Source organism: Procambarus clarkii, chromosome 57 (assembly GCF_040958095.1).
Source record: "Procambarus clarkii isolate CNS0578487 chromosome 57, FALCON_Pclarkii_2.0, whole genome shotgun sequence".
In the NCBI taxonomy this organism is placed as follows: Eukaryota; Metazoa; Arthropoda; class Malacostraca; order Decapoda; family Cambaridae; genus Procambarus; species Procambarus clarkii.
In genome coordinates, this window is record NC_091206.1 from 18,016,986 (window position 1) to 18,089,074 (window position 72,089).

The following is a 72,089-nucleotide window of genomic DNA, read 5'->3' on the forward strand; positions in this document are numbered from 1 at the left end:
AAGATCCAGAATACTGCTACCTCGAGTGGGCTCTACCACATGTATGAGAAAGGAGTCCTGCACCAGGTCTAGAAATTGATCTGCTTGCGATGTTAGATTTACCCAATCTATTGTCTCGAGGTTAAAATCGCCCATTATAAGAGTTTAGTTTTGTGACGCAGCATTGATCACATTATGCAGATCAATAACTTCCTTTGATGTTGCTGTGTCAGCAACTTCACCAGTAGCATACTTCTACTGTCAGTATGTTACCATCTTGAGCTAGTATATTGCACCATACAGACTCTGAGGATTCCATGGTGTTCAGTTCCTCATTGGTGGTTGAACAAGCCACAATGTAGGACTGAAAACAGGAGATGCTTTTTCATCCATAAGGTTGTAAACCTGTGGAACAGCCTACATGCCAAAGCCATAAATGCCAAAACTCTGCTGGGTTTTAAAATACAGCTGGAAAAGTTCATCAAGGGTTCGAACCTAGGCCACCAGGGTGGCAGACCAGTACTATATCAGCCATACAAACAATAGCTTAAAAAGTACAGTACAGTATTAGGCTGTGACACCTAATACATGTGGTTCTCATCCCAAGCAAGTTACAGGATAGAATAAGACATCTGGAGATACAGATAGTTTTATGTTTGCTTTTAATGCCTAGGGAAAAAAGATTTTGTGCAGATGTTTCGAACATCATTTTCCTATATATGAACTATCATTAAGAACCAAATTCTTTATTTTTGCAGTATTGTTTGTGACAATTTAAATTTCTTCTGGTAATTGACTACAATGTCTATGAAATGCCTATGTTGCCCGAAACGCTACGCGTACTAGTGGCTGTACAAGAATGTAAGAACTCTTGTATATATAAATAAATAAAAAAAATAAAGGACCAGGCACATTTTTTTTTAATAAACGGGTCCAGGAGCAGATAACTTTTGAGTTTTTTTTTAGCAGGCTCTGAACTTTCTCTTCCCACATCCTACCTTGAGACATTATACCACGAGTTTTCCCTGTAACACAATATCAGCTTACAAACAAGTGCCAAATTACTGCTTGGTGAACGGGGTAAACATTTAAGGTTCAGAGCCCAGTCGTTCCTCCCTGTCCAGAACCTCAATGGGGCCAAATCATTCAAGAGTCAGGGAGTGATTTTGATTGCACGACAGAGGCGCATTGTTTACTGTAAGCCATTTTATTTTTCACTGCTACTGTTAAAATACCAATTTACAATTCATCTAATAAAAACAAATGATTTACATAGAACTTTACTATCAAACTCAAATACATTTCATGAATTACAATATATATGTTGAAATTTATATCAAATATGTAGTATGCAAAAGTAACATTGTTTAAATTATTAAAAATTTACAGAATACAGTAGTGTAATTTTAACAACTTACTATACAAACATAAATAATCATAGAATTGCTAGACAGTACTATCAATATTATATTCATATGTGCACTTAATACTACCACAAATGACTAAGATACACAATTCTATTTAAATTATGGAATACTTAAAGATTAATTTGAGTGAAATGATATACAGTATTTATGAGATGAATGGTGAGATCTTTTTCGGAAAAACTTAAAACACGCAAAATTTTTTCCTATCCCTTCTACTCTGCTGTTCCCCCTGAACCTTTTTTTCAGCCTCTTGTAGTCTTTGTATCTCCATCTTTTTACTCTCAATCTTACTGTTGATAACTGATAAAGCTGCCTTGTTGCCGCTCTGCCTTTCTCTAGAACTTTCCATTTTCTCCACCTCCTTTCGAAGCTGACGGATATTTTCACTAAGTTGATAATTCTTCATATTGAGATCCTTGGTAGAATCTTTTTGGAGGGTGGACTTACTGACATTCATGACTGGCTTTGGATTTGAATCATCATCACTATCTTCTGGATTTGGACCTGAAATTAATAATTAGGTATTTAGGTTTTAATATTAAGTAATGTAAGATATAAAACAGGAGATGCTTCTTCACCCATAGGCAATAAGCTCAATGAATTTCCTATCCACTAAAGCTGTTAATGCCAAGATATTACTCCAGTTCGAAATTTTACTCCAGGTGCATGCAGCTCCTGTACACTAAAGATAACTGGCCACCACACCACACACAGCTGGAACAGCCACATAGGGCAAAAATCCAGAACAGGAACTCGAGGCCATTTTTGACTGAACTGACCACCAGCACATCAGTTCAAGAACTGGAGGGGTGGGTTGCCAGTTCTGGGGAGCTGGCTTCCCCTTCCCTCATGAAGTAAGGGAAGCATTGATTTTTTGCTAACAAGGAAGGGGGAAGGGGATGCTAACAAGTGGGAATGCTAGTTGCATGAAGTGTTGCTCATTGGGTTTCTTTCTAGGGGAGTTATTTTGATCTTTTCTGATGTAGATTGCACAGGTTAACCAGACAGTGGTCTATTTTGATTCGACTACCTATCTGGGTCCTTCCCCAGACAATGGCAATTAAGGCATACGTTAAATGTAAGGTGCTTATAGGCCATTGTTCCCTGCACCTTTCTGAGGGGGGGCCAGGTTCTGGCTCGTGGTCCCCGGTAGGCATAAGGACTCCTGTGACTGATGACCCCAAACTAATATAGCACATATCAGTTTGGATAGCTTCAGGGAGCCGACGGGGCTCCCCACAGAAAATTATTCTAAATGAATTACTAAGATACAATTACATAAATGTACAGTATTGCTCAAATGAATATATATGTACCTTTTCCTGCTAATTTTTTATTAATGATATCAAATACTGATGTTCGCTTCTTGAGTCGTTCAGCTGCTTGAGTTGATTTGGCTTCTTCCTTTCTCCGTTCTCTGTCCAGCCGCTTTTCAACATTTAACAGCTCCTCTCCATTTGATGCTTCTCGAAGTTCCATGCAACGATCTGCACAAAGTTCAGCAGTATACATTAGACAAATATTGCACAATGAAGTCAGAAAATTGTGAAGAAACTATTGAAGCCGTGCAACTGAATCAAATCCGTATCCCTGTGTTCATGGTCAAGCTGCTAGTGTGTATGCCTTAGTAGTACAGGAATGCAGGTTCGATCCCATCGTACGGATTCAATATTTTCTCATGTGCAAATAATGCTCAAATAGTGACCCAAAAATCAATATAATCTATCAAACCTTTACCATGATCCTTTTTCTGAGGCCAATTCAGCAAGTTAAATTTTGGTTTAATTTTAAATATAATCTCTTAAATTGAAATAGGCACTGAAAGTATGATATATAGACATTTATAAATAAGCAAATAGGCATTTAAAAAAAAAGTACTAAGCTAGAATGGCTAAACCACTGACTATAGTACAAAATATTCAAGAGGTCCTAGAGATCATTCAGGATGCCAATACGAGAGCAGGAAAACATGAGATGAGCATCGTCAATGTAATCAAATTCATTGAGGCAATATAAAAGAAAATGATTACATAAACCATAACATGTGTAACTTAATATCAATCATAATAATAATTTGTTTTATTGGGGACAGGAAGCCTATGTATATATATACTTTGGGTTTGTAATGAGGTCCCTTCCAAGGACAATCCCCAGACCCCCCCATTCCTCCCCAAGATGCAACCCTACAACAGTTGTGTAACTTCTAGGTACCTATTTACTGCCAGGTGAACAGAGACATTCGGTGAAGGGGAATGTTCCCAACCATTTCTGGATCAATAATCAAATCCAGGATCCCCGATTGTGAGTCAAGAATGTAGTCAACTGTACTACAAGACCCATAATCATGTTGGCCATTGTGCTTATTCATCTCATCATAAGCAATCAAATGTGTTGCTTATTTGATTTTCTGTAAAATGCATAAAACACTGAAGGAAGCTTAGTTTTCATGATCGATTTACCAGACAGAAATTGCCTAATTGGTCCTTCTTCATTACAATGTACAGTAAATAAGGTTCTAATAATTCTCCATCCTAGCCTTTCATTAGTGGCCTCTGGTACTTGCCCTGTGTACTGATCAGCAAAGCATATAAAACTTTGCAATTATGCTTTATCTAGATATGCCAGCAAAATGATAGCTGTGATGTGAGTGCATTCATGGATTGTGAGTTAGAGCAAACAAGTTCATTACCAGACTTAGAGATTCATGATTAATTAATTTTAAGAATTATTTTGACAAGCTGACTCCTCAAGAGCCTTAAATAGCCTGAAATGTATAATAGGAATGCTTACTCCATTCTAAAAAGGGCAAAACTACAATATTTCATTCAACTGGGGAAAAATCATTCCAATGTACAAAGTATATCCTATTTAAATTTACCTCTAATTTATTACAATACATATGGATCTTTTTAATCACACGTTTTTGATTGTCCTCCTCCTCCTTTCTTGATGAATCCTTTCTTGTCAAGTAACATGATTATCATGATAATGAAGTGAATTAATTTATTTATTTATTTACCACGCATATAATACTAGCAGACAATAACAGTACAGTATATCTAACGGGAACACCAATTTGCTTTTCCTTTCAATTCTTTTTATTTGCACGCAAAACATCACTGCATCACAAGCATTTCATAGTTAAATGAATACAATATATAAATTCAGCTTCACCATTACTTGAATTCATTATTTTTAATAATATTCTAAGAATATGAATTTATTGGCAACTAAATGATGTTACCGTACATGATTTTTTATATACAAAATACTTTTACAGTGGTACTATTCCAAGTGTGTGTGTAAAATAACAAAATTGCATAATTTCCTTCCGTTAGTTTTTACATAACTGTGGCATCACTTCAGATGAGTAAATTATATTTTACCTCCAAGCAATCCATCTTCCTAGACTGGCCTTCCTTTAAAGCATTTTATCTTCCTCAAAATAAGCCTCACTGGTGGCACTTACATGTACAATGTATTTGATCTGTTACCAGTTTAAAAATTATAAACAGCCTTTTATCTTTTAGTATTTACAAATATTTTTTTCTAGTATGGAAGATCATTTTATAATGTGATAAGACATTCTTTTGATTGGTTTCAATTCCCAAATCAAAATTTAGTACATCTGATGGGAAGTGTGTATGACCTATAACTTGAGGCAACTCCCATCTTGAGAGGTATAACTGAGGAACCTACCCAGTGACACTCCTTGTGGGTAAACATAGGCAGTCACAGGTTCCACTCGGCCCTCTCCCTCTGGACCAAGGCCGGTGCCAACCACATATCCCATCTTCTCCATCAGCTTTGATCCAATGCCCTAACAAAAGCAACTGAGACTGTAAACACACACATATATGTATGCACATAAAAAAACATGCATTCACACACAGTAAATATCACCCTCAAATAATAAACATATTAAATGATTAATAAATTAATATAGTAAACTTCTACAGCCATTGTGGTTGGGTATTAGTAATGGCTTGCTAATAAAATTACTGTATTGTCGTAAAGGCATTACACGATTTCAATTCATTCACTATTTCAAAAGTGAGATTCTATCTCCAACATAAAGCATGGAAACGCTTGCAAAATCAGTTAACTTCCTTCATTACCTATTATAAATACAAAAATTTTTGCCTAAATGTGTTCTTGGAATACAGTAATTTAATTGGTATTGATGTATAAATATGTGTAATGCAACCTTTAAAAATTCATAAAACTATATAATAAATAACTTTTGTACAGGTACTTTAAATTAAAATTACAACCTTAGTGTGCTTTTCCCAGTCACCAAGACGTTGTGAGAGAGTGTGCTGAAACCAATTATCCGTTGGAACAAAAACTGCTCGTTCATCCTCGCTGCTATCAGGGTCACTTGCATCGTCTATGTTTGACATCTGGAAAGAATAGATAAATATCAAATGTGTCTCATTCAGAGTATGGTCTTCAATTCTCAGCTTCAGCAAACACATATACACCTTGCACAATGAAATAAAAATTACGTGATATGGTTGAGTTGGTAGCTCGTGTGCATGAAGAGTTCACAGACGCCCATCTTACGACCTCAATATTTTCACACAAGCATCTTATAGTTTCCTCTAGTGTCATCTCCAATACAAATACTGTACTGTACTGTATCTAGTTCACATGCCTTTTTCCACTATGGAATCTCTTGAGGATTTTCTGGGAGACACTTTGCTCATCAATGACTAATTTCTCATTTTTTTTTTAATATTTAACTATTCCAAAATTACACTTCAACTACAACATTTAATATACTAATAAATCTATAGCTAATGTATTCACCATATTCAGAATTATTTATATACAGTTACAATCACAGTCTTCTCCAATCATCTAGCTCCATAATATGCTGAACAGTTAACAATTACATATATATCATTGTATGCTGTTTATTTGAGCCAATAAATTAAAAAACCTTTAAAGAGCCATTTCTGCACATGGTTCATATACAACTATAATTAAATCAATTATATAATGTTTCTGAATGCATTTCTGGCCAAGACATTTAAATAGAGAAAATTAGGTACTGACCTCATTTCTGTCTTCGTCATTCTCCTCACACTGCAGAGGAACCATCTGTGTTAGCTGTACTTCAGCTAGTTCTTTGTTTTTGTCATATTTGATGCAGAAGGCTGATCTGTCTTCGAGTACATCCTGTACAGTAGCACTTGTCCACAAATCACTAGAATACTGAACCAAAACTCGACTTCCAGTCACTATGGTGTCATATTCGGGGTCCCTGTAAGATATATATTTGTTATTAGAAATTCAACAGTAGTTTGGGATACAAATATATAACAGAAAACCAGCGTTGAATGTAGTGTAACACCATTTTCTGGGTGAGCCACGGAGGCTCCCTGGAGCAATCGGACTAATATTCGATATATTAGTTTGGGGCATTAGTCACTGGAGTTCAGCCTACTGGGGACCATGAGCCAGAACCTGGTCCCCCTCAAAGAGGCACAGGGAGCAATGGCCTAAGGACCCCCCCCCAACCTGTTTTATGGGGGGGGGGTCCAAGGCCTTGGGGGGGTTGGGGGTACTCCTTGTCTGCCATCGACCGGGGTTAGGCACCCAGAAAGGTAGGCATAACAAAACAAATCCCACTTGGTAAGAAAATTGCAACCAAGAACTGAACAGGGAGGCAGAACTCCCCAACTCTCAAGGAAACAAGCAAACAGCAAATGTCATACCACCGCCGTTGTGCCATTTGTCCATGCAGCCTTCCCCTCCCCAGGAGGGGAAGGGGGGAGCCCCAGACCCTCCGTGCTGGCTACTCACACACCCCCAGTTCGGAAGCTGAGCAACTCTGGGTTAAAGTTGTCACTGACCCAACAGGCAGTATGGCGGAGGCAAAAATGACGAGTGTCACCCTGAGACAAAGGGGGCAGAGCAACCTTCAAACTCGCATGAAGCAAGATGGGGCTCAGAGGATGCATCCATTGAACCAATGAGCCCCAATGGGGTTTTCCAGGGCTCTTAGGCTGACTGCTAAGGGAAGCCCAGGCAAGGTACTGCTAACCAGAACTATCAAACAAACAAACAAAAGCTGAACCCCAGTGACGTGTACAATCATGGGGGCCAAGTGGAGGGCCACCAAAATAAAACAAGTGGTCCTGTAGCCACACCAGGCAGAACCCCCATCAGGCAAAAAGAAAAAGAAAAAACCTGCAAAAAGACTTCTCCAGGAAGAACAGAACCGGCTGCTATGTGTATTATAAGACAGCTGCACAGTACCTTGCTCCCCCAGCGAGCGATGATACTACCTCCTACTCAAGGTCATACAACGGCAAGAAAGCCCCAGCCGACCCCAAGAGCGGGCAATCGCCGAGCAGCAAAAGAATCCAATGGAGGTAGTTCCCGAACAGTTTGTGGACGGTAACCCCAAACCAGAAGGGCAGTACTTACAGGGCACCTAGGGAAGGTGACCCTAGACACATGCAGCCCCAGGACTTCTTGAATTACACCTGGCTCACACACCACCACACTGCAGCACAACACCACAAGGCACAGCACTGTTCAAAGTTTGGAGCCAGAGTCGAATGACTCCCACTCAACACATCAGCCTCAGAACTGGGGTTGGATAGGTTGCGTGGGGGGTCTGGAGACGGGGAAGCTATGCAGAGAGTGGCGTGGCGATGATAGTGACGTCATGCTTGTTTGCCTGTTTTCGGTTGGGGAGTTCTGCTTGCTAGTTCGGCTTTCAGTCACAATTTTTAACCAGCTGTAGTTTTTGAGACGCCTAGTTTTCTGGGTGCCTAACCCAGTAGATGGGAGACATAGAATGCTTCCAAACACATAAGGGTTTCTATAGGCTCCTCATGCCTCTCTGAGGGGGGCTAGGTTCTGACTCGTGGTCCCCGGTAGGCTAAGAACTCCAATCAAATTAAATGATGGCACGGTCTAATATGTGCATGTCAGCCAGGTATCGCTCCGGGAAGCCGGAGGGGCTCTTCACAGAAAGGCTGAGCATACTAGGTATGGAGAAGGATGTGCCACTAGGCCAAACCTCAAAAAGCCAGATGAGGAAACTGGCAAACCAGAACCCATCATATTGCCCACTAAGCTTGCATGTGACAGTCCTGGCAGCTGCATAAGGGGCTGAAATCAGGAAAACTGTGGAGCACTTTGAGCCAAACCTTGTCCAGCAAATACGAGAGTTCTTGATGCAGCCAACTAGTGGTTCAGAGGTGTTACTAGTTGGGTGAACTACATTACTACTGTATCCCTTGTTTTCAGAGTTTATTACATTTTCCTTCATATTCATTTTGTTTTGCAACATTTCTGAAGGTCCTCTCGAAAGTAGGTTCGAACCCTCATCACGGCCCTTGTGGATTTGTTTATTTGATGCATCATGCTACTGTGATTTCTGTGTCAACGTTTACATCCTGAGTCCTGGTAACCCTTTCTTCCCGACCCCTCGGAAACAAAAGTGACATTTGGAGGCCTCTGCAATGCATCCTCAATAGTTCCTGTATAACAATATGTTCAATTTTAAATGTCGCCAACAATCCATCACTCACAAAAATTGAAGGGCTGCCTATACAGTATTTGTGCAATGATAATTTTATACACACATACAAACACAATCTATAAACATACCTGTGTTCTTTAATATCAGAAATGGAGACAATTTTTCCATGAGAGAAACGGCATTCATCTTCAGAAAACTTGCATCGCCCAGATAAGAAGTAACGACATGGCAACATTTCTAGACATGTTGGCTGACTAAACAACACTCGAACCTAAAATTAAAATGAGGAATAGTAATTATTTTAATATAATAAGTGATAAAGACTCATTATATATACATATACATACTGCACATAAAGGAAAAATTTTAATTTAAAAGAAACTTTAAATTTTCAATATAAAGTCATGTGTTGAATGTAAAGAAGTGCACATTTCTGGTGGATTCCCAATAGCTCCTTGAGGTCAACTTTAGTTCCACTGAGCCATAGCTTAACACACCAGGACCCATCAATTGCCTACTGAACTCCAGGGCAAGAATTTAACTAACACTACAAAGCTAGGGAAGTAAGTTTGACCAGAGAACAATCTAGGGGGTGGTCCTGGGTTTGATTCTCATGGGAGGATAGAAACAGTTAGGCACATTTCTTTTCACCTGATGCCTCTGTTCAATTAGCAGTAAATAGGTACCTGGAGTTAGACAAGTGTTGTGGGTTGCACCCTAGGGAATGTCAATAGTTGTCTTAGGGGAGATCTTGCTAAGCATAAATACAGGCTTCCTGTTCCTCACAATGAGAATTTTATACAGAGAATCATACAAATAAGTGTTAAAATACAGATATGCTCACCTCTGGTTTATCTAGGTCAGCTTCACCATCCTCTTGTGTCACAACACTAAGAACAATAGCATTGTGATATGAATGACCGCCCCATTTCTCTGTGAATGGTGAGCGGCATTGGGTTCCTACCAATTCTTCCAGCCCTTCTTTGGAGTACTGGTGTTTAGGTTCACTCTTCTCATCATCACTTCCTCCAGATAATGCCGCAATCTCAGACTGGTGAAGAAAAAAAATTTGATCCACGGTTACGACAACAACTATAACTGAGAAATGAATGTGGAAGCAGGTTTCACACTGATATATTTATATCAGGGATAATACATAGTCAAATCTTATTCACTTGATCTTTATCTACCAATGAATCTTCAGTCTATACAAGAAACTTATTAAGTTGCACAAACCTGAAATAAAGCAAACTCATCATCTAATTTTTTTTCATCGTCAGGTATCAAGTCACTTTGCTCTGTCTGATGATCTTCCAGTTTATTATGGATGGCTGTTTCTTTTGCCTCTTGTACTTGCTCCACATTTGGCTTCTCATTCAGCTGTTGCAAAGTAAGATCTAACAACTGAAGTAGATTAGCTTGTAGTTCTTGAAGTTGAATCTTTTCTGCATTACTAGCTGTATCAAGGGCCCCTTGGATTTGTTCCAGCTTAAAAAAAAAATTATATTTACACAGTATGTACAGTATATAAATTAAGCTTCGAATTATACATAAAGTCCCTCTTGAGAAGAAAATTCAGCTTGTTCCTTAATGTAAGAATCCACTGTCATTCATTCACAGGACTTATTAACTCTCAGGCAGAATGACATTAATGTACTGGTTATATTGAGATATTTATAAATAACCACTTGATAAAAGTGGTCATATAAGCACTGGAGAAAAATTTAATTCTACCCAAAATGTCCACTAGAGGTAATGTATATAGGCAATATAAATTTTACGTTAATACAGTACAATAAGGAGCTCCCACGATATTGCATAGAAATCTCATGCAAGAAAAGCTTAAAAGAAATTATGTTTAACATGATACAGTAAAACCAAAATGTATTATTACAAGGACCACCTAATTTCAAAGTGTTATATGACAAAGAATACTAGGGAGATGGGACACTATGAGTGTAGCTCTCATCCTGTAACTACAGGTACACTTAGGTAGTTACCTAATCAAGAGATTAAAAGTAAATCAAACCTCCAAACAATAGCTTATGTAGACCAGACCACACACTATAAGGTGAAGGGACGACGACGACGTTTCGGTCCGTCCTGGACCATTCTCAAGAGAATGGTCCAGGACGGACCGAAACGTCGTCGTCCCTTCACCTTCTAGTGTGTGGTCTGGTCAACATAATTTAGCCACGTTATTGTGACTCATCGCCTGCAATAGCTTATGTATTAAATGCTTATAAAGATATTCATGAGCACTGTATTTATTTTAACCCATTTACAAATAAGCTGTACCTGAAGGCAGAAAAACCATTAAATATGAAAACTTATATAGTACAGTATTAATATATTTTCTGACACACAAGGCAACTAATTTACAAGAATACTTTTTGAGAAATTTTTGTTTACTATGTTTCATTAAACATTTACTAAAAGTGACTTTCAAGTGGTTTTGTAAGGAAAACATGATTTTGTACATGTACAGTAAATACAATCTAAATCTGCTTGCTGATGGACTAAAAATATGCATTCTGTCTGCCTGTAAATCTGATTCATCAACACTCTAATCACATTTCTGAACTCACCTGGGTTTGATATATTTCTATCGAGGCAAGCAATTCTTCTTTAGTCATTGTTACGTTTCCTTTAACCTGAATTCCTTCCAATCCATGCAGATAATACCAAGCCCTTAAAGGAACTGAACCAAGGCTATAATCATATCCTAAGACCCTGAAAAATAAATTACAAAAAAATTTAACAATTTGTACACTAATATCTGGGACAGGGTTTTTACTCTGTAAAAAAAATCTTAGTACTATGATTGTAATGAGCACATTATTCACTGTGTAATATAGCTTACTAAATAAATAACATATATCAACCCATCCTCCTGTTTAGATAGTACCTATTATGACGATTGTCAATAGTAAGAATTCGTACGTTCTTAGCTTTTAGATAGCAGTATACTGACTAGTAAGGAATTCTTTCAAAATAAATGAAGCTAAAACACAAACTTAAATATTATTAGCACTAGTATAGCACTTATGTGTACTATATTAGGCCTCAGATATCATCTATAAGGCCTAGGGAGGTTAGGATAGGTTAATTTAATTTGTCAAAGCAATAGAAGTTAAAAATAGTTTTCTGGTTTGTCCAACTTAATAGTTCAGATTTCCACGTTCTTATTTCGTTGTCTGTTGGTATATATACCATGGTCCTCATCGTTACTATAAGTATAGTACTACCAAAACAGGAGGATAGGCTGAATATGTTGACCAAACCACACACTAGAAAGTGAAGGGACGACGACGTTTCGGTCCATCCTGGACCATTCTCAAGTCGATTGTGGCTAACATATTTCAGCCACGTTATTGTGACTCCTCGTTGGCAGGCTGAATATATATGTTTATACTGCCAACATCTCAAAATAGGGGCGATATACCTACCTGACAAACCACTGGTGTATTCATCCATTTTCTTGGACGAAGACAAAAGTTCAGCCACTGGTCATGCTCTAGTTAATATCTCAATAGATACTGAATCTATAGACCTTGCTGTAGTACTAATTTATAGATAAATGTATAGACTTTTAGTTCATACATAGACCTTTCAAAGATGCCTTAAATACAATTTTTATTCCATTTACAAAAATACCTATAGGCTAAGCATTAGTAGCAGAGGACCAGCAGCCTCCCTCCCTGCATGGATATCATAAGGAATATTCTGATATACAATTCACAGCCTAAGCCTACAGAATATGTAAACTAAAATAACCCCCTACCTAAAAGTTGTGGATAAAATCCAATTGGGCACGATCTTATTTGGATATAAGACCACACGAAGCCCCTGAACTATTTAAGATACCAGTGCATGGGGTATGATGCACTGTTTGATCAAAGGCCTATGGGGAAGCTGTGTTATTTGTGAACTACATTATTTGGATACAAGCCCAAGGAGGATGCTGGATACATTTTATACAAGATAATGCAATGTATTATAGCGTATTTGTCCCTAAACAGTGCAAAAGCACGTCTGCAAGCAGCTAGGCACTACTGCTGATGATCAGGTATGGTTAGCTGTCAGCTTTGGGCCATGAACTCTACCAATTATTAAATGGCACCAAGTTAAATCTTTATTGTAGCTTTGACCTGCTGGTCAAGACACAATAACAACACATCCACGGAATAATCGACACAACCTACTTTGCACAACCAACTCAGGTAGAGTATTTAGACACAACAAATTAAAACCGAAGACGCGGATCTATACTCTATTAACGCCGGTCATTTCTTCCGGCTAACCCTCAACTTTGAAGATATTTCGATTTGTAGATCATTCCTAACTCGGTTAAATTAACCTGGCAGCACATAACCGATGGATATACCTGTAATTGGGCGCAGTAAAATAACAAAACAAAGCAAACACAAGCAATATTTACATTAGTACGAGCGTAATAGCTTTTCCCGGAGATGCGAGCCTAAACACAATATTAGAAGGTAGATGGATATGTATACAGTATATTTAGATAGATTTTGTATGAGTTCATTGATTAATTTGCATAAATATTTACAAGAAAGTACAATTGGTTATTTCTTTAAGTGTCCGTATAAAGAATAAATTTGTGCAGTCACTTCTACTCATTAATAGCGTTTCCGGCAAATATATTTACCTAAATTTACCTGAGGGCCACCATCTCTAGTGGCCTCGACGGAGACAGGAGGCCAATGGCTTGTCAAACTTCCCTTTATTGTTCCTGATATATTGATTAATATATTACATATATTAGATTTCATACACACAATTTGGAGGATATTGATCGAGACCACTTCGAAAGGTCAGATGTAACGCTGCATCCTGTCCTCAGGTCAGGCTCGTTAAAGCGCTCTGGCCGTCCCCCAAAGACGCATTGATCTAGTTTAACGTATTGTGTATTAAATAGATTTGTTCTCATTTACAAATTCATATTATTGTATATTAAAGCTCAATGTATAGTTAGGCGTACGTTAGGTTAGGTATAGATAGGTTCGGTTGTTGATTATTTGTCCTTGTAGTATGTGGATGAGGCAACCCCGTCCTCAGTCCAAGTCCATTCCATCCAGCGGTCGACCCCCAAAGACGCATTCATCAATTTTTACATGCTGTCCATCCAAAATAGGCCTATTCTCAAATATAAAGGAATGTTATTATATATTATCATATTGTGAATATTTAACCACTGGTTAGGTTAGGTAAGGTGTTTAGGTCCTGTTGGCGATTATTTGTATTTGTAGTACGTGGTTGAAGCATTTATAACGTTGTGTTTCAAACAACATTCGTCAGTGAAGCACTTGTTCCGGAAGTGTTCGATCAAAATCAGTTGTGAGTCTTGTGTAAACCGTTTTTCATTCATAAACAGGGGGTTTGGCGGGTGCATGGAATCACTTTTGGATCTTTGTTTGGAGGACGGGCTGTTACAGCAGCCCGTCCTCCAAGTGAAGCAAATGCTTTACTGACAAATTTTATTCGAGCCACAACGCTATAAGTGCTTCACCCACGTACTCCAAATACAAATAATCGCCAACAGAACCTAAGCACCTAACCTAACCTATGGCTATATACGTGCACAATATGCTAATATATTATTATATTAATTTATATTTGAGAAAATTCTATTTAGAATAGACAGCATGTAAAAAATTATGAGTGGGTCTGTGGGGTCAACCGCTGGATGTAATGGACTTGAGTCGAGGACGGGTTGCACTCTCTAGAGGGGTCGAGGGATCCCCAGCACACTCTAGAGGGGTCGAGGGACCCCCAGCATTCTCAAGAGGGGTCGAAGGACCCCCAGCACTCTCAAGAGGGGGTCGAGGTAACCCCAGCTCTCTCAATAGGGGTCGAGGTACCCCAGCACTGTCAAGAGGAGTCGAGGGACCCCAGCACTGTCCAGCCCGTCCTCCAAACAAAGATCCAAAAGTGATTCCATGCACCCGCCAAACCCCCTGTTTATGAATGAAAAGCGGTTTACACACGACTCACAACTGCTGACGTTCGAACATATCCGGAACAAGTGCTTCACTGACGAATTTTGTTCGAACCACAACGCTGTAAATGCTTCACCCACGTACTACAAATACAAATAATCGCCAACAGAACCTAAACACCTGACCTAACCTAACCTATACCTATTTATACACAATATGCTAATATATTATAATATTAATTTATACTTGAGAAAATTCCCGTTTTGAATGAACAACATGTTAAAATTTATTAATGCGTCTGTGGGGTTGACCGCTGGATGTAATGGACTTGAGTCGAGGATGGGTTGCAGCGTCAAGAGGGGTGGAGGGACCCCCAGCACTGTCAAGAGGGATCGAGGGACCCCCAGCTCTCTCTCAAGAGGGGTCGAGGGACCCCCAGCTCTCTTAAGAGGGGTCGAGGGACCCCCAGCTCTCTTAAGAGGGGTCGAGGGACCCCCAGCACTCTCAAGAGGGGTCAAGGGACCCCCCAGCACTCTCAAGAGGGGGCCGAGGTACCCCCAACACTGTCAAGGGTCGAGGAATCCCCAGAACTCTCAAAAGGTGCCGAAACTGCCTCTTAGTAACCGATGAGTAAGTTACAGTCAACAGACAAAAGTTACAAACCAAAAAAGGCTTACATAACCTCCCTTTGTTACAAAAATTCCGTCAGAATGCTGTTCGGTTCTCAGTGCTTGCATAAATAAACATGTAATCTTCCGTATCTCACGCAGGCATTTTTTCCAGACACGAGTCACATGTGGAGTTTCCCAAGCCTGTGATAACCTCACATTACAGTATACCTTTCTTGGTATACCGCGCATGTCTGTAAACTTGTGAATGATTCCCGAAACCAGAAACCTCCAAAACATTAGGGAATTAACTGCACACGTCATCTGAAAGTCGCTGGAAGACTAATTGTGAGTTAGTAATGGAGGAGAGGAAGTCGTTGGACTGACGTGAGTTCTGATATAGGCTTTATCAGCGCATATTGCGGCGTCGTTAGTGGAGTCTCCTGCTGGGAGCGGCTCGTCCTTTGTACCACCAAGTATCTGTGGTTTACCTGCAGGTGGAAAAATGGGAGGGGTGGTGAACTTCTAACAAGCCGACGGCTTTCTGTCTCCACCAAAGTCATTAGAGATATGGTGTCTCTCAGGTAAATTCAGGTAACAGAGGAGGTTCCAAATAGCTCCTTAAGGGACCTAAAATGGTAGAAATAGCCCCTTTGGAGACCTGAAATTGAGTAAGATAGCAATAGCCCCTGAAGAAACCTTTAATAGAGAAGGATAGTAATAGCTCCTTGAGAGACCTGTGAAGAAGGAGGAGGGTAGAAATGACCAAAGCTCCTCCAACCTTTTATGGGGAAGTATTTTATTAACTCAATAAACTTGCTTTAATTTGATTCTCTAATTAGAGTCGATAGCTCCTCCACACCCGTAACCCGGCCACATGACCAGATATCTACGATTGTGATGGGAAATATGATAGATACTTCGAGTGGTGTCCCTCTGTACCATTATATAAATTCCAAAATAGTGCCGCTTGGAGAATCTAAGCCTACAACTAGAAGCTGCTGAAAAATAGGCCAGAATTGGAACCTCCAGCCTACAGCACGAGGAGTTAAACGTCTTGCATCCTCTGTACAACCGACCTACAGGATGAAAAGAGGAAAAGAGGCGGGGAGCATAAAGATACGTCTGTGGTGTTCCAGGAATAACTTAGTCTATGTTAGGGACTAGTTAGGTACTTCTGAGGTCACTCCTTGTTGTAAGTATCCGAGGTCTGCTGCTGGTTGGTGGGACAACGGTCTCATATACTCGTTTGATCCAAGTGAATGGAATGAAAAAGAGGTGAAACTGATTCTCTGCAACTTGGATCCGGATTATAATTATGATGACCAAAGCTCCATACCCAGCTACCACTTACGGTCTACTCATGCCACTTCTTGGGTGCCTTAATCTTCATCAATCATCAATCAATCTCCTTACCCTGTTTCTACACGCCTCAACACCCTTGGCTGCATGTTTTTTGGGGAGTCGATGGTATTGCGGCAAGCGCGCCTGACCTCCACCAATAGCTAGGTTTTGGTCTTAAATCCTCGCAGAAGATTTATGCGTTATAATTTAGAACATATTGGTTAATCAAAGTCACTTTGCATGCGAGATCATATTAGACGATGTTTAGTTACTTCTAGTCCTTAAGTATGAGCTACATAAAATCTAAACGAGTAGAATGCAACATAGAACTATATACTCCAATATAGTCTGGGCTGACCAGCAGTGCTGGGAGATGAATCAAGTTAGGCAGGATTAATAGGTTCAAAAAGGGCCAAAGGATATAGTGTTCTGCGTAATCACTAATGTATTAACAAACGTGTCACATTCAACCCAAACCAATTCTGGGATTACTGAAAACTGTAAATTTGACTCCTGAGCGTGATTTTTGAGCCGTATTCTGACTCTCTGCACCTTTTTTCATTTTCAAATTACAACCTTTTATACCGAAAATATGCCAATTACTGAAAACAGCGATGGGTTATATTTTGCCCAAAGCCTCCTGCAGTTTTTAAAATATCTGAAATGTCGGAAATTTGACTCGTGAGCGTGATTTTTGAGCCACATTCTGACTCTCTGCACCTATTTTCATTTTCAAATTACGACCTTTTATACCGAAAATATGCCAATTACTGAAAACAGCGATGGGCCATATTTTGCCCAAACCCCCCCCCTGCAGTTTTCAAAATATCTGAAATGTCGGAAATTTGACTCCTGAGCGTGATTTTTTAGCCGAATTCTGACTCTCTGCACCTATTTTCATTTTCAAATTACGACCGTTTATACCGAAAATATGCCAATTACTGAAAACGGCGATAGGTCAAATTTTGCCCAAACCCCCCCCTGCAGTTTTCAAAATATCTGAAATGTCGGAAATTTGACTCCTGAGCGTGATTTTTTAGCCGAATTCTGACTCTCTGCACCTATTTTCACTTTCAAATTACGACCTTTTATACCGAAAATATGCCAATTACTGAAAACGGCGATGGAACATATTTTGCCCAAATCCTCCTACAGTTTTCAAAATATCTGAAATGTCGGAAATTTTATTCCTGAGCGTGATTTTTGAGCCGAATTCTGACTCTCTGCATCTTTTTTCATTTTCAAATTACGACCTTTTATACCAAAAATATGCCAATTACTGAAAACGGCGATGGGTCATATTTTGCCCAAACCCCCCTGCAGTTTTCAAAATATCTGAAATGTCGGAAATTTGACTCCTGAGCGTGATTTTTTAGCCGAATTCTGACTCTCTGCACCTATTTTCATTTTCAAATTACGACCTTTTATACCGAAAATATGCCAATTTTTGAAAACAGCGATGGATCATATTTTGCCCAAATCCTCCTGCAGTTTTCAAAATATCTGAAATGTCGAAAATTTGACTCCTGAGCATGATTTTTGAGCCGAATTTTGACTCTCTGCACCTTTTTTCATTTTCAAATTACGACCTTTTAGACCGAAAATATGCCAATTACTGAAAACGGCGATGGGTCATATTTTGTCCAAACCCCCATGCAGTTTTCAAGATATCTGAAATGTCGGAAATTTGACTCCTGAGCGTGATTTTTTAGCCGAATTCTGACTCTCTGCACTTATTTTCATTTTCAAATTAAGTCTTTTTTTACCGAAAATATGCCAATTACTGAAAACGGCGATGGATGCCCTTACCCAACTGGGCTCAGCTATCAGTTACAGCCCCGCTCCTGTGCCAGGTAAGTCCACTACGAGCTCACCATAGCCCGTGCTACTTGCAACTTCTTGTTCCTCGTAGCTGAATCTATAACAACAACAACATGTGCACAGCACTGCGCAGAGGGTCACCTGGAGGCGCACTCCTCTTTTCGGTGTCTATAGAGAGTTTACTTTAGTCCTGAGTTTACTTTGGTTTACTTAGTTCAGCACTAAATAATGCTTACTGTGAGGTCAGCAAGGTATTATGGTGGTCTTATTAACCCTCCAGATGGGTAATGACCATCGCCAAGCCAAGCACAACGGGCTTATGGAAAATACATTTTTCAACAACACTTATATTTAGTTTTATTCAACGAATACAAAAGGATATTAACCAATAACACTGACTGAAATAACGATATAGCTCATTAGATGTATTTTATATATTATATACATATTCTCAATCAGGTGTATGAAGAGTCAGGTGTAGGACTTCAGGTGTGTGCATCAGTCATAACGACAGGTGTTTCTGGGTGTCTAAGGTGCCACAGTGACTGGCTCTGGTATGGGTCGGGTGCCACAATCTACAGCATCTGCCCAGTTGCACGTCTCCCAGGTGGTGTCGTAGAGGGTGTTCGGGGGACACTCGTAGAGCCAAGCTTTTCCGAAGGAGCACTTGCAGAAATCCCTACAGTTGGAGGGCTCGGGCAGCAACACCGGATCTGTTGATGTGGGGGTCAAGATGAGGGTTTTTGTTAGATCTGGGTAAATACGCACATGTACGAATTGAGACAAACGACCAAACATGAAAGGAGTCACGCCAAACATAATATGAAACTGTTTCTTACATTCTCCATCTACAGCGGGACACTGCGCAGTGATCTCGTCTGCGCAAGGTGTGTCGGTCTGCGCCGAAACGAGAGCAGCGCAGCTCAGGGCTATCAACACCATCAACGACTTCTGCCGGAGAGATAGAACACTGCGTTGAAAAAAGGTGAGAATGGGGGTTAGCATGTTGTGGGGGTGTGGGTGTAGGTGTGGAGGTATGTGTGGGGGTGTGGAGGTATGTGTGTGGGTGTAGAGGTATGTGTGGGGGTGTGGAGGTATGTGTGGGGGTGTGGAGGTATGTGTGTGGGGGTGGAGGTATGTGTGGAGGTATGTGTGGGTGTATATCAACCTAGTTGTGCTTGGGTCCTGAACCACTCTCTTCAGATTTCTTAAAGCCGTATTTATGTTGGCCAACCTTGCATATGACGCTCATGATATCTTACGGACACTGGCTTTTGAAGATCGCATAGGAGTGATATCACTCCCAAGTGATATCACTCCCAAGTTATCTTCTTTGATTTCAGGAGGTTTTGCCGTTCTTTTTGGCATCTCCTGTCCATCTTTTGTTTTGCCAGGATCCAGTTCTCTTCTAAAGTGGGGGGGGGGGGGAGCTCTAGTTTACTTTCCACATGCGTAAGTCCTCTAAGTTAATGGTCCAGTTCTGTAGCAAACCTCTGGGATTTCTCTGGATTGGTCATTTGTAATACAATCCCTCATTCTGTCCTTGGTAAATATTTCGGTTCTGTTCAGTGTGCGAATGTCTCTAAGAATCTTGCAAGTCGTTATCATATCTCTTTTTCTATTCCAAGAAGGTGAGGTGCAGTTCTCCTGGCCTTAACCTGGAGCTCACTCATCTTAGTTCAGGGACGTGTAACAAACCATTAGACTCTAAATTTTGTGGACACATTGTATTGGTTTAGCGTAGGTAATGTATGATGTGTGTATGTGTATGTGTGTGTGTATTCACCTAGTTGTATTCACCTAGTTGTGTTTGCGGGGGTTGAGCTTTGCTCTTTCGGCCCGCCTCTCAACTGTCAATCAACTGTTTACTAACTACTTTTTTTTCCACACCACCCACACACACACACCAGGAAGCAGCCCGTGACAGCTGACTAACTCCCAGGTACCTATTTACTACTAGGTAATAGGGGCATTCAGGTTGAAAGAAACTTTGCCCATTTGTTTCTGCCTCGTGCGGGAATCGAACCCGCGCCACAGAATTACGAGTGCTGCGCTCTATCCACCAGGCTACAAGGCCCCTGTTAATGGTTAATGTATGTGTGTGTGTGTGTATGTGTGTGTGTGTGTGTGTGTGTGTGTGTGTGTGTGTGTGTGTGTGTGTAAGACAGCACTCACCATGGCTCCAGGGATATTTTACCGACACAAGCACATATGGCGGACGCACCACGCTTTATATACCCAAATTTATCTTTTTTGTGTATGTGCGATTGAAGATAATTTAAGACACGAGGCTTCTGTCAGATAATATTAAAGCTGGGGGGGGGGAGAGAGAGAGAGAGGGGGGCGAGGGGGGACTGGGGCTTGTTGGGGGAAGACGATGTTGGTGGGGAGGGAGGGAGGGTAAGGGAAAGGGGGCTTGTAAAATCAGATGGTGAGAGGGGTAGGAGATTAAGATGTTCTGGGGAGGGGGAATGAAGTTTTTTCCTAACAGCGATTACCAAGTTTATGCACCTTAACCCATTGTAATAATAAATAAAATAAATAACAGCAACAGAAATAATAATAAAAATAATAAATTCAAATAATAATGACTACTCTGACACTGAAAAAGTTCTTTCTAACGTCCCTGTGGCTCATGTGGGTACTCAGTTTCCACCTGTGTCCCCTTGCTCGCGTACCACCTGTATTAAACAGTTTATCCTTATTTACCCTGTCAATTCCTCTGATAATTTTGTAGGTGGTGATCATGTCTCCAATTACTCTTCTGTCTTCCAGTGTCGTGAGGTGCAATTCCCGCAGCCTTTCCTCGTAACTCATGCCTCTTAGTTCTGGGACTACCCTAGTGGCATACCTCTGAACTTTTTCCAGCTTCGTCTTGTGCTTGACAAGGTACGGGCTGCATGCTGGGGTCGCATACCTCTCAGTCCTTCTCAAACTGTTGTTCTGTCTCTATCTTAGATTGTTCTTTTCTCAATTTCTTAAGCTTTTTTGATGTTGGGGCTCCACGCTGGTTCCGCATACTTTAGGCCTGGTCTCTCCTACGTCGTAAACAGGACCTTGAAGGTCTGCGTGTTTAGGCTCCTGAAGGTCGTCTTGATGTTCGCCGCCAGCTCAACAGGTGTTACTGATACCGCTGGGAGAATTGGGAAACCTTGAATGGTGAGAACAAGTATTGTTTACGCCAGTACCATGTGTTGTTAGGGCGGCCTTATCGCTTTGGTGGTTAGGCAATTACCTGGAATTGTTTTACAAATTCTCTTTATCTCTTCTACTCGGCTGCCTATATCGCTTTTACCATTTATTTTGTGGTCAAAATTTAATATCGTCGCTAAGTTTGAATTCCGTCTATTTGTATTCTTGACTGTACTCACCTAGTTGTGCTGAGGGGGGGCGGGGGGGGGGGTTGAGCTTCGGCTCTATTGTCCCGGCTCTGTCATATTTACATTTGAAACCGTGTATGGAGTCAGCCTCCACCACATCACTTTCTAGTGCATTCCATTTACTAACTACTCTGACACTGAAAAAGTTCTTTCTAATGTCTCTGTGGCGTATTTGGGTACTGAGCTTCAATCTGTGTCCCCTTATTCGTGTGCCTCCCGTGCACACGCACAAAGTGCTACTAATAGATAATCCATCCTGGTCTATCCTGTCAATTCCCATGAGAATTTTGTATGTGATAATCATGTCTCCCCGAACTCTTCTGTCTTCCAGCGACGTGAGGTGCATTTCCCGCAGCCTTTCCTTGTAACTCATGCCTCTTAGTTCTGGGACTAGTTTAGTGGCATACCTCTAAACTTTTTCCAGTTTCGTCTTGTGTTTGACAAGGTACGGGCTCCATGCTGGGGTCGTATACTCCTGGACTGGTCTTACATATGTGGTATACAAGGTTCTGAATGATTCCTTGCACAGGTTCCTGAAGGCAGTTCTGATGTGTGCCAGCCTTGCATATTCCGCTGATATTATTCTTTTGATGTGGGCTTCAGGAGACAGGTTTGGAGTGATATCAACTACTAGATCTTTCTCTCTTCCGTTTCATGAAGGACTTCATCTCCCATTCGGTATCCTGTGTCTAGCCTCCTATTTCCTCCGCCTGGTTTCATTACCTTACATTTATTTAGGTTGAACTTTAGTAGCCATTTGTTGGATCATTCTTTCAGTTTGTCAAGGTCATCCAGTAGCCTCATTCTATCTTCCTCTGTTTTAATCCTCCTCATAAATTTTGCATCATCAGCAAACATTGAGAGAAACAATTCTATTTCCTCTGGGAGATCATTTACATATATCATAAACAGTATAGGTCCAAGGACTGATCCTTGTGGGACTCCACTGGTGACGCCTTGCCACTCTGAGACTTCACCATTCACAGTGACTCGCTGTCTTCTATTGTTTAGGTACTCCCTTATCCAATGGAGTACCTTCCCTTTCACTCCTGCCTGCATTTCCAGCTTGCGCACTAGTCTCTTATGTGGTTCTGTGTCAGAGGCTTTCTGGCAATCCAAACATATGCAGTTTGCCCATCCTTCTTTTTCTTGCCTGATTTTTGTTGCTTTGTCGTAGAATTCAGTTAATACTGAGGCATGACTTACCATCCTTGAACCCATGCTTATGTTGTGATACGAAGTTCTTTCGCTCCAGATGTTCCACTAGCTTTTTTCGCATAATCTTCTCCCTCAACTTGCATTGTATACAAGTTAGGGACACTGGCCTGTAGTTCAGTGCCTCCTCTCTGTCACCCTTCTCGTATATCGGGACTACCTTTGCCGTCTTCCAAATTTTTGGCAGTTAACCTGTTACCAGTGATTTGTTATACACCATGGAGAGTGGCAGGCACAGTGCTTCTGCTCCTTCCTTTAGTATCCATGGTGATATTCTATCCGGGTCTATAGTCTTTGTCATATCTAACCAGCGAAAGCTTCCTTACCTCCTCACTGATAACCCACAAACTCTTCTAGTGGTACCTGGTTAGATATTCCCTCTCTTATCTCTGGAACTTACTTTTGCACCAATGTGAAGACCTGTAATTTCCTGTTGAGTTCCTCGCACACTTCCTTGTCGTTTGTAGTGAATCTGTCTGCCCCAATCCTCAGTTTCATTACCTGTTCTTTCTCTGTTGTTTTCCTCCTGATGTGTCTGTGCAGTAATTTAGGTTGAGTCTTTGCCTTGCTTGCTACGTTATTTTAGTATTGTCCTCTATGTGATAGTCTTTGTTCGATATTATAGGTATAGTTATCATTCTATAATCCACTGTCACTTCTAAATATTAAGGATTATCTTATGTCCTGTGTTAATATAGCTCATTCTGTACTCCTCCAGCACAAGCACTTCACTCAGAGAAGTTACAGAATTATTATTTTTTAATAAAATATTAAGATTTAATTATCGATATGATACAATTGCTAATAATGACAAAATACACTAGAGCTATGAGGTAGACACGAATCTACAACCCCGGCATTGCCACGATAATAATAATAATAATAATAATAATAATAATAATAATAATAATAATAATAATAATAAAATATTATTATTATTTTTATTATCAATATTAATGATAATACACGTGAAATATGACACCAAAAAGGTCTAGGTTATGTGCTAGTTATAGTCTAAAAGGGATTAAATCAAACTAGTAAAAAAAAAACTACCCACCTCTCCTTGGGCTATTATAGAAAAACACTTTTGCCTAATGTACGCAAGTCTAGGTCTAACATAATGCGCATATTTACTTTACTAGGCCTAGGAGACACAATGTTAGGCTGTTTCATTCCTTGTCCGCCTTTTATCATTAATATTAGTACAAAAAAACGGAATTTTGTCAAGTGCCAAAGTTCACTTTCTGTACATTGAAGTCCACAGCCGCCATTATGTGATTGAATTATTAATGAATATCCTTTAATGATTAAGGACTATCCTTTGATGATTAATGATTATTCTTTAATGATTAAGGATTATCCTTTGATGATTAATGATTATTCTTTAATGATTAAGGATTATCCTTTGATGATTAATGATTATTCTTTAATGATTAAGGATTATCCTTTAATGATTAAGGATTATCCTTTAATGATTAATGATACTATACAACTGGTGATATTCACCTTACAACTGGGAATAAGTAAAGACACATGATTTACAGAACGATTTATTATACATATATATATATTGTTATAAAAATGAAGAAGGTTCATGATTGCTCTACAATAGTGTGTGGCCATGTATGGCGTGCTGGTGTATGGCGTTGTATAACTCTGTTGTTGACTGGAAGCGGATTTGTTGTTCAATGATGGGATTACTATGTTCTTTTTTCCTATCCGCGAGCCCAACCACTTGGGCTGGACGGAAGAGCGACGATTTCGCTTCATGCAGGTTGGCGTTCAATCCCCGACCGTCCACAAGTGGTTGAGCACCATGTCTTTCCCCCCGTCTCATCCCAAATCCTTATCCTGACCTTTTCTAAGTGTTATATAGTCGTAATGACTTGGCGCTTTCCTCTCCTGATAATTCCTTTTCCTATGAGTGGTAATACCCAGTCGCTCACCGTCAACACATCAGAGTTTAATGGGGGCTTCAGTACTCTGCGAATGTCGATGCTTCCCATGTGTCTGTTGTTGGTGGTGGGCGGACGCTGGGGGTGGTAGTTGTGCTGGTGGTCGGGGTGCTGGTTACCGTAGAGCGATCGCCACAGTCTACAAGGTATGACCAGTTGCAAATATTAAGGTGAACGTCGAAGAACGTACCAGGTGCGCAGCTGAGGAGGTAAGCGACTCCGTCCGAGCATTCACAGTACTGACTGCAGTTGTCCTCCACAGGATAATACTGAGGTTCTGTTGGATAGGTTGAGAAAGAGGTTAGTATGTATATACTAACATACATATTCATAAGTGTGTTAAAAATGCCTTCAAACATTCAAACGGATATATGACACTGCCCGTACACACAGGGATGGGAGTAACACAACTTACCTGGGTCATCTGGCATGTGACACTGTTCTGATATGGAGTCGTCGCAGGGCGGCCCCATCTGTGCTGAGACCAGAGGAGCTGAGAGTAGTCCCTCCACCACCAACATCAACAGCGAGAACTTCTGCAAGAAGGTCACAACATCATGTAAGAGGCGTAACTGGCGATGTTAAGAGGAGTTTTGCACGAAACATTATACTAACCCAAACATACACAAACATTTCCCTTCGTTCATAACACCGACACAACATCCTTTTAGCGTCCTGTATTATACTGCTCCTTGCACGTATGTGGAGTATTCCGAGGTGTCTTTGGACTAAGGTACAAGTTTATTTCTCCTCAAGATCAGCACACGTTATCACCGTCAGCGCCACAATCAGCTCTACCAGCATGCGTGCCGGGGTGGCAGGTGGTTGTCGAACCTCTCAAGTTCAAGTTCAAGTACGTTTATTGGGACAATAAAATACATCTCAAAGGGGTAGCTTAGGCTATTTCTACATTTCTACCCCCCTGCGAACCTGTCCTCTTACAAAGAACGTCGCTTTTTGCTCGAATGTGTTACTCAAGTCAAAAATCGTCGTACTAGAAAACGGAAGCGGCACGCGAAAGCCCCGTTCTGTCCTGTTTTCTGTTTTGGGTCCTCTGGCTTAGCCTGTTAGGATAAGAGAGGACACTTTTAAATTAAGCGTTTTCTTGACGTTTTGAAACCCTAGGAGGACGGGCTGGGCGGAGACACTGTTGAGGACTGGTGCTGCCGGACTACTGACCTGGCAACTAGTTATACTGGCATGATCCAGAGTTGGTCTTGAGTAACATCGTCTAAACATCATTAAAAGGAGCTTTGCCTCTGCCCAGTGTCCATCAGAGAGAGAGACCCGCAATCTATTGAACCGTAACTCTGTTAGCTTTTCCGGCAGAAGATACTACCTTCTAGACTTTGCCGGTCTGGAAGGTTCGGTACTAGCACACCGAGCGATGATTGCTCGTTAGTCATATTTGGACTGCTGCTGCTGTTGTTAGTGCGGTTATGCCATGTGTTTTGTTAGTGACATGTCATTAAGTAACTCTAAAGTGAACGGTTCCCACGAACACGTGAATGATGGGAAGAACAGTGCTCACGAACACGTGAACACGTCTGTATCGTGTGCGTGTGTGTGTGTACTCACCTAATTGTGCTTGCGGGGGTTGAGCTTTGGCTCTTTGGTCCCGCTTCTCAACTGGGTAGGTGTGTGTGTGTGTTTCTGTGTGTGTGTGTGTGTGTGTGTGTGTGTGTGTGTGTGTGTGTGTGTGTGTGTGTGTGTGTGTGTGTGTGTGTGTGTGTGTGTGTGTGTGTGTGTGTTGTACAACTTTATTGAAAACACAATAAGAATACCATACACTATAAAACATAAAGTCACCGCAGTATCGGGGTGGAGTCTCACCATAGTTGCTGCACTTGCACAGGCGTCCAGTACGACTTCTGTCAACAGCGAGCCACACCTTATATACTGCCTCTCTTTTCCCCGGACACTGCATAATGGTCTTGCCCTTGAGACGGGTTAAGGCTGATAAGACCAGGTGTGGGAGGCTCCTGGGAGGGTCCTGGGAGGGTGGTCCTGCTCGGAGGGAATGGGGAAGGGGTCTAGTGGGAAAGGGGGTGAAGTCTGGTTTGAGGTAATGGCAGAGGGTAAGAGTAATTGAAGGGAAGGGAAGGGGAAAGGAGGTGGTTCAGGAGCCTGGACATAGGGGGCACTGAGAGGTCTAGTGGAAGGGGGTTCAAGGCGCTACTAGTAGGGGAACGGGGTTACGTAAGGGGCTGCTGGGGGCAGCTTGAGCTACAGGGCTTTGGAGAGGAGGGGAGAGAGGGGTGATAAGGTCATTTTTTGGATTGTGTGGGGGTGGGGAGGTAAGAGAGATTACTTGCAACCTTGAATTCTGAGAAATATATTTGTTCATCCAGGGTGTTCAAACCCGTTATCTCGTGCCTACTCACTTCCGTTGTCGACTAACGATGCGTGTCTATAATGTTCACCATCATTTATAGGTCCCTTTGGCACAGTGGTCTACGTCCTCGGCTCGAAAGAGAGGGACCCGAGTTGAATCCCCAGGCAGTATAGAAACGATTAGGTTTGTTTCCTGATGCCTCTGTTCACCTGGCATTAAGATAGGCAGTAAATCCATGGTCGTGTTGGTTGCGTCCCGAGGACGTTCAGCAATTGGTCTAGCCGGGACCTCGAAAACTTTTTATTTTTTGTATACGCTGATTTTCTTCCAGAGACGTGGCCACTCTTCTACACAGTGCTAACCAACACATATATACTCGTCTGTCTAACGTAGACAGGGTTAGAGATATGTAGAGATACTATTTGCAGAGATAGAGATATTATTTGCAGAGATAGAGATACTTCCACATGAAGTGCAGTGTGTAGCTGAGCACTCAACCAAAGAAGGCGACTGAAGTGCTTTTTAAATGCTAACTACCATATTATACCTTCCATTCACTTGGCCTCTAGGAGACTCGAACCGTGGACCCCACGCTTGTGAGGCCGAAGCTCTATCGACCGAGGTATTGAGTGGTCTTAATAAGGAAAGATTCCAGAAGCGATTACTGCTGCCAAATTGAAATTTTGGACTTTCCCTTGACTACTACTACTACTGTAGCTCAGAGGAATTACTGACCCACGTCCACCTCATATAAATCGTTATCCAAACTCCCGTGGATATAAACATTCCACTCACTTGGGAACCAGGAGACTTGTACCATACTGTATATACATTTTCGCTTGTCCTATATAGATGAGGCTAAAGTGCTACTTCAGTTCGTAGTGAGTTATTGAACACTCGACCACAGTCGAAGTACTTTTATTATGCCAACCAGTATACATACAATGTATACATCTCCACGTCTATCTTATATAAACAGGGAGAGATAGATATATGTAGACAGTGTCACCCACACCACTTCAAGACCCCGAACCAACACACAGACAGTAGAAGCAAGAACATAGGCATTTAATAGCCTATTAATACCCATTATGCCATTCATCCACTTGTTTATATACATATATATATATATATATATATATATATATATATATATATATATATATATATATATATATAATAATAATAATAATAATAATAATAATAATAATAATAAGCCATAAGCGAAGCTGAAAGCCACTTCATTTCTTTCATCAACTTTGATTTACGTTCATCGAGGGTGTGAAGCCCTTTGTCATCCACATGCTTGGCCATCCACTGCAGCAGTAAAGAAAGAGATGAACAATGAGTCTTTATTTACGTGGCTACGCTGACACCTCGTGGAGCAGGTGGATGAGTAATAGGAACCACAATGGCGAGGTTATACATATTTCAGTTAAAATCTTATTCATTTTTCAGTGGAATTACGTGTACTGGAGCGGGGTCGATCCCGTTGACCTGGTCGGGTCGGCATCATATCTCTAAATGACAAATCCAAGAACGTAAACAGAAATGACGATATTCGATGGGGGCACATATGGCATCTTAATGTATTTCAACACATCCCTTATCTCTGGCTGTCTCTCTCTCTCTCTCTCTGTCTGTTTCTCTGTCTGTGTCTCTGTGTATGTTTCTTTGTCTGTGTCTCTGTGTATGTTTCTTTGTCTGTGTCTCTGTGTGTGTTTCTCTGTCTGTGTCTTTGTGTGTGTTTCTCTGTCTGTGACTGTGTGCGTGTGTGTGTGTGTGTGTCTGTCTCTCTCTGTTTCTCAGTGTCTGTCTCTGTAACTCTCACTGTCTAACTCACGTGACTTCTCTGATTGTGTCTGTCTTCTGTCTCTCTGTCTCCGTGACTCTCATTTTCTCACTCTGTTTCTGTCCTTCTCTTTGTCTCCGTGTCTTTCTCTGTCTCCCTGTCACTCTCTGTGCTGACATTAGACTTACTACAGTTTTCAAATAAAATTTACCATAAAATATATGATTCTTCAGTCAAATGAGGTTAAGAAAAAAAATTGCTTTATTTACTGAAGGTTTGAATATTGTAAGGAACACATATATGAGTGAATTTACTCACAAAGAACTCGAGAGTTTCACGACTCACTCCAGGTATGAGTGAGCTGATAAGTTGAAGGGTGAGAACCGGCGTCATACTGAACTTTTCCCAGAGAACTTGTTGCGTCGCGAGGGAATTATCCACATGTTCAGACAGATAACTGGGCTGGGGGAATTTGTACGATGATTAAGGAGGAAGTGCCAACAGAGTAGAGACTCTGAGTCTGGTCTCGACAGAGAAGCGACCCAAACAGTGACACAGGTCCTAACAGCAGTGGGACTCAAGCAGTGACATAGGTCCCAACAGCAGAGGGACTCAAGCAGTGATCCAGGTCCCAACAGCGGAGGGACTCAGTGACTCAGGTCCCAACAGAGTATGGCGTCTGAAGCAGAACCTAAAATGTATGCAATATGGCTGAATCAGCTAGAATTGAATAACCAGACGTAGATGAGAGGAAAATGAAGAATGGAACCAAATTTGGAGTCTTATATTTTGAGACAAACTGAATAACATATCGCTTACATAAATATTGAATAACATACGCTAAGACATGTCTTGGTGTCTCCCCAATGTATGGTGGCTCGGTGATCTAAATGTCTCATGACAATTAACGCCAAAACTGTATGATGAAACTAATATAGACTAAACTAAAAATAAATGTTTATAACACCTCATAATTTATGAATTACAAGAAACATTACAGTAGTATGAATAACAGCATTACAGATGTGTATCGATACAAAAAAAAAATCTTCAAAACTTACTTTTTCTTTATTATATTAGATGGCTGAAATATAGTTTTTGTGTAAGTTGTACGAGAGCCAATATTCTGCTTGTATATATTTATTTATTTATTTATTTATTTATATATATACAAGAAGGTACATTGGGTTTGTGAGAATACATTGGATAGTACAGTATTTACATTCTTGTAAAGCCACTAGTACGCACAGCGTTTCGGGCAGGTCCTTAATCTAGCAGATAATTTTAAGTAGGTAATTTCAATCAGAATTGATGAATGATAAAGAGTGTAGATGAGATTAATTTCATGTAACTCGCCATGAACATCGTCTTGATGTATTTGTTAATTTTTCTTAGATATCAAAGAATTGGATAGACTTGCCCGTTGTCGGGGACAGTAAGCCTGTATATATATGTTCATCAAAGCCCCCCACAAGGCTAACTACCGACCTTTCCAAGGATACAACCCACGAGAATTGCCCAACTTCCTGGTACCTATTTACTATAAGGTAGACAGAGGCGTCAAGTGAAAGCTAACGTCCCTAACCCCTCTCTGTCCGGCCCTGGGTTTTGCCCGGGTCCCTGGAGTACGAGTCGACGACGAAGTCTACTATCCTACAGGACCCCTGTTTTGCAGCCCCTTTCGCATGGATTCTATGCATCTTCCGCCTGTAATTGGAGAAAGATTGAATGAACTCAAGAGCGATTAATTCGATAATTAAAAATTATCGGTCCAAAATTATTTCGATGCTACGGGATTTCTGGTGTGTAATGTCGGGAACATGTCCTTCGTGCTCCAGCCAGGAAGACACCCCCAGAGCATCTCTTTTTGTTGACCAAACCACACACTAGAAAGTGAAGGGACGACGACGTTTCGGTCCGTCCTGGACCATTCTCAAGTCGATTGTGGTCCATGAATGGAGAATGGTCCAGGCCGGACCGAAACGTCGTCGTCCCTTTCTAGTATGTGGTTTGGTCAACATATTTCAGCCACGTTACTGTGACTCCTCATCTGCATTTCTTTCTATGTGGGCCAAGGATTTACGAGGTGCGTTCGTGACTCCAGCGTGCCCTTAGACGCTACAAATCTTCCACTTCACTGTTGTTGTTCCGCTTCCTAGACGGAGCTGGTGTGAGGGACAACACCAGACTTGAAAATCTTCGTTCTTCGCAACACTTTCTACGTGTGACACTTGGATGGTTCTTGGTGATGGGTGTGTGTGACACCTGGATGGTGGGATACAGGTAAGTTGGGATGTCAGTGACATTCCATTGCATTTAAAAACATATTCAGTTTAATGCGGTTGAAGACATTTTCACAGAACTAGTTATAATACAAAGAGTGAGTTGGTGTGCCAGCATGAATCACAAAGGTGCTGAGGGCACATAACAGAGCCCGTCCTCATAAGATTTCCCAACGTCAACAAATTGTCGTACTAAATTGCCCTCTCCTAACCTACCAGAGGACCCAAAACAGAAAACGGGACAGTATGTAAATTCCGGGAGTCGCTACTATTTTCTAGTACGACAAATTTTGGCCTTAGAGTATACGTCAAAATGCGACGTTCTATTAGGAGGACAGATTGGGCAATAATTCATCTCTGAACAGTGCTCGAAATGTAAAAAATGTCATGTTGACTTGTATGACTCTCTCCAGACTCTGTTCTTCCTTCATGTTAACGTATTTTGTATACGTTATTTTATACAACGTTTAAGTAAAGTATTTTTCAAAATGTGTATTTTGGAGCACCAAGAATCATTCTCATGGCTTCATTCCGTATTCTGGTTTGTTCAGTGTAGAGTTGGAGAAGTTAATATGATGCAAGACAATCAACGAAGGATCTAATAAACATCATGTAAAGTAGTCAGGTTTATTTAACATTGATACCAATATTCTTACGAGTAAGCATTTTCAAAGGTTTAAGTCTTTGAGTCAATGACGTGAGTCGTTTGCAATGACACAGTTGATATCTAGTTCAAGGTATTTGTATTGTCCAATGGAAGGTTTCATTGTATTGATAATTTACTTTGAAAAGTAAATGGACTTTTCTTGTTTTTATATAGGAAAGACTGTATAAAATATTCTGGTGTCAAATTAAATATTATTTAGATATACGTTAAGTCATAATGAGAGGTTCGTGAGAAGTGCACTGATATATATATATATATATATATATATATATATATATATATATATATATATATATATATATATCAGTGCACTACTGATATAGTAGTGCACGTTAGTTGTGAGGGTAACGCGTTGGTGTTCGGCTGTTTAAGGCTAGGGGTATGGCCTCGTCACATAGTTATAAAAAAATAGAAAAAACTGGAACTTCGTCTGTGGTAAGGTAAGGAGAAGACACACAAAACACAAGTAAACTTTAACAATGAAATTTTAATTACGTTAAATAAATCAAAACATGAAAAAATGGACAAACAAATTCTTATAATAAAATCAATCAATCAAAATAATAAGAATAATTAAATGACACAATGAAAAGTTACGTTAAGACAAAATAACAAGAAGTGCAATACAAAAATAATTGTGAGGTGCTGGAATATTGGCTTTAAGCTACCACCTCTCTCAGTACACGCTAACGTCTAGCCGGGAGAAGTGTTAACTGTGGAAGCACTGAATATTCTGAGGTCTGAGGTCGTGGCGACCCCAGACATCAAGTAGTATGGGGGGGGGCGAGTGCAGTTGCAGCCAGACCGGCGACCAATCAGCGAGGAGCCGGCAGCGATCAACAGGTAGTTTGGCGGTTTGAGTCTGAACAGGTGTCCCTGGCTGCATACGTTTTGCGCTCTGGCAAACCTTGGAGATGTTGTTGTCGTTGTTGGACATTTCTTCCCTAGTAGTTTTATATAGTTTGTTGCGACGTATTTGTAGAGGGAAGAGCAGGCTCAATCTCTTGAAGGAGATTATTGTCACAATATATATATATATATATATATATATATATATATATATATATATATATATATATATATATATATATATATATATATATATATATATATATATATATTTATTGATTTATATATAATATATTCATGCCAAAGTTTCACACATATATATGGATGAGTTAGACAAAATATAAATAGAAGCTGCCTCACATAAGCCAATAGGCAGTTTCTTTCAGTCTTATGACATTATCGGTCGTATCTTCTATTCAGTGACTGGCGGGGAGGTGGTGGACTCGGGCTCGGGAGTGGGACGGTCTCCACAGTCCACAGTCTCAGCCCAGTCACAGACGTCGTCCACGTCGTTGAAGAGTGTGTCTGGTCCGCACTCGAAGAGGTAAGCGACTCCACCGGAACACACGCAATATTCCTTACAGTTGGTGGGCTCATCCAGGTATACAGGATCTGTTGGGGGTGGTTCATGAGAAGGTAAGATACTTCAGAGCTCTCTGGAGGTGGTTTATGAGAAGGTAAGATACTTCAGAGCTCTCTGGAGGTGGTTCATGAGAAGGTAAGATACTTCAGAGCTCTCTGGAGGTGGTTTATGAGAAGGTAAGATACTTCAGAGCTCTCTGGAGGTGGTTCATGAGAAGGTAAGATACTTCAGAGCTCTCTGGAGGTGGTTTATGAGAAGGTAAGATACTTCAGAGCTCTCTGGAGGTGGTTTATGAGAAGGTAAGATACTTCAGAGCTCTCTGGAGGTGGTTTATGAGAAGGTAAGATACTTCAGAGCTCTTGTGGGTGTGATTTATTAAGGGGAAAGGATTCTTAAGAGCCGATGAGGTAGTGGGTTTATGAGAAGTAGGATACATGAGAAATAAGAACACGTTTATTGATATGTAATATCTATCTGAAGTCTATTTTATATAAATATACACATTTATATGGAATGCTCGAAGACGCAAATAATACTTTAACATATCCAAATAAGAGGCAGAAAGGCATTCTCACCTTCTGGATCAGTAGCAGGGCAGTTTTCAGATATTTCTGGTGCGCAGGGGGTTCCCTGCTGAGCGTGGACAACCGCAGCTGAGCACATGCCCACCAGTACTACTGCCAGTAACGACTTCTGTACCAGGGTCAGAAAAAGCATATTAAAACGTTACTACTCTAAGTTACTTCTAGACACCAACAGCAACTTTCCACATCCCCAGTACCAGGTGTTTTCCGGGTCTCTCTGTCTGTATGTCTATTCGCTCCCTCCCCTCTGTCTGTCTGTCTGTCCGTCTGTCTGTCTGTCTGTCTGTCTGTCTGTCTGTCTGTCTGTCTGTCTGTCTGTCTGTCTGTCTGTCTGTCTGTCTGTCTGTCTGTCTGTCTGTCTCTGTCTCTGTCTCTCTCTCTCTGTCTCTCTCTCTCTCTCTCTCTCTCTCTCTCTCTCTCTCTCTCTCTCTCTCTCTCTCTCTCTCTCTCTCTCTCTCTCTCTCTCTCTCTCTCTCTCTCTCTCTCTCTCTCTCTATATATATATATATATATATATATATATATATATATACATATATATATATATATATATATATATATATATATATATATATATATATATATCCCGTAACCTACCATGGTTCCAGCACTCCGGCAGTTCTGTTCTATAGAATGAATGGATGTGGGCGATGCGCCTCACGTTATATACAGAAGATGACAACGTTTTTTTGTGATTCGAGATATGTTCGCCACACGTAAGAGACCCGCCTGATAATGCCAGGGCCGCGAGCCTGTCTGGATCGTTGGAAGGTTATCGGGAGGGGAGTTGTCATGGGTGATGGTGCTGGGGACGGAGGGAGGGGGGTTGTAGATTGGAAATTTTGAGATGGGGAGTGTGGAGAGGGGGGGGGGGGACCCCGCTTTTCGGTGGGGGGACCCTGCTTTTCGGTGGGGGGAGACCCTGCTTTTCGGTGGGGGACCCGGCTTTTCGGTGGGGGGACCCGGCTTTTCGGTGGGGGGACCCTGCTTTTCAGTGGGGGGGGACCCTGCTTTTCAGTGGGGGGGGGACCCTGCTTTTCGGTGGGGGGGACCCCGCTTTTCGGTGGGAGTCGTAGGACTATACTAGCTGGATGGCCAGTCAACTCTTATATTGGGTCTTCATAACCTTCTACAGGTTGATAGACATTACAGCCATCACCAATGTGGACAAATAAAGTATATTTGCTGGTTGGTTAATGAAGTGTTGTGGGTCATATTTGTTTACATTAGGGCCTGAGGGCTGTATTGCTCCCACAAGGGAAGATGTAATGGTATGTGGGGATTGGTGAAGGTTGGTGAGGTTTGGTGAAGGCTGGTGAGGGCTGGGAGAGCCCCACCTGAGTTGAATGACACAGATATACTTGTTTTTCTCCAGGTGATAGGCCTTAAACCTAACACGACACAAAATGAGCTACTTTCGAAGTACAACTTTCATATTTACAAAGGCAAAACCAGTATGATAGTGAGAAGGAATATGGATGCAGCTATCCATCCAGACTCTTTAACAGGAAATATAAACATCCAAGCGAGAGATTATGTGATAAAGGACCACTTTACATTAATAATACAATTGCTATGATCGTGTTACCTATAGAAATATCTCAGAAATCATATCTGCCTGTTGTCCGTTATGCAGTCTGAAATCTCTGACTGGAATTCAGACAAACGTTAGTCCGGGATCATCAATAATTGCTTGCTTCAGTAGCTATGTTTTAAGCTTTCTAGACAAATGCTTTACTACTGTCCTCTCCACAATCTACAAATATTCAAAGTTTAAAAAGTCTTTGGAGCAGGATGACGGGATCGAACCATCGTCCTTCTCCAAAGATTTTTAGAGATAAATCTCGTTATTGTGATCTGATTGTGTATAATAAAACTGACCGTATCTCTATATGACCTGAGGAAGATCGTGGACCATATATGGTGTGCCAGATTGTTGACCAGACCACACACTAAAGAGTGAAGGGACGACGACGTTTCGGTCCGTCTTGGACCATTCTCAAGTCGATTGACGGATTCTAGACCCTATCTTTAGCAGTGATTGTTTCTTGGTCATAACACACACTACACTTGAAGAGTTTACAGGACTTCCATCCAACCTATGCTCCAGCAATGTCAGTCCAAGTAATAGCCGCCACCAAATGTACTTTTGTAAATTTTCACGAGCAATCCAAATGGTATTCTCTGAAAACATGAATCAATATAATTGTAAATTAAAATGTTCTGTACAGTTAGGTCTAGGATAGGTTAGGTAAGGTGTTTTTTCTTCTGTTGGCAATAATTTGTATTTATAGCTCGTTGGTGAAGCATTTCAAGAAACGCTTTTGAATATAGAAGTGGCTGAAACACTGCTCGTAAGCCTTTCAAACAATTTGGTGCGAGAGGTGCTGCAAAATTAGAGATCAATTGACCAATGTTTTATGAGTCAGCCCGTCCTCATAAACAAAGGCCAAAGTTCATTCCATGCACCCGCCAAACCCCCTGTTTATGAACGGTTTACACACGACTCACAACTGATGACGTCCGAACACTTCCGGAACAAGTGCTTCCCTTACGACTTTTATTCGAACCACAGCGCTGTAAATGCATCACAAACGTACTATAAATACAAATAATCGCCAACAGAAGAACCTAAACACCTAACCCAACCAATGCCTAATTATGTACAGTATGCTGATATATAACAATATTAATTTATATTTGAGAAAATTTATATTTTGAATGAACAGCATGTTAAAATTGATGAATGCGTCTTTGGGGTTGACCACTGGATGGAATGGACTTGGTCTGAGGACAGGTTGTATGATGACACAGCTGCTCAGTGACAAGGTTTCCATTTTCCGTTTTAAAAACTAAACTAATTCCAAAGAACTCGAGCTCTGAGGAAACTCTGAGGGCTTCAGGGAACACTTCCTGTCCTCAGATGCCTCAGGGGAGACTTTTAGCCCGCCTGTTTCGAGCTCTGAACCAGAATCTGCAGACTATAGAGGATTGGCCATGGTAGTGAGGATGTCACAACGATAGACCTCGATCGTGGGAAGTGAAGATTGCAGGCTATACTGAATGAACAACTAGTTCAGTAATGATGTACATTGTTATAACCGCTTATGTGAAAATGCTCAGGTTTTTTATAACGAAGAAGTAGCCCATTTTCTTCACTCAGAAATTTACCCCTTATCTTCGGTTTTTGTTCCTGAAATATTTCTTTACCTACTAGAGCACTTCCCATGTCATTGAAAAGTTCACCCCCTTTCATTGTGTACGGTTCATCGGGTCTCTACTATCTTGCTTCTATTTTATTTACCCTCTGGATTGTTTCATGTAAAAGTTAGACAAATATGTGAATGAGTTTGATTGGGTGTAGGTTAGAGCTGCATTGCATAGAGCCAACAAACCTGCAGTTTTTGTCACTATTCACGTATGTTAGTTTTATGTTTTGCTTACAAAATGATGTTTTCCTTATTTCAGAAGCACTGTTCACTTCATATACCCGATATATGTTCTGGAATCTTCACTTGATATACCAGATATAGAAACCTTGATATAGGTTCAAGGCCTACCGACTGCCAATTTAAGACCATAATCTTTATTGTTTCTATCTTCATGAATACCATATTTTTGTCATGACAATTTATCTGTAACATTAATATCATTCATTTACAGATACAACACACTAATCATAGTCATATTTTTTGTTCTATTTATTATTTCCTGTTTGACTTTTGTCTTTAGGCACAATGCAGCGTGGAGGGCCGAGGTTCAGCTTCAGAAAAACCAATAAATTAAATAATTTTCACGGCTCCATTACTTATTGTTTTAGGACATTATACTTTCCTAAGAGATAATATTTATTGTATTTTAGTACATTAATATATGAGGAAGCAGAGGTAGGTACAAGCGTATAAAACTGTCTCCTGGAGGCACTGCAGTAGTCTCCTGGAGGTACTGCAGTAGTCTCCTGGAGGTACTGCAGTAGTCTCCTGGAGGTACTGCAGTAGTCTCCTGGAGGCACTACAGTAGTCTCCTGGAGGTACTGCAGTAGTCTCCTGGTAGGTACTGCAGTAGTCTCCTGGAGGCGTTACGGTATGTCTCCTGGGGGCGTTGGAGGGGACCTCCTTAGCCAGCAGCAAGTCACTCTCCTCAGACTTCCGTGGCGCCTCACTAGCTGATGATGGGTCGATTGCCGCAGTCCACGTTGTCTGCCCAGTCACAGACGTCTAAAACATCGTCAAAAAGCAGGCCAGGATCACACTCGAAGCTCCAGGCCAGACCTCCGGAACACTCGCAGTAGTAGGCGCAGTCGTTCGGGTCGGCCAGGTACACCGGCGCTGGAAGACGTTCAGAATAAAGAGGCGTCGGTCAATGGGGTTCACTAGGATTCCATTATGAATAAATGTAATATTTTGGTGCATCAAGAAGTGTACCCAACTTTTCGGTGTATATACACTCAAGGTTTGCTATGTACGGGAATAAAGATAAACTTTTTGGTTGTTCAGTAGCCCCTTACATGCTTAATTTACTTTAATAAAACAACAGATCAGGGCCAACAAAAATTTTTTCAGCTAAAATGGACAATCTCACACCCATCATTTGTTGAATTTAAGGTTGGGCCTTGCTGGGCCGACCTGACCCTACCAAAGCCTTTACCGTAAATATTTAATTTTGTTGTAATTACCTTCAACATGAATTTATTAGCAGAATTTATTGACATTAGCATGTTAGCCAGAACATGCATCCTGGCTAATTCCTGAGTAGGAACCGAGCCTTAAATGTTCCACATTAACCCAAGTGTTAACAGCAACTCACGTGTGGGATCATCTGCAGGGCAAGAGGCGGATATATCGTCGCTACACAGCTGGCCGTTTGCCTCTCCAACGGCCATCACCAGCAGGCAGAGTCCAGCTACGCCCACCACCAGCAGCGACTTCTGCAGAGTACAAACTATTATATTAGGTCTTATGTAAAGAAAACTATGGAAGAGTCATTATAGGAATGGGAAAAGATTTTGATTATTTTTCACTATATATGACTTTTTCTTTTAGAAGACCTTTGGAGTCCCTAACAGTCTGACATCTGGCAACCATACAGCCATAACTTATAGACCAAATCAGAGTTAATCAGAGTTAAACTAGATTTTACAAATCATAATAACTTCAAAATAAATATCAAATCATAATTTATTTAAGGTTTACTTACAAAAGATAACCATCAAAATAACTTCCAAATAAAAATTTAGATAAGAATTTATCCATATATATATAGAACAATAAATATATAACATTATTTTCACCAAGAAAGTGTTGGCAACAAGAGATAAGATCTTACCATTATTGGACAAGTGTCGTTGAGGGACTGAGAGTATGAGGGGTGTTCGTCAGCTTTTTATTGGTGGGAATGGCCAAGCGTCAGCCATTATCACTGCCACCAACTGCGTACTCTCCTATATATGTCTCTTCTTCTCCCAGTCTGCCTGGCGTCCACACTCTCCTGCACTAGTAAAATGCTGACCTCCAGTGTTTCTTATGTGGATTATAATTCCGTTGATGTATGTTGAATCTGATGAGGAAAGGTTTATAATGTGTTGATTCACAAGGCGGCAAGAGTCGTGGTACGATATGCTGCTGTACCACGCTACTGTTCTGCCCCAGGGGCCGGGTATGTAAATCTCAACATCGGTATATATATAGATAGGATTTATACACTGGTAGGTGTTCTCATCTCGGTGTATATACACACTGAAAGTTTTCTTTTGCCCTGGAAATTACTAAAATTAAATTTTTACTTTACTTTACTATAAATTAAAATTACTTTATTAAATTATACATGACGGTTGGTCAGTAAACTATTGTGGTGGCCTTAATAACCTTAGAAAGGTTGAGAGATCTTAAGGACAACACCAAATCAGATTCTGTAACATTCTTAGTCAGTTTTATATGCTAATCCTTGTCCGTCTTAAATTTTTTGTCAGTCTTTGATTGCATATTGTTTCCCATTTTCACTCTTCTGTTTGTTTTATTGGGCTAATTCTTCCTTTTCTTATAATTATAATTTTTAATGTTCGTTGTATATTTTATAGTGTCTACTGGATAAAACACGTACAAACACACACACACACAAACACACCTATAGTTTTTCTCCTGAGCTAATGGACTCTAATAAAAATCCTTAAAGACACGAATCTGAATGTGGAGCAAGGCAAACGTTGTCCTATAACAAAGACTTCAAACTTTTAAGTTAGTCTATGTGAGCTCGTCTTTTGTTTCCAGAATTCACCATAATGGGTGTTGATTTGAGCTCTTCTTTTGCTGTTAGTATCGATCTGATTTATTGAATTTGTAAACAGCTATACATCTTATAGCATCTGCAATACCTATTCCGGTAATTCTTAACTGCTGACATGCAAATTTCTTATATCATTTTAGCTGCAACATCCATCACGTGTCTAGCAACGAACAGATTATAGTGAATTCTCAACATCTTATATATTTACTAATGCATTAAATGGCAGCTTCATCACGTATAGTCTTGGAGTGGAACGGTATATAGTGCCATCTTGAGATAGCAATCATCTTAGTTAGCAATGTCTCTTTAGGAGCAATTATTCATTAAAGTCGTTCCCCTAAAATGTGTGTTAAAGTTCATCAGTGTGAATAACGGGTTATTTTTTATCTACAGGGGATAGAGGAGGTCAACTTCCTTATAATCAGAAACCTATGGAATTTAATTCTGGATTTCATCCAAGTGAATATTCCACAAGAGTGGCCCAGTTAGTAAGGTTCTGGCACACAAACTTGTTGTTTGGTACCCTGGGGTACACTACCCCATTCTATAGTTATAGTACCCTGGGGGTACACTACCCTATTCTATTGTACCCTGGGGTACACTACCCCCTTCTAGAGTGTCCTGGGGGCACTACCTACTTATATGGTACCCAGGGGGTATATTAGCTTCTGTGAGATACTCACGACATGGATAATTACTGATGAGAACCTGAAAGAATCAGTTGCGTAAATTTTAAGGTCACATAAAATGTCCACCTACTCCAAGTTGCTTAAGCTTAGATAGAAGTGTTTTGACCTTACTAGGTGCTCCAGTAATATACTAGGATGCAAATTCCATATGGTTGGCATATATCTAATAGGCTAATTTTATAGACACTATCACCAGCAAAAATAAATTTGCCCACACTGGTTAGGTTCGAAAATATCTACGAATCAACCATGTATATATATATTATATATATATTAGTATATTTTGGTAGCAGTCTTTCCTGTAGACATATATTATTAAATATGACCGAAAAAGTAAGATTAATAATTCTAACACGAATTTTCTCAATCTTTCGTACATTTCTTTTCACTGTTGGAGGTAATTCAAAAATCAATTCTCCAAAATTCATTTTTATTTCTAGTCTGACGCGACACGAGCGCGTTTCGTAAAACTTATTACATTTTCAAAGACTTTAGTTTACAAATACTCCAACTGAATAGAACTTAAACATCTCCGATTTTGTTTATATCTACATTTGAGTGAGGTGGATGGGGTGAGGTGGCATTAATAGGGTATTAATTTCATCAACACAAGACAGAACACGAAACAATGGGTATTGAAATGGAAGTGATTGTAGAAAGCCTATTGGTCCATATTTCTTGATGCTTCTATATTAGGTTAGGTTAGGTAGCCGAAAAAGTTAGGTTAGGTTAGGTTAGGTAGGTTAGGTAGTCGAAAAACAATTAATTCATGAAAACTTGGCTTATTAGGCAAATCGGGCCTTGCATAGTAGGCTGAGAAGTGCGTTCTGGCTAATAGGTACGACATATATATATATATATATATATATATATATATATATATATATATATATATGTATATATATATATATATTTATATATATATACACACACACACACACACACATACACACACACACACACACACAAACATATATATATATATATATATATATATATATATATATATATATATATATATATATATACATATACATATATATACATATATACATATAGCATATATATATATATACACACACACACACACACACACACATATATATATATATATATATATATATATATATATATATGTATATATATGTATATATATATATATATATATATATATATATATATATATATATATATATATATGTATATATATATATATAATACTTATTTTGCTCATACTTATGGAAATACAACAAAATTTAAATTGCTCGACTAAAAGATCATGACAGGTCAGTTTAGGGGTGATATATGTGACTTAAACTTGTCCTTCACTTTTCATGAGTTGGATTAGCGCCTGTGAGTGGTAATTATACTCATTTTAAGTGTCACCATTTATTATACTGTTTCCATAATAAATATATATATATATATACTACAATCACTCTAGAGAGAGAGATAGAGGGAGGGGGAAATATTTATATAACTACATCCTAACTCCTGTAAGACATAAACTTATCCTAAAATAAATATATAATTTATCTCATCCCCTACAGTAATGTCGTACTGAAATCATTTTATACTTCCTAAAAATATACAGAATTACAACTCTGCGAGAAGTACCACAGACAGGAACGCCTGTGAGGTTGGTGTGGTGGTGGTGAGACCTCAGCTTCTCCTCCGTTAGTAGCAGCAGGCCGGAGGGGGTTCCCGTGGCCTCCTTCGACCCTCACTAGAGGATTGGGCGAGAGCCGCAGTCCACATGCTCTGGCCAGTCGCAGACGGAAAGTTTTTCGTTAAACAAGAGTTCAGTCTCACAGTGGAATCTCCAGGCGATACCGCTGGAGCACTCGCAGTAGCCAGCGCAGTCGGAGGGGTCGGCCAGGTACTTCGGCGCTGTCAAATAAGCATACGTTACAAGGTGTCGACGATTGGACCTCGCTAATATTCCTTCATGCACAATAACTATCTTCAGAGCATACGAACATAGGAAACCGCAGAAAGCCTGTTCACCTGTGTTAGGAGAGTTTTGATAAACCTAGATGTCGACCCGGTGCCCGGATCGACAACCGAAGGTTATGCCATGAGATGCGAACCCGACCCGCTATGACAGTCCTCTAAAACTCACATGTCACCCTACAAAGTTCAATGAGGCTAGCCTGAAGCGTGTGACCTTTGTCCTTGGACAAAGAGACAGACAGACAGACAGACAAACAGATAGGCAAACAGACAGACGTACTTTCTAACCTACTATTTCATAGATATAGATGTACATGTTTAAATGTTGCTCTAGTAGATATATGTTGCAAGGTTGCATGAAATGAAATTCTATTGACTCTGCTCCCCACCATTCATCTCTTACTACTTTTGGGGGGCTGCCTTGGGAGGCGACCTCCGTTTAAGAGGGGGCAATAGAGCCAACCCCACCTGCCTATGTCAATCACACCCCCCTCCACCTCATGAGTCACCGTGCAAAGTCAGTCACACACCCCCCCTACCTCATGAGTCACCCTGCAAAGTCAGTCACACCCCCCCTACCTCCTGAGTCGCCCTGCAAAGTCAGTCACACACCCCCCTACCTCCTGAGTCGCCCTGCAAAGTCAGTCACACCCCCCTACCTCATGAGTCACCCTGCAAAGTCAGTCACACACCCCCCTACATCATGAGTCACCCTACAAAGTCAGTCACACACCCCTACCTCATGAGTCACCCTGCAAAGTCAGTCACACACCCCCCTACCTCATGAGTCACCCTGCAAAGTCTGTCACACCCCCCCCCATCCCTACATCATGAGTCACCCTGCAAAGTCAGTTACAAACCCCCCCATCCCTACATCATGAGTCACCCTACAAAGTGATTACGAAAATGCATGATAAATTCCGGCCCCGAGGACGTTCCACCCTGCGGAGGGCGTAACACATGCTGCTGCTGGTGTATGTTGAGCACGGCTCCCGGGGCAACATTAGATAAAACTCACGGGTGGTGTCGACTTGAGGGCATTCTGCTGAGATGGCGTTGTCGCAGGTCAACTGGTCTCGAGTCCTCGCTACACCCACCACCACACACAACACCAGCAGCGACTTCTGCAGCCGGATAATATATACTGTTGTACTGGGCCAACGGTTATGGTAATTATAAGGAGAAATCATTAAGCTTGTCTTATTACATGGCACTTGGGAGGAATAAGAACAGGGACCAAGAGCTGTGGTATGAGAATGGAGGTTTTGGTTTCTACCACAGACGTGGCCATACATTTACAGTGCTAACCACCATATATATATATAAATTTTATTCTGTCCTCCATGGACAGGGTTAGAGGTCTATTAAACATATAATTCAGTGATTTATTGAACAATCAACCACAGAAGGTGATTGTAGTGCTTTTAAAATGCTAATCTAACCTACATACATTAATACACAGATTTACGTCTGTCCTACATACATAAAATAACTTTGGACATCGGAGATCGAACTCGATCGTACTTGCAAGAAGCAGTATCCGTCACTCTGCCAACCATGCAAGTGGAGAGAAGGGCCAAGAGTGTACTATTATCAGGTAATTGAGGAAGGGTTAGAGTCATAACAGAAAAGGATGCATTGATTATTATTTCTATAAAATAAAATAAAGTTTAACAACCACTGAAGACGCAAAGGTTGACTAAATATTTGGATTTCCATGACAAAAGCTGCAGCCATTGCGTCAGTGTCAATCAATTTTAAAATATGTATCATAAGCGGCAGTGTTTTTGTAATTCGAATAATAATTCTAACTTCTCCATCGTATAGTCAAATTATCCGGGGAATAAAGATGAGATCTTACCATGGTTGGACAACTGTCGTTGAGAGACTGTGAGTGTGAGGGGCCTCAAGCAGCACTTTATTGCTTGCTGGTGTCGTCTGTCAGCCGTCACTGTTGCCATCAACAGCCTAGTCCTTTACCCAAAACTCTTTTGCACTTTCTCTAATTCAGAACACTACTACGCTTATAGTAACACAAACGTTTAATATTTCCCAGTAATATATACGTTTGGCTACAACGAAACCTGTTGTTAAAACCTGTATTAAGTTACAATTTTGGTTTACTCTCACTGTGGCCAAATATTTTAGCACATCTGCTGTGAGAAGGAAGTAATCTTTTTGGGACACTGACACAGATTTGCTGAGTTCAACGTACTTAAGATAATATATCTCCTCCCTGTGCTATTTTCTTGAGTAGGGGATTCCAAAATATTCTGGGAATAGTTGTGCTCTCTTTTAAATAATCTTAATCTAACCTATCCTAACTTAACTTACCTAAACTATCCTAACCTATGTTAACCTTAGCGTTCTTATACTAACCTAATCTAACGAAAATAATATAGAAATATGCCTTTTACATATACCGTGTTCAAGGTGTAAGTCATCACTCGGGCGTACTGTCAGGCTGTTGTCTGAGTAGGGAGCTTGAAAGAATAACTCAAGTGTTAGTTAATAATGGTTACAGCAACACAGAAATAAACGCTGCTATAAGAAGACACCTGGACCGATGGTACAATCCTGAACCTAGAATAGAAACCACAACACCTCCAAACCTCCAATCAAATTATATTACAAATCAACTACGCACAGTGAACATAAAAAAGAAAGAATAATGAAAGAAATAATCCGTAAAGGAGTAAAAAACACTACTCCTAACTAAAACATAGACCTAATCATATTCTATAAAACAAAGAAGACTACTTATCTCCTTATTAAAAACAGCCCGAAGCCGACGGAAAACCCTTTACAGCAGTCAAACGTAGCAAATATGTAGACTTACCCCCCACGAAAGATGTAGCCTTCGATCTAAGTACAAAGGTATGACGTTGACCAAGCTGACGAGGCGTTTGACCTGTCATCTTCAATCAGGTGCCCCTAAAAAGCACGTGAGACAAGCCCATGACATCACCCTAACAAGACTAACTTTAGCAGTCTCCGTGGTGTAGTGGTAAGACACTCGCCTGGCGTTCCGCGAGCGCTATGTCATGGGTTCGTATCCTGGCCGGGGAGGATTTACTGGGCGCAATTCCTTAACTGTAGCCTCTGTTTAACGCAACAGTAAAATGTGTACTTGGATGAAAAAACGATTCTTCGCGGCAGGGGATCGTATTCCAGGGACTTGCCCGAAACGCTACGCGTACTAGTGGCTGTACAAGAATGTAACAACTCTTGTATATATCTCAAAAAAAAAAAAAAAAAAAAAAAAGAGATGTTGAATAAAAACACTTGTATAATATACAAAAACCAAGATGTAAAAAGATTACAAATTCATGAAGTCATCAACATAAAAATCGAACAACCCACCATAATTATCCAAATTACGGAACTATTCACGTTACCCACCATGAGAGTGAGAACAAGACCGGAATGTGAAGATGCCAACATAGAAGACACTGCTCAACATGCCACACTCACTACACCTGATTAATCTTTGTATATGTTTCGTTCCTATTTACGTCCCCTATACTTCCCCCATTTATGCTCTATTCTTCCTTTACGATATACTCTCACCTTTTTGTTTTATGCACATGACTTTCTTAATGGTATAAATCCAATACGCCTAGCACTGTCCCTTCACTTGAAAATGAACCCATGTAGGTTCGAAACGTTGAGTAAATTTATAATAAGTGTAATATATTCTACAGTTAATTATTTATTTTTCTTCACCTCGAACAAAGATGACATTTGGAGAAATCCTCTTCCAGTTAAACCAGGATGCATGAGCACTTTTCAGAGGGATAGAAACCCTAAACAAGAAAATAATCAATACAGAATATGCAGTCATATTCAAAGAAACATGTATAAATGAAAACTTGCTGCCAATAATGGGGTATATACCCCAATATATATATATATATATATATATATATATATATATATATATATATATATATATATATATATATATATATATATATATATATATATATATATATATATATATATATATATATATATATATATATATAGGGTGTGTGTTAAAGAAGAAACAACATTTATTATTATTTTATTAAAAACTGTCTATAATAACATTTAGTAATTAAAACCCATGAAAATGACAAACATTGCATTAAATCTAATGTATGAAAAGAACTGTGTATGCCCTATCAGAGATCCTTACAGAGCACCGTGTCTTAACATTAATGAAACATATATGTGTACAGCGCTTGGAAAGCTGACCAAGAGGCATCATTAGGAACACACCCAAAACTTCACCAACAGGACTTGAGAATGGTCCAGGACGGACCGAAACGTCGTCGTCCCTTCACCTTCTATTGTGTGGTCTGGTCAACATTCTTCTGCCACGTTATTGTGACTCATCGCCTTCACCAACAGGAACAGGTGAAGCTCCTCTTCCTCCGGCAGTAGGCTACAGACAACCTCGTTAATTGATGATGGGTCGCTCTCTGCAGTCCACCAAGTTTGGCCAGCTACAGACGTTAAAAGAACCGTGATAAAGCGTTCCTTTAGGGCAGTAGAGCCTTTTAACTACGTCCCGGTAGCCAACTCCGGCCTACTCGATAAGGTTAGAAGAGGAAACTTTCAATTAACGTTTTTCATAACGTTTTGAAACTTTATGAGAATTTCCTGCCCACCTAACCTATCAGAGGACCCGTAACTTACTATTGTTGACAAAAAAAAATCCCAAATTTATTTTCATTTTCAAATAACGTCCACCTTCGGCCATACGGGCAAACGGCCAAAAGCGACGTTATTTTTAAGAGAACAGGTTGGGCTGCAGTTCCTGGGGTCCGGTAGGTAGCATAGGGCTGGTGGGTGACAAAGCCATGTTAGTTTGTCAAGTACAGATTTTTCGTATGTATTAATGGTTATACACATACAAATACAAGTATTACGATATTAGTGAGCATTACCACTCCTCGTACTAGACTCTAGTCAGTGGGATGCCTTCACAGCTCCAGCGTCTACACCAGTACTAACGAAAGTAATTACGAAAAAAAAGGCCCCAAGCCGGGAAGATAATGCTGCACTGAGTTCTAAGGAATGAGCGCAAACATTCCAGCTGGCACAGCCGTATGGTGAAGAGGACCACAGAAGCTATACTTTAAGGCAGGACCAATTATAAGACTCCCTACATCACAGCCGTGAGTGCCCCCATGAAGATCACTTTCAGCAGTTTCCATCTCTGCAAATGCCTATGTCCCCACCAACAGATAATCTGTATTACAGTGGCTTCTTACCCCACTGCTCCTGTTCCTCGTAAAAGCAAGTGTATTAGTGGAAAAGGTGTAGTAACGACAGATTTCCCAGTGTATAATGTGGAAGCTCCAATAGAAGGCATGCAAAACAAAATTAATTTAATGGCATCATCAAGAAAGGTCTAGCAGAGCCCAGTGCCTACCAGAGAGAGAATCTTCAGTTTCTGTGTAACCTTGGCCATTGAGCTTTCCGCCCAGGATGCATCTGGGAGAATGGCAAGCATCTGGCGTATGACTGTATGCGTATCTGACCTATGCCTGCATCTGCAGGGGTTGGTCAGGCAGATGGCGACGTAACCACAGCTAGACTCCTCTGGACTCCTGTTTCCTGCTGCAGCACCACCCAGGGGTAATATTATGGTGTACCACAGCTGGAGGCCAGCGGAGACCTCGGGACCTATAGAGGATTCAGTTGAGTTCCAGTTGCATTGCTTTTTGAGCAAGTCGTGGCCGAGTTGGTTAAGACGTGTGCTTGGGATTACCCCAGTGTGAAGGTTCGAATCCTCAACATGGCCTCTACTGATTTGCTCACTAAAATAAAAATAATAAAAGATAATAATTTTTATATCAATAATAGGAAAAACAATTTCAATTATTAATTAAATTGATCCAACTAAATCAACCAAAGGTGCTGGGTGGAGAAGCAGTTATTGGGCTCTCATTACCCCTGTCGTTCCGTGTATACAATCCTGTATGTGTGTATACTTCACGATGTATCTTATATGCATCCCTGCCTGTATACCTCACAATTGGTCATGTATCAATGAGTGTGAACGTCACTATGCACTACACAAACAATCCTGTGTTTACATACTTCGCGATTCCTTATGTATTCAATTCGATGTGTATATTTCAAGATAAAACATGTGTTTAACCTTGCTTGTATATACTTCCGAACATACAGGCTCCACGATATACAATAAAATACAACGCTGCGAGCATACTTTACGATACATCATGAATACCAGCCTGTAAGTATACTTCACTATTCATTATGTGTACAACACAGCATGTACAATTCACAATGCAGCATGTATACAGCCACTGCGATACAGGTTGTATCACAGCCTGAGTAAGCTGTGACACAGCCTTAGTGAGTTGTGTCACATCCCTGAATAAGCTTCGTCACAGCCTGAATAAGCTGCGTCAGAGCCTACGTTAGCTTCGTCACAGCCTACGTCTGATTCGTCACAGCCTACGTAAGCTGCTTCACAGCCTGTGTAAACTTTATCACAGCCTCAAGACGATCGGACAGCAACAACCACTGTCACACCCCCGTCTCAAACTGATCGCCATGAGACAGACGACGGCGTTCCCAGGACGGGCACGTCTTAAGCGATACCACTGCCGGCTCCCGTCACCCACAACACCTGTCTCTCTCTCACCTCCAAGAAAAAAATGTCATCAGTTCTTTTCTAATGAGTTTATGTTCGCGGCCTCGGGGTTTGTGTTCGCGGCCTCGGGGTTTGTGTTCGCGGCCTCGGGGTATGTGTTCGCGGCCTCGGGGTTTGTGTTCGCGGCCTCGGGGTTTGTGTTCGCGGCCTCGGGGTTTTTGATCACGAATCAACAGTTGCATCTGTGGTTTTGTATGTGGATGTTATATTAGGACATTTTGTGGTGTATGCTTACGATACAGTTTGTTCTATTGTGGTGTATGCGTACGATACAGTAGGTTCTTTTGTGGTGTATGCTTACAATACAGTAGGTTCTTTTGTGGTGTATGCTTACGATACAGTTGGTTCTTTTGTAATGTATGCTTACGATAAGTAGGTTTTTTTTGTGATGTATGCTTACGATACAGTAGGTTCTTTTGTGATGTATGCGTACGATACAGTAGGTTCTTTTGTGGTGTATGCTTACGATACAGTAGGTTCTTTTGTGGTGTATGTTTATGATACAGTAGGTTTTTTGTGGTGAATGCTTACGATACAGTAGGTTCTTCTGTGGTGTATGTTTATGATACAGTAGGTTTTTTGTGGTGTATGCTTACGATACAGTAGCTTCAATTTCGGTGAATCATGGACTCATTCCTAGAGGAGAAACTCTTAGCTAGTCTCTTTAATTTTTGTAGGAGAAAAGAGAATTTCGTGAGCTTCTATATTGAACAGCACTTCGTCTACGCTCAATGTTCATATCACACATCTCTAAATGCTATATAACCACATACTGCAAATACAAATAATTTCCAACAGATCTAAGACACCGAACCTAACCTAACCTAACCTAACCTAACCTAACCTAACCTAACCTAACCTAACCTAACCTATCTCGTGATAGGTTTGATCTCGTGAAAGGTTTTCCATATACCACGACGGCCACAGTGTAGACGAGCATATCACACAAATATGCGTTGGGGGACTGTTGCAGCTTGAACGAGTATATCTTGACAGTGGGTTGAACGAGTATACCTTGACAGAGGGGTTGAAATGTGGTGTTTCAAAGTGAATGAGGAGCTACAGGACATCATAATTACAGCTGTTCTCTGTAGTTACCGCTGTACCACCTCCCTTACCAAGCAACGTCGTAATCTTCCTTACCCTCCAGCAGATAGAGGTCATCTTTGATATCGTGTAATCGTTTATCTGTACCATGTAATCTGCCAGATGGTTACTCTATATTCCACGAGTCCTATGGAGGTTCGTGGAATAATTGCACAACCCGAAATGTTTGATAAATTATATTTAATTATATATTCATAATTTTGTACTAAATTGATTGAGAAATAATGAGAGTAATGCGTTTTAGAGTTGCATGTGTTTTCTTAATAAAAGAAAAATAGCCGGGCAATAGAAGTTTTACATTAAATTACTTTGATCTTACTTTGTTACTTAAGAAATCAAAAATTTCCTTTGGTAATAAACAAAATGTAATATATAAGATATAGTGTATATACACATACTTTTATTTAGAAAACTTGAAGAATGCAAATGTATTTGATTGAAAGCCACACCAAAACACACATAACAGTGGAGTTTAAGACCCTGCATGATGATTGTTTGATTGTTGCCGCCGGAAGCGGCTAATTTATTGTGCACCCCATACTCATCCTGTGAGCGGTAGCGCAAAAAAGTATTACAGAAGGTACAAAAAGGTCTTTATCAGACCTCAACGGAGATTATTTCATTAACAATTACATTTACAATTACCTCCATCCTACACATCTAATAATTATAATGTAAACTAGTTACAGAGAATGTTGCATTTTAATAGCTATGTATTTACAGTTAATCATTATACACTAATTGTAGGTCCCGATATGAAGCAGCTCTTGTCCGGAATATCATGAGAACGAGCACACATGGGCCACGCTTTTCTTCTGAAAAAAATGTATTTATATGTATACTGTAATGGTTGCAGGTAAATACCAAGAAGAGAGTCGACTGTAAACAACAGATGACATTTCATCTGTAAGAGTTTTATTGGTAGTTCGGTTCCTGAGCCGAACCGAACTACCTTCTAACGTTTCTAACGTTAGAAGGTAGCTCGTAGGTAGGTAAAATGTGCTTGTAACGACCACTGTCCATAGCAGGACTTTGAGATATATAATAAATGATGAAAATAAAATCAATTAAGAGCTTTAACTTACAAGCGAAGGTTCATCTACTATTAAAGGAAACTGTGTGTTCTTCCCTACCAAGGAGGGACAGGTTAATGAATGATCAAGTAGCAAGACTATGTCTGAGAGAGATTGAAGCCGGGCGGAAAATGACAATGAAACGTGCGAAAAAGACCGAAAAGTTTCAGGTCTTTAAAATTGAATTTGAAAAACTCACAGATTCTAAGAAAATATGAACATTAAGAGGAAAGCAAAGGGAGTTTGTTCCTGTAGAGGCTGTATATTTCTTCAAACCGACGCTTGGAAGGAACCTAGGAGGCAGTGAGCATTCCTTCTCTGATTCGCCACGCTGCGGCGCTGGAAAAGGAAGCTCACTTCTCTAGGGCCTCTTGTTGCTTCGATGAGACTGGAACCCAGATCCGTGGGAAACCTCCTTTGCACTCTCTCCCAAATGGACCAAGGGTCTCTAATCCTAGAGTAACAAAGTTGAACTAAAAAATTATTTCACTCAACGAGACATAGCCTAAAGGTGCTACTAGAGAAGTTAAAAAGCTACTGGCGGAGCTGGATGGAATAAAGGCAGTAGGGCCTTCTGAATGAGGTATAAAACATATGTCAGACCTTTGCTCGATTATGCATCTCCGGTTTAGAATCCTCACTTTTGTAACACAAATTAAAACAAGGAAAAGCACAGATGTTGACCAGACCACACACTAGAAGTTGAAGGGACGACGACGTTTCGGTCCGTCCTGGACCATTCTCAAGTCGATTGTCTGGTCAACATACTTCAGCCACGTTATTGTGACTCATCGCCTGCAAAAGCACAGATATATAAAACAAGAATTGCCCAAGTATGAGAAGAATGGACAGGCTCCACACTTGAAACTCCACAAAAGAAACTCCACACTTGAGAGGAGGAGTGGCAGGTGGACATGATAACGACATATATAATATAAACATCGTTTAGACACTTTAATCAGGGACTCCTTCAAGGCAATCTATACAACATTTGTTAGACCAATACTGGAATATGCATCGCCGGCGAGGAATCAGTCCCTGGTAACGCATAGAGCCAAAACGGAAAAGTACAAAGGTTTGGAGCAAGATTGGCGCCAGAACTTAGCCGGTTAAGCTACGATTTGCTTCCCCTATCATTTGGACGGTCGGGGATTGAACGCCGACCTGCATGCATGAAGTGGCCCAAGTGGTTGGGCACCATTCCTTTCCCCCCGTCCCATCCCAAATCCTTTTCCTGACCCCTTCCCAGTGCTTTATAGTCGTAATGGCTTTGCGCTTTCCCTGATACTTCCCTTGTTCCCCTATCAATGTAACTTCTTTATTGAACAATTTATCTTATATTTGTACGTTCATAATTACTTTTTATTTAATTATTTTAATTAAACAAATCATATTATTTCTAGGCTGTGTATGTTAGATGTTTAAGAGCTTTCTGTCCCTTGTACATATAAGCAACTTATGTGTTTGGACTGAGTATACCAGACTCTGAGTATACCAGACTCTGAGTATACCAAACTCTGAGTACTCACCTAATTCTGCTTGCGGGGGGTTGAGCTTTGGCTCTTTGGTCCCGCCTAAGCGGTCCTGCCTGGTCTTCTTTGGTCCCGCCTGGTCCTGAGTATACCAGACTCTGAGTATACCAGACTCTGAGTATACCCGAGAGAGACGATGAAGCTTTTTTTGTTGTTAGTGATGCCCAAAGTGCCTTAAGTATAGGTCATACACTTGAAATAGTTGGATAAATTTAATTTCTTTAAGCTCATGTTTATAAATAAATGCTAATTGGTAAAATGCATAGAACACCAGAAGAAATGTTTATCCCCCATCCTTGGCCTGCTAGCTTCGAGCTCTCTCAGAAATCTGTACATCAGTTGATTGACGGTTGAGAGGCGGGACTAAAGAGCCAGAGCTCAACCCCCGCAAACACAACTAGGTGAGTTTTCTTTGACTTCCTGTGATAGCAATCAATCCCAGACGATAAATATCACAAACAGTGCCACGGAAATCATCCGTTGCTCCTGTTGTCCACAAACGGACACGCCCTCACCACCCCCTCTGCTGTTGTTGCTGACGACCAACCGGAACTCGAGACACTTATATCGTGAAACAATGAATCAAGCTGCGTATAGTTCTTGGTCTTCAGGCGAGGGTCATTAGAACGTGGTGGAACGAAATATACGTCTTTACAGGGATATATATATGTATATATATATATATATATATATATATATATATATATATATATATATATATATATATATATATATATATATATATATATATATATATATATATATATATATATATACACAACAGGCAGTGTATGCCCAGGCTTCTCTGTGTATATACACTGGAAGTTTTCTTTAGTCCTAAACTGTGTTCTAGATTAAGATATACTTTCTGATTGGCCTGAATGCTATTGTGGTGCCATAAGAATCCCCCTTCGGTCGGCGAGGCTGTCAGCCAGACCCTAAAACCAAGACATTGTAGCTGTCAGTCGCTACATGGAGTCCCAGTGCTGAGCGTTGGGTTTTCCCTCATTTCGTTCAGTTCCTCGCAGGCTTGCCCAACCACTTGGGCTGGACGGTAGAGCGACGCTTCATGCAGGTCGGCGTTCAATCCCCGACCGGCCCAAGTGGTTGGGCACCATTCCTTTCCCCGTCCCATTCCAAAATCTATATCCTGACCCCCTCCCAGTGCTATATAGTCATAATGGCTTAGCGCTTTTTCTTCATAACGCCCTCCAACTCTCACCATTAACACCAATCACCTTGTTTAGCCTTACAGTCCAGCAATCTACAGTCATCTTACTAATACGGCTGTGAAGTAGCCTGGGTTCTTCTTTATTTTTGAAGGCTATGTCGTTTATGTACTGATTCTATGCCTCTATGCTCATTTTGCTGTGTATTTATTTTGAAATGTTTTTTTTCCTGCTTTTCCCCGAGCGCGCGTGCGTTTGTGTATCTATGTGTGTCCGGTTTAGAAAGTTGAAAAGTCACTCAAAATCATATGCTGAGCCAAAATATATTTATTGAAAGTCTGTGAATATTTCGATAGCGTCCAGACTATTTGTCACAGACGGATTTATCCTAACTCGGCAAGAAGAAAATTGACACATAAATTATCCACACTTGATCGTTTGACTGACAGCGTAGCAAAGGTGAGGTATGCAAAGGTTAATAAGCATAGACGGCCGCTAAGGTGTTAGGGCGATGTTCCTGAAAAAAATAGAGTGCGCAGGTGTGTGTGTGTGTGTGTGTGTGTGTGTGTGTGTGTGTGTGTGTGTGTGTGTGTGTGTGTGTGTTTGTGTGTGTGTGTGTGTTTAAGTTGTTGTTCCAGGCTACAGCGGTCCAGAAATAATGGCGAGACAGGCAAAGTTTGTCCCCTTGTCTAGCGGCATTCTTCTACCAGCCACCACTCAAGAAACAAGGTTTCATCCTACCTTAGTGTTCTACTGTCCCCTTAAGAGACAAACTCGGCCCATCCTACCCTGGTGCTCCACTCCCTCACTCAGGCACAAGCAGGGGACCCATCCGTCCCCAGTATTCCATTCTCCACTGTAGACACAAGGTTGGTTCCTCTCTCTGAAAGATTTTGCATCCTCATTACGTGTAATAATGCTGTAGCCTCGCCTATGTTGATACTGTGTTTGGTGCATTACATTTCTTGCCAAACTTGATTGTAACTCTTCAGAGGCGGCGTATCGAGATGACCCGCGTCTGCAGAAGTGTGGATACCGTCCGGGGGTTAGGTTGCTGGATCCTCACAGACATCACAGCGATGGTGGTGGTCAGCGTTCTGTACTGCCTGGCTCCATCTACCTCCGGCTTCTCGTACACTTATGTCTTAAGTGGGGTAAGATTTTCTCCACTAAAGTTGCTTAATAATTTTAGCCTAAATGTATTAATGTTAACTAATTGTGTTAATATTTATAAAAAAACTAATAATGCCTACGTAAACGTACTCACCCTCATGTGCCTTATATATAGGTATGATAAGCTGAAACTCTCTCACCTGTGCTAGTAGACTTTGAATGATTACTATTATTATTAACACCTGTATTGACAAAAATTAATTAAAATTTTGCCTAATCTGAGGAATTCAATTAGGTTTTATTAGAGTGCTGGTATTCACTGTCACTCAGAACACAGGATCATACACAAGACAATAGGTCGTGAATGATGCACCAATTCACTAATGACATGGCCATGTACGACCTGCATGCCTACCTGTCTCTACCTGGCAGGTGGCTCCGAGGTTCCCGGCAGACCTGGACTCCTGCCTCCTGCTGGAGCAGGATTTTGGACCTTCCTCAAGCGTCCGATGTGGAGCTGCCTGCATCGCCACCCCCGACTGTGCTCTCTTCTGTGTTAATGGTGGGTTGGTGGTGTAATGGTTGGTGGTGGGTGAAGGTGGTTGGTCGTGTGGTTGGTGGGGGTGATGGTGATGATGGTGGTATGTGAAAGGAAGAGAGTACAGTGTGTAGCTTATTCATATGTCTTCCCTGGTCGCCCCTGTAGGTACAGTGTGTAGTTTGTTCCAAGCTCGCGTGACCGCTCAGTGGGCGGGAAGCCACGATCTCAACGCTAAGACTTTCCACAAGTGCTTCACCGCTTTGTTCAGCAAGGGAGACATTGCGACCGCCGTGCCTTCCAGTTCGACCTCCACGGCCAACGGTTCCATGCCTTCGCTGGCGGTCGATGGCTACTTCTGCTCGTCTCAAGCTCACTGTTTTGTAACTAACAACATCTCAACCCCCTGGTGGCAGGTCAAGTATAATCTTAGTCAGACCGTTAGTCGGGTGATTATCCAGCAAGATCCCAAGACTCTCCTGTCTATGGAAGTGCGCATTGGAAATGCATTGAATTCCAACTTAAACTCAAAGTTTAATGCCTCCTCCTCTTCTCCCAACGGCCTGTTTACTTTCAACATTCCTGCATCGACAGGAGGCAAGATCATTACTATCGTTGGTAAACCTGGAGTTATGACCCTTTGTCTCGTCCAGATTATACAATAGCCAAAAAAAGTATTGGGGAAGATGTCTTCTTTCATCAGTAGATACAACATTACCATCAATATCTGTTGCAACAGCTGGTCAGTAGGTCAGTGGAGGAGTATTAAACGGTATTGAGTCGGCTTGCATAACGCACTGAACAACACCCAATGAAGATTTACGTTAATTGTTCCATATGTTTAATGAATCTATACGTTGTTATAGATTCAGCTACTCGGAACAAGTTCCAAGTAGCACGGGCTATAGTGAGCCCGTAATTTATTGGCATCCATTCTCAATTATGATGACCTACACTGTGCTCAATAATGTAGAAGGTGGCAGCACTAAGGAATTGTTCCTTAGTGCCCTCTTAGATTCAACGAATGACCTACAAATAAAGCGATTTTGATCTCCCAATAAAGCTAACAAATCTAATGGATATTTATGCCGTCTTAGTACACATTCTATTTGGCTTGATATATTATTAATTACTATTATTTGCATACATTTAGTGTATAATACAATTAAATTAACTATGTGGTGTTTTGTACTAGCTAGCCTCCAATATGTATCAAATGAGGTTAATAAACATTGCTATATAACTATTGATATAAAACAAAAATTATTTTTGTGATTTATTTTCAGCAGCTTTAGCAATATACTATGTTATACATATCACATATAATATATATATATATATATAATATACACACGGAGAGGAGCACCACGCCTCTCGGCCTATGTATACTTGAAGGGTTATTTCAGTTCTGAACTATATCCATGACTAAAATAATAATTCAATATATATATACTCCGAGACGTGGTATACACGCCGCTCGGTTATAAGAATTCCTGTGGGAATTTGCACTACCTGCTAATGTAAACCGGACCCAATGAGAACTGTGTCAGTCAAATTATTCACACGCTCCTTGCCCCCCCCTCCGTCCCTTCCCAACCCACCAAACACCCCGAAACTACGACGTTGGTACAACGTTCGAACAAGTTTTAACACCTTTTAATCAGTTATAACAATCAATATAGCAAGTTGTAACAAACGTTCTAATACGTCATAAACACGTTAAGCCAAGATGTAACAACTTTATTACAAGTTGTAACAAGCGGAAAATAGACAGTTACGGTTTGTGTTTCCAGGGTTAAATCCTTATCTTGATCCCTTCCCAGTGCTATATAGTCGTAATGGCTTGGCGCTCTCCCCTGAGAGTTTCCTTCCTTCCTTCCTTCCTTCCTTCCTTCCTTCCTTCCTTCCTTCCTTCCTTCCTTCCTTCCTTCCTTCCTTCCGTCAGTATATGATGGCATGCGAAAAAGATACGTGAATTTTGAGACAGCACTATAACAAATGTTCAAGAAATGCGTAAATATTTCATTCAAAATGCTCTGACAGCTGAGTGGACAGCACTTCGGATTCGTAGTCCTGAGGTTCCGGGCTCGATCCCCAGGGGAGGTGAAAACAAGTCGGCAGAGTTTCTTTCATCCTGATGTCCCTGTTCACCTAGCAGTAAATAGGTACCTGGGAGTTAAACAGCTGCTTCCTGGGGATGTGTAACAAAAAGGAGGCCTGGTCGAGGACCGGGCCGCGGGGACGCTAAGCCCCCGAAATCACCTCAAGATACCGGAAATTGTAGTCAATTATTTCCAATTTGCTAACAGTAGATAATAAATGAGGTTGATTGTATCCCTTCCACCACCGCCCACTGCTTGGGTGTGAGGGTTGGGGGGGGGGGGGGGGCGCGTATAATGAGCAAATCAATCATGAAACTTACGGGCTATTCATGCCCATGCCACCTCTTGGGTGGCTTAATCTTTATCAATCAATCATTAAACTAGCTCACACACATGCTTAGTTTAGAGGCTGTACTTGTGGTCATTCTCAACCCCACTGTTGATATTATAATTCACTAAAACCAGTGTAACTAGCTTAGCTAAATGAATTTTGGAGTTGTGTTCCTTCAACCCGTCCTCACACCAAGTTCCTTCTATCCAGCAGCGGTCGACCCCAAAGAGGCATTCAGCAATTTTTACATGCTGTTCATTCAAAACGGAAATTTTCTCAACTATAAATTAATTAACATTAGCATATTGTGCATATATAGGTATAGATTAGATTAGGTAGGTGTTTAGGATCTGTTGGCGATTATTTGTATTTGTAGTACGTGGGTGTGAAGCATTTACAGCGTTGTGGTTCGAACAAAACTTGTCAGCGAAGCATTTGTTTCGGAAGTGTTCGAACGTCATCAGTTGTGAGTTGAGTGTAAACCGTTTTTCATTAATAAACAGGGGGTTTGGCGGGTGGAAGGAATGGACCTGGGCCTTTGTTTATGAGGATGAGTTGATTCCTTTTGCCCATTATGTGCCTCTGTGACATTTTCTACTACCTCCCATGGAGTGGGTATGGGGTGCATAATAATGAACTAAACTAAACCTCTTAGTAACATTTGTTTCTACTCAAGTTCCTATATTTACTTCCAATGTCCGACTTAATAAAAATCTATATTTTCTGAAATATAAATTTAGGTGTTTATATTATAAATTTGTGCATAGTTCAGCACAGCTAAACGGATTTGGTTCTGTTGGCAATTATTTGTTTGTGGTGAAGCATTCGAAAACAGGACGAGAGAGCGAAGCACTGTTTCAAGAATAGTTCGAACGTAATCAGTTGTGCGACGTATAAAGTGCTTTCCTGTTGGATTAACGACCATTTGACCAGTGGTTATGAGGACGGGAAGTAATAATATTAGCGTAAACTATCTCCGCTGAACGGGGGTGCTCGAATGAGGCCTCACTGTGTGCTGGTCCGAAATTATTCCTGGGCCTATGTGTGTGTGTGTCAGTGGCTTTGCAATTATATACAATTTAATCAACTAAAATTTGTACTTATACAACCTATTGTACACTTCTTGTTTATTTGTAAAAAAATATATATTCTTATGTTTATTATTATATCATACATAAAAGTATTAATGCATAATAGTTAATAAGATGCGATGAATAAATTAATTTGTAATATAATGCTTCATGTTAAACACACGAGCTCAACAAAATATTAGAACTTTAGGTCTCCGGTTTAAAACGAATTTAAACATGTGTCGCATGATTTTAAAGTCTCAAACCAACACCGAGCCGTTTTCTTCCAATCTCACCACACTGCCACTGAGCACTTCCCAACCAATACGACCTGGGAAGCCAGGTGCACCTGTCGCAGAGATGGACCTGGACCCGTACGAGGGCTTCTCCAAGACTGTGTCATCACTAGTCATTTGCGCCCATCCTGGATGTGATCGCGTGAAATCTAAGTCAAAGTCAAAGCCAAACAAGGGTGAGGGTTGTGTCGTTCCAGAGCACCAAGGGTGTGGAACAGATTCTAAACTGGGGAAGGGTGAGGTGTCGTGTCGGCCGAAGGAGCCAAGAATCCAGTTATTAGGCAAAAGCCGTAGTTTGGCCAAATTGGACACTTTTCAACATGACCGTGAGTGGTTTCCTCTCCTTGGATCACTAAAGCCCGTGACCGCAGTGGTTGCGCGTGGGACCCAAACTGTAGCAGTCTCTATATATAGATTCCCTGTCGAGAGCCGCAGTTTGCCAGTTCCCTGGAGTCGACGACTGCGTACAGTGTCGAGAGCATCACAAACGGAGAGAAACGCTGGCAAACTCGTCGACAAAACCCCGACGTGGCCCGGGTGGGACTTGTTGCCACAGGAAGTCTTTATTATAGAAGACATTACTACTGAAAAATCTCTGAACACATTGATGGAAACCTTCCTCGTTAATACTCTTAAGAACATCAGTGTCCAAGAACCCACCCCTCGAGGAACTCCCTCTCGTACCCCTCTCATCCCCAGGTGCACTCCGGGTTACAAGCGTCCCAAAACAAAATGGCCTTCGACGCTTCCGCGACGAGACGACCAGGAGGTCTTCATCCAGTCTTCGTCAGGCAAGACCCGGGCAGTAGGGACCAACACTGCGCATGTGGGCTGGCCTCACCCGCGTCCTCGGAACCTCCGCCTGCGGCTCTCTCGGGACCTCTCCTACGGCTGGCGCAGCAACCCAGATACTGCCAACGCTGCCACGCAGACGGAATATTAGCTGTATATTGTTCATATATTTAAGTTTTATTATAAGTATAGCTCTTTGTGGTCTTTATTTTACCCTCGGGAATTAAAAATCTTCTTGGTTTGACTGCCAGTAGCTAAATGGAATGAACTTAGCGGTACTGAAAATAGGGAAATTAATGAAAATACTGATCAATGTTATTTCGAAATCAGAGACTAATTCTATATTAAAGTAAAGGATAACATAGTCTTTTATAATAAAACAAAACTAAAACGCTGTTGTTACTCGACAATTCTCAAACATTAAACATTATAATGAACTAAAAATGGCGTAAGAATTATTACATTCTCAAGCCAAGAACAATTTAATGTTAATAAAAAAATAAACATGTTGGATTCCTTAACATTAACACTCTACTTGCTGGTTGTGTTTGCCTTTTAAGCCCCTTTGGTTACAGGTGCCGTTAGGTAGAGTTCTGCGTCTTGCCAATGTATGCAACCCGTTCTGTCACTAGGCCATTTAAAGCAGCGGCCGTCCTCCACATACGCATTCATCAATTTTAACATACTGTGCATTAAAAATTGGTTTGTTTTATATATAAATGAATATTCTTATACATAAAAATTGTATGTATAGTTTGACGTAGGTTAGGGTAGGTGTTTAGGTTCTGTTGGTAATTATCTGTATTTGAAGTTCGTGAGTGAAGCATTTATAGAATTGTGGTTCGGACAGAGGACGTGAGCGAAGCACTTGTTCCGGAAGTGTTCGAACGTCATCAGTTGTGAGTCGTGTGTAAACCGTTTTTCATTCATAAACAGGGGGTTTGACGGGTGCATGGAATCACCTTTGGGTCTTTGTTTGGAGGACGGGCTGACATCTGATGACAAACCAACTTTTCTCTATGGGTGAGTCAGTGATTCACAACCTCTGCTCGAATCGTACCTCAAAATGCTTCACACAGGTACTGCAAATATAAATAATAGCCCGCAGAATCTTGACATAGAACCTAACCTACGCATATCTATACAAAGGTATTTAATATATAATAATATTAACTTGTGTGTGAGATCAAACTAATTTTAAAGACAGTGTGTTAAGATTGGTGAATGAGTCTTGGGGGAGGGGGGGGGCGGGGAAGGGGACAGCCGTCGCTTAAACGAGCCTGGCCAGAGGATTGGTTGCTTATCTTCGGTGTTTATTTCAACTATATAAATATAGTTAAATATATTTACAGAATAAAGTAAACATAATTCATTATTTCTAGAATATGATTAATGTATTTCTAGAAGCCTTAGCAATATAGGTCCTGTTGCGCAGTAGTCTGCGTGGTCAAGCCATAACCTAAAGGTTCCGGATTCGTTTCCATGGTAAAACTGAAGTTGGAACTGCCATCAGGCCAAAAGCTGAAATGCTTTAAGTCCAACACCAAATCAATAAAGTAATAATCGGATGGTAATAAGTCATAAGTTGAAATCCTAGATAGATGTATCTCGTTATTTATTCCATTTGTGTATTCGAAATCTTTCAGAGGAAGCTGGAAGTTGTTATTCAAATTAGTTTGAATCCTGAGTCTGATCCGACAATGTCAGCAATTTCTACAACCCGTTCTCGCATACAAAGATCCAAGCTCTTTAATCCAGCTGCCAAACTCCCTGTTTATGAATGAAAAGCGGTTTACACACTTCTCACAACTGATGACGTCCGAACAGCGAAGCACTTGGAACAAGTGCTTCGCTCACGTCCTCTGTTCGAACCACAATTCAATAAATGCTTCACTCATGTACTTCAAATACAAATAATTACCAACAGAACCTAAACACCTACTCTAACCTACGCTAAACTATACATATAATTTTTATGTATAAGAATATTTACTTACATATGAGAACAAACCAATTTTTAATTCACAGTATGTTAGAATTGATGAATGCGTCTGGGGAGGACGGCCGCTGCTTTAAACAGCCTAGTGTGAGAACGGGTTGAAGAAATCACTACAGTTGCTCATGATTACCCTGAGGCAATTGTGGACCCGAATATAAATGCCAAGTGCATTTTGGGTAAATACTCTAGGGTAAGGCGTTATTGTGGGTTGTTAGAAAGACGTGGAGGATACATATGTTGATCTTTACCACCATTCGAGCAGGTGTAGACTAATACACTAGTCCAGTCATGCAGGTGTAGACTAATACACTAGTCCAGTCATGCAGGTGTAGACTAATACACTAGTCCAGTCGTGCAGGTGTAGACTAATACACTAGTCCAGTCGTGCAGGTGTAGACTAATACACTAGTCCAGTCGTGCAGGTGTAGACTAATACACTAGTCTAGTTATGCAGACAGATGCGTACAAAAATCACTCTAGCTACTATATCAAACATTTACATGTATTACTATACTATGTATCCTCACAATCCCAATGTACCTTCTTGTATATAAATAAATAAATAAATAAATAAGTAAATTTACCAAAGCATTCCCAAATAACTATGACATAAATGGGCTACAATCGGGGATTCCACGATCGATTTCCGAACGGGACAGAAATGTTAGGTACATATTTTTATTTATTTTTATTTATATATACAAGAATTCTTACATTCTTGTACAGCCATTAGCACGCGTAGCGTTTCGGACAAGTCCTTAATCCTATGTTCCCTGGAATACGACCCGGCAAATTGTTTAATAACTATGTACCCATTTTACTATTGGGTTAAATCCTCCCCGGCCAGGATACGAACCCAGGACAAAGCGCTTGCAAAACGCTAGGCGAGTGTCTTACCAGTACACCACGAGGACTGCCCATTATCTCCTTTCACATAATGCACCTGTTCACCTAGCAGTAAATATAGGTACCCGGGATTCAGGCACGAGTTCTGCGATTGTATCTTTGAGGTCAGTAGTTCGACCATGTAGGGCACCTCGATATAAGCCTGAAGTATGTAGCCAATGGGCGCAGTATCCAAGAGCATCTTCTAATCATCGTTGATTGAGCGTCGAATTAACGACAATCCGATGTTATACCAACTGGGTATATATACAAGCTTCCTCTCTATGACAGCGAATTATTAATCTTAAAATTTAAAATTATGTTTTACTTAAGTTTATCCATATTGTTGTACCGTTTTCTTTTGTGAATATATTTTTGTGAAGAGAATTTAAGAGTAACCTAATTATTTTTGCTCTCTGGTAATTTTTTTTCAAGCGCACTAATTTACAAAGTGCCAGCATTTAGGTATGACCTTAAATTAGATCATTCATTCATTTTATTTGACACAAGCTTACTTAAATCCTTATTTATTGTGTCTACCAAGGAAACAGAGTTAAGTTTAGCTCATTTATTGTGCACCCCATACCCATCTTGTGGGCGGTAGTGGAAAGGGTTACAGAGGCACATAATGGGCTCAGGAACTGAACCCCACAGTTCATTTAGCTAAGCAAGTTACAATCTTGATGAGTTAGTTACAAAATTCAATATAAGTCGTCACATCAACAATGGGTTCGAGATCGACCTCAAGTACAGTTTCTAAATTAAGCAACTGACATATGTGGAGAGCTAGTGTCACAATTTATATGTTTGTCCTGCACACCGCCCCCCATCCAGTGGGCAGCGGTGGATAGGTTACAATCACTCAGTTGATGGAAACAGACAGAGGAGAAACTTCTCTGGCTGGATGACCTGAATTTTTACCACTAGTGGCCACTAACACTAGTGGCCTCGACGAGAACAGGAAGCCGGCGGCTTGTCGAAGGTACCCCCCCTCTTCATTTGCCTTGATAATTTTTTCCAGTTGTACTTTAAAGGTTAAAAGTTTAAAAGTTATGGCATTTACGGCTTCGGTTGGTAGGCGGTTCCATGGGTTTATAACTCTGTGGGTAAAAAAGTATCTCTTGTTCTCAGTTTGACAATTGAATTGGCATCGCACAATTATCAAGTGGACTTACTGGGTCTGTCTTGCACGTTACTGCCCCACCTGTATTGTTTTGCAAAATGTTCCACACATCGTAGAATGATATGATTTTCAGGTTAATGTATTTTTTTTTCTCAATGTCCCTTAGTCAGTTGTCCCTTGATAGATTCCTTGGGGAATCCGGTGCCTTAAACGTTAATATCTTTTGTCTACTTGTTCTCATATCGGCATACTGCTTGAAATTTAGTTACTCATTAATATCCTGTGACATAGACAACAAGGGAAAATCATTTACCACAAATTTATCATCTTTGAAGAGAACACACCATTGACCTAAGCTGAATTTTACATAGGGTAATTAGGTTACGAATAAATAAACATCAGTTGAAGAACGACCAAATAATATGATGCTTCGAAGATGGATACAGCCCAATAACGCTGATTCTTAACTCTAAAGATGTAGATAGATTCAGGGCCGTTCCTTGTCATAGATAACTGAACTTTCCCTGTAATAAAGCACCACACATCAGTTTGCTAATTACTTATAAATTTATTACAAGATTAAATCCAGATTAAGAAAATATGTCAGTTCTAGAAACGAAGTCATGTAGACAATAAGTTGTTAAACTGTAGCCAAGGTGTCTGTGATGATACATGCCGTAACCAACCAATCAGTCAACATATCTATATTTACGTTTCAATAAGTGGATCCAGTTATGGAAAAGGAATATACAAGGTTAGCACGTAACTGATTACAGCGACATCGGTTGTAGATCGGAGGCACCAGTCTTGTGAAGAATGTTTCTAGGAGGTCATTTTCAGCCTCTTCACATTTAAACTGTCAAGACTTATTACTTGTTAGATTTATTAAACATGGTAAAACTATTTTATTAATGCAGGGCGCAAGATAACATCTTTATTAGGTTTTGGGACTTTAATAATATGTAATTTCATTCTGAACATCATTTATAAGTTAATAAGATAAGATAGAAAACCCACAAGTACTATTCTGTAACAGAACAAATTTGTATTTGCAAGTATAAGTGCAAGTACAAGTATTTGCAAGTATTATTTAATACATTTATATAATACATCAGCGTTACAAATAATACACCAACAAATACACCTTTGTTGAAATTACTAAGGCATATAATTACATTTTTATAATTTAAGAACTTGCAAGAACATTATTTTTAGCAGCAATCACCAAAGAACATATGTGAGAATATTTGAAGAACAAAGAATTATTCTTAACAGAACTTTACTCCTGTCGCGTCTTCTTTACAGTGTACGCAGGGTAAAAGTGGAATGGAAACGAGAGGGGTTATAATGGCGAAGAGGAAGATGATGTTTGATCAGACGGCTAGGGATTCACTGAGGTTAAGGGGGATGGTTTCCCTTCACGGCACTCTTGCTACTGTATGATCTGGATGTGACAGAGGTACATGACCCCATGGTTACCCACGATGGTGATGAAGGAGCCTTTAGTGCCCGGAGGTATGTTGAAGACCAAGGGGCCACTGGCAGGAGGGGAAAAGGGACCCAACTTCGTGTTTAGGATGAAGTTCGGGTTATTTCCAATGTGGACCTCCACAGGCATGAGATTACTAGGGTCTTCCTGGACAATGACACGAGTGATAACTTGGCTCTGTGGGTAGGTAACCATCCACCAGGGGTCTTTCATCCTCTTAGTGACGAAACAGTTTGCTTGAGAAAAGCAGAAGTACCCATCAGCAGCAAGGGATGGATTGGAACCGTCGGCCGTAGAGGTGGAGCTGTAAGACCCGCTGGCCAGGATGTCCCCAGCGCTGGACACGGTGGAAAAGCACTTGTCGAAGACCCAGATGGTGTTGTCGGTACCTCTCCACTGGGGTGTCACCCGAGCGCTGAACAAGTGGCATACTGTACCTACCACGATAGACAAATTCAGGTCAACAACGGAACTATAAGGCAAAACATCCATCAGCTGGATGCTAACGTTTTGGCGTACCAGTAAACATGAGTTATATCTTCGTTCTCTTGTCTAAAAAATTGGACAGTTTTGGTAAGCAAACAAATGATCAATCAAGTTTGTGTATTTAATATTTTATATTTGTGCCTGTAGAGTCGAGCTATTCGTGCTTGACTCCGCCATGCATGTGCGTGTGTGTATTTACTGCTTGTTCCCGCAGGCTCGAGCTGTTAGCTCTTGGACCAAGTCCCTTTCTAATCGTCGATTTTCTAATTTATCAACTTCTGGTGCAATTGTCGGGACCCGTAGCCTCGGAGAAGAAAATATGGACTATTCAAAGAAGATCTTGTGGATTCTCATTGAACACCTTAATATTTTCTTCTACCACCCCTAATCTCTTTTTATGATTTTTAATACAATGCGTTACATTATACATACACACATATATATATATATATATATATATATATATATATATATATATATATATATATATATATATATATTTATATATATAATAATATACCTTATATATATATCTAGTCATTTGGTCAGGGTACTAGACTTGTCAGTGGTTTCATTGCTCTTGGCAGTCTAAGATTCGAACCTTTCATGGTGAGGAGTCTTTCTGATGTATATACATACATATATACACACAGATACACGCATACACACATATATATATATATATATATATATATATATATATATACACATAAACACATTCAATAGAAGCAATAATATACAATCCCCCTAAAATAACAAAATAACAGAAATAACAGAAACAACAGCTGTATTAGGAATGGGTCAAGATTATTTATCATGGGAGACTTTAAGCATGACAAGATGAACTGGGGAAAGCAGAGACCCCCCTCCTCCTCACGGGAGCATTTATACACGAATAGCAAAACTAATCGACATAACATATAACATAGTATCCCATAACAATGAAGGGTAATGATGACCCAGTTAGACTTTATCTGATATATATTCTGAATGAGACAAACATGAAGGGAATAAGCTTTGAAGCTTCCATGGCAATGAACGATTACTGTGTACATGTTGAAATAGGATTGACCAGTTAAGGGAAAAGACCAGAAGCAGGCAGAAGGCTGCCACACGAAAGGGGAAATTATGAGGGAATAAGATAACCCATATCAGTAATGCCAGGGGGTAAACAACTCAGAGAGAAGATCACACATTTTAGGCTCCATTACCCAGACATCATGGGACGCTGTCAGCAAGTTGGTTCCCCGCGGTTTTGATAACAATGAAAGACACACAATTAAACCATGGTTTAACCAAGTGTGTAAGGATGCAGAGAGCATCAGCACAAGAGCATCGTTAAATTACAGAAAACAAAATTAAAACAGAGAGGAGTACAAAAGGGTGAGGAATATATACCACAGAGTAAGATAAAAAGAGAAAGATTTTGAGAATAAAGATCCAACTCAAGCCGCTCTACTGTCACATCAGGAGGAAAACAGTAAAGGAACAGGTGATGAAACACAGGATAAGAGAAAGACACACTTACGGAAAATGACGAGGAAGTATACGCAAGTTGTGCTTGCGGAGGATGAGCTACGACTTTTTGGTCCCGCCTTCCGGGCGTGGAGCTCAAGAAGAGATAATAAGAAGGTTTCACAAGAGAGCAAAGATAAGTTCCTGAGCAGAGAGAGATGAGGGAAAACTCAAGTGGCACAGACAGACTTTGGGATCAGACATGATTTCACAGTGTTAGAGAGGGATGAAACATGATACTGGCCGATTACTCTAATATATAACAAGGTCAACGTAAATTGTCTTCCAGAATTATAATTAATTGACTTCTTCCTCTCAATGTCTTATAACGATGAAAAATTTATGATGAGGATTCATACGGTACATGAATAATCCTACAAATAGCTAGTAGAGGTTAGCTCAAACTACATGAAGTCGGACACAATCAAATGGGAGAGGAATTCCTCCTAGAATCTAACAGAGAAAATGACTTGTGAATTATCACACCGAACCTGTCTCCCAATCAGCCGGATATCTTCAGCATATGTAAGGTTGGCCAATATAAGAGTTGCTTAATCACAAAGTGATCCTGAATAATGTCTAGAGGTACGTCAAACGGTTGGTCCCAGAGATGAGAGCACTGAATTACGAGGAAAGACTAAACAACTTAATTCTTAATGGAAGGTACAATAGTTAGATTAGACATGATTACCATATAAAAAGTTCTCTGAAGAACTAACAGAGTGGATATGGTCCGATTATTTGTCATGATTGATATAATGATACACTAACAAGAGGACACAGGTAGGCAAGTGAGCTACAGATATTATAACATTTTTTTTCTGTGTCAGAGTAGTGAATAAATAGAAATCACTTAGGCTGATTAGACTTTCACATGCACAAACATTCTTAGTTGGGCACACGGGAGTATATTTTGTCGAGACACTTCAGCATGACAAGTGTGGAGTGTAATTACTCCAACTCTCGAGACTGACCTCTCTCACAGATAAACACACAACCACAACAGTTTTACCTGCAGCTCTTGAAACTAACGAACTCACACACACACACTCCCTGTCCCTTTATCACTTCCAGTTATAACTAACCCAAGCACCTTCACCACTTCCACCTACCCTTGACACAGGCGAGAGCGCAAGGTGGAGTGTTGACGCAGGATACGATGCACTGGGTGCTTGAAGCAGACCCCATGTTGCTACTCAAGAGGAAGCAACTGCTCAAGTCTGCTGGGAAAGATGAATGCACCTGTCGACAGACACCAGAGAAAAAAAAAGTGATGAAATCTCTTAAATACGAGGCCCAAACACTTGGGCTGGAAGGTAGAGCGACGGTCTCGCTTCATGCAGGTCGGCGTTTAATCCCCGACCGTCCAAGTAGTTGGGCAAATCCTAAAACCTTATCCTGACCCCTTCCCAGTGCTATATAGTCGTAATGGCTTGGCGCTTTCTCCTGATAGTTCCCTTCCCTTCTTAAATACGAGGTAAAACTGTGCATTCATGAGCGTAACTCTAAACTATACCGCATACGGTCTCGTCTCGCTAGATTACAATAAACAACAATTAACGTAATCTAGTCCAGCAATATTGGTTGACAAAAATGAGCGGTTAATTAATGAAACTAATTCTCTTTCCGTGTTCTATATTTAATTACAAATATGAAACACATTTCCATTTCCACCGATTTCCTTCAGTTAAGTACATTTAGACGTTCTAAAATCATGTTGAGTCGCATTCATAGTCATTTCCAAGAGGGAAATGAAAAAAATGGGAAATGAGGAAAATGGTTATTTTTCCTTGACGGGAAAATTTCATATCGCGAAAAATACTGCATTTGAAAGATGTGTTGGACAGCAAAGTCTATGTTCGTTAAAGGTAGGACTCCAATATATAAGATTCTAGGAGGTCCATTAAATAAACAAATTACCCAGTAAGGTATATCGCATCGTTGAAAGCCAGCATACTCTTAGAACATTATTATATATCCAGAGAGTATGCTGGAAGTAAAGTTAATGTCTCTAGACATTAACATATGGCGTGTTGACGTTGTATTTTCTGGGGTATGAATAGCCAGTCCTTAACCAGTTTGTGATTGCTGCAGACAACCGACCCATTTAAGCCATCGTTCAGCATGCAAAGCAGTACAAGATCACATAACGGATTAATTCTGCAACAGGGTTAATAAGGAATATTTAGCATTAGGTTGCAATTCTTTTTACCATGCCGTGGTACAGTCGACTAGAGCGCGCCTGGGAACACCTAGTACATAGAGGTTCGAACCCTCATCAAGACACCCGTGGATTTGTTCCAGAGTGATCGCTATTCTGGTGTGAAACAACACGGCGAAAATAGTCCATGCTACGAGTTTTCCTCTCCACCATACGACAGTTTTAAGCAAGATATGTTACTCCATATTGGAGTACGAGGTGATTAATATGCAAGAGGTGCTCGATTACACAGAGGAAGTGTAATCCAGCACCAGTGTAACGGCTAAGGAAGGTCGTTTAACCTGTACTACTGACACAGATGAACCAGTCCGCAGCGAATGAATAAGTTGCTGAACCAGTCCCGAGATGATGAATCAGCCCCCAGATGATGAATCAGGTCCCAGCTGATGAATCAGCCCCCAGCTGATGAATCAGGTCCCAGCTGATGAACCAGGTCCTAGCTGATGAATCAGGTCCCAGCTGATGAATCAGCCCCCAGCTGATGAACCAGGTCCTAGCTGAACCAGTAAGTTTACGAGAAATGAAGTTATGAAACTTGGGAGGTCAGACATCTTGGAATATGGCCCCGTATTTTACATAATGGTTCTATATAACTCTAATATTTATTTACACAAACAAATACACGCTCTGTCTGTCAAGGAGCCGGTCGGCCGAGCGGACAGCACACTGGACTTGTGATCCTATGGTCCTGGGTTCGATCCCAGGCGCCGGCGAGAAACAAGCGAGACGGCGAGTTTCTTTCACCCTATGCCCCTGTTACCTAGCCGTAAAATAGGTACCTGGGTGTTAGTCAGCTGTCACGGGCTGCTTCCTGGGGGTGGAGGCCTGGTCGAGGACCGGGCCGCGGGGACACTAAAGCCCCGAAATCATCTCAAGATAACCTCAAGATAAGATAACCACTATACATACATGGTACATTATTGCAGTATTTTCACAAGGCCACTAAATAAACACAAGCTGTCCAACCCGGTCTAAACTCAGCCGTCAAATATATTTAATATTATTAAACTAATTACGAAAAACGAGAGATTATAGTGTATCCCCAACATATGATTTTATATTATATGATTTTTAACGTTGCTCATCGTTGGTAGCCTTTGCCTTTGTTATCTTTTAGCAACCCTGAGCGATAGCAATGTATATCACAGAGGGTGATATGAAGCCATCCTAGCTAAGCTTTTAACACTTAATTGCTGAACATATGAAACGTCATGTAAACGTTTTCATGAGAGAGAGAGGCTCACCATTCCATAGCCTCTTGAAGGACTCTTGGTGGATGACACCACAGTACAGAGCAGAGAGAGTAACGCCACAGCCCTCACCATCAGACGTGGAAAGGGACTCTGCAACGGAAGGGGACACT

General features: G+C 40.6%; 4 protein-coding genes, 1 long non-coding RNA gene and 2 other non-coding genes across 9 annotated transcripts; 2 read left to right on the forward strand and 5 right to left on the reverse strand.

Annotated features, from left to right (window-relative positions):
• Positions 1 to 616: 616 nt before the first annotated feature.
• On the reverse strand, positions 617 to 13,370 carry LOC123744992 (zinc finger CCCH-type with G patch domain-containing protein). Of its 3 annotated transcripts, none has more exons than XM_045725226.2 (10): positions 13,352 to 13,370; positions 11,499 to 11,643; positions 10,147 to 10,398; positions 9,755 to 9,961; positions 9,039 to 9,181; positions 6,468 to 6,675; positions 5,681 to 5,809; positions 5,106 to 5,226; positions 2,723 to 2,893; positions 617 to 1,910 (listed from the first exon to the last, which is right to left on the reverse strand). In XM_045725226.2, coding segments are annotated over exons 1-10 (1,701 nt in total). In that variant the 5' UTR covers positions 13,354 to 13,370; the 3' UTR covers positions 617 to 1,587. The 3 variants fall into 3 exon arrangements, with proteins under 3 accessions (XP_045581182.2, XP_045581183.2, XP_069162438.1); XM_045725227.2 differs by having other exon boundaries at positions 13,298 to 13,362; XM_069306337.1 differs by lacking the exon at positions 13,352 to 13,370 and adding an exon at positions 13,116 to 13,135.
• A 5,686-nt stretch (positions 13,371 to 19,056) lies between these two features.
• LOC123744990 (uncharacterized) lies at positions 19,057 to 20,945 on the reverse strand. Its single transcript, XR_011223130.1, has 3 exons — positions 20,822 to 20,945; positions 19,486 to 19,597; positions 19,057 to 19,359 (listed from the first exon to the last, which is right to left on the reverse strand). It is a non-coding gene; the product is annotated as an uncharacterized protein (transcript).
• Positions 20,946 to 32,739: 11,794 nt separating this feature from the next.
• LOC123744988 (uncharacterized) lies at positions 32,740 to 35,042 on the reverse strand. The gene is made up of 3 exons (XM_045725221.2): positions 34,886 to 35,042; positions 34,280 to 34,397; positions 32,740 to 33,733 (listed from the first exon to the last, which is right to left on the reverse strand). Exons 1-3 carry the CDS (start codon positions 34,886 to 34,888, stop codon positions 33,534 to 33,536), a joined length of 321 nt encoding a protein of 106 aa, XP_045581177.1. The 5' UTR covers positions 34,889 to 35,042; the 3' UTR covers positions 32,740 to 33,533.
• Positions 35,043 to 38,118: 3,076 nt separating this feature from the next.
• On the reverse strand, positions 38,119 to 39,763 carry LOC123744987 (uncharacterized). The gene is made up of 3 exons (XR_011223131.1): positions 39,614 to 39,763; positions 39,095 to 39,215; positions 38,119 to 38,616 (listed from the first exon to the last, which is right to left on the reverse strand). It is a non-coding gene; the product is annotated as an uncharacterized protein (transcript).
• A 2,865-nt stretch (positions 39,764 to 42,628) lies between these two features.
• On the reverse strand, positions 42,629 to 45,125 carry LOC123744986 (uncharacterized). The gene is made up of 3 exons (XR_006771277.2): positions 45,074 to 45,125; positions 44,231 to 44,336; positions 42,629 to 43,149 (listed from the first exon to the last, which is right to left on the reverse strand). It is a non-coding gene; the product is annotated as an uncharacterized lncRNA (long non-coding RNA).
• LOC123744985 (uncharacterized) lies at positions 44,271 to 57,510 on the forward strand. Its single transcript, XM_045725219.2, has 4 exons — positions 44,271 to 44,381; positions 55,759 to 55,920; positions 56,312 to 56,441; positions 56,586 to 57,510. The coding sequence occupies exons 1-4, from the start codon at positions 44,379 to 44,381 to the stop codon at positions 57,080 to 57,082; spliced, it is 792 nt and encodes a 263-aa protein (XP_045581175.2). The 5' UTR covers positions 44,271 to 44,378; the 3' UTR covers positions 57,083 to 57,510.
• A 2,704-nt stretch (positions 57,511 to 60,214) lies between these two features.
• Positions 60,215 to 61,205, forward strand: LOC123744903 (uncharacterized). Its single transcript, XM_045725123.2, has one exon. It carries the CDS (start codon positions 60,281 to 60,283, stop codon positions 61,157 to 61,159), a length of 879 nt encoding a protein of 292 aa, XP_045581079.2. The 5' UTR covers positions 60,215 to 60,280; the 3' UTR covers positions 61,160 to 61,205.
• Positions 61,206 to 72,089: the final 10,884 nt, after the last annotated feature.

Excerpts from the sequence above, each read along its gene's own strand:
- LOC123744992 (XM_045725226.2), bottom strand. Across the intron at positions 9,962-10,146 it reads ATGAGTTTGCTTTATTTCAG|TCTGAGATTGCGGCATTATC; the intron begins GTTTGTGCAACT and ends TTTCTTCACCAG. Across the intron at positions 6,676-9,038 it reads TCTGATATTAAAGAACACAG|GGACCCCGAATATGACACCA; the intron begins GTATGTTTATAG and ends TATATCTTACAG.
- LOC123744988 (XM_045725221.2), bottom strand. Across the intron at positions 33,734-34,279 it reads CCCTGCTACTGATCCAGAAG|ATCCTGTATACCTGGATGAG; the intron begins GTGAGAATGCCT and ends CACCCCCAACAG.
- LOC123744985 (XM_045725219.2), top strand. Across the intron at positions 55,921-56,311 it reads ACACTTATGTCTTAAGTGGG|GTGGCTCCGAGGTTCCCGGC; the intron begins GTAAGATTTTCT and ends TCTACCTGGCAG. Across the intron at positions 56,442-56,585 it reads TGCTCTCTTCTGTGTTAATG|GTACAGTGTGTAGTTTGTTC; the intron begins GTGGGTTGGTGG and ends TCGCCCCTGTAG.
- LOC123744903 (XM_045725123.2), top strand. The coding sequence starts at position 60,281 with ATGGACCTGGACCCGTACGAGGGCTTCTCCAAGACTGTGTCATCACTA.